This window comes from Pristis pectinata, chromosome 1 (genome assembly GCF_009764475.1).
Source record: "Pristis pectinata isolate sPriPec2 chromosome 1, sPriPec2.1.pri, whole genome shotgun sequence".
NCBI classification, from domain to species: Eukaryota; Metazoa; Chordata; class Chondrichthyes; order Rhinopristiformes; family Pristidae; genus Pristis; species Pristis pectinata.
The window spans coordinates 1,956,375-2,028,463 of record NC_067405.1 but is presented as its reverse complement, the minus strand read 5'-3'; positions in this window follow the sequence as shown (position 1 = coordinate 2,028,463).

Here is a 72,089-nt window from a genome sequence, read left to right as displayed (position 1 = left end):
ACACGCACACACACACACTTTCAGACACACACTATCAAACACACACACTCTCATACACACAGACACACAGACACACACACACACTCAGACAGACACACACACACTCTCAGACAGACAGACAGACAGACAGACAGACAGACAGACACACACACACATTAGGAACACAGCCAACGTTGATCTCCCTGTAATCCCTTCCTTCGTGTTGAAAGGAAACAAAGGCTGAAAAATTGGATTTTGCCCTAAAACCGGCAGAGCCACAGGCAGCCGCTGCCAACACACTAATCCTGGGAATGTGTGCACTGCTGAGGTGTCGAGTTACAGGCAGACCTGCCTGTCGGTTCAGTCCAGTGCCTGACGGGAAGGGATTGGGAGTTGAGCAGTGGAAGGGTCTCCTCTCACCGCCTGAAATTGTAGCTGTGTGTGGGGGGGGGGGGGGGGGGGGGGGGGGGGGGGGTGGCGGAGACCGTGGTGTCTCAGCGGGCGCGGTGGCAGCCCTGGTGGTAGACGTGGTGCTGTGGGTCTGTGCCAGCTCAGTGTCTGGCCTGAGACTGGTGATTCACTTGACACTCTCCCCGTGGTACAGGCACCAGCCAGTGGGTGTACACCTCAGCTGAACCGGCTTGGGGGAATTCACAACCCTCCCAGGCACAACCCTGATGGAACTGAAACGGAGAACGGTGGAAACACTCAGCAGGTCAGGCAGCGTCTGTGGGGAGAGAAACAGTTAATGCTTCAGCTCAAAGGCCTTTCATCAGAACTGAGAAAGAGAGGGCAGGCACGGTAGTGTAACAGTTAGCGTAACGCTATTACAGCGCCAGCGACCCGAGTTCAATTCCGGCCGCTGTCTGTAAGGAGTTTGTACGTTCTCCCCGTGACTGTGTGGGTTTCCTCCGGGTGCTCCGGTTTCCTCCCACATTCCAAAGACGTACGGGTTAGGAAGTTGTGGGCGTGCTATGTTGGCGCCGGAAGTGTGGCGACGCTTGTGGGCTGCCCCCAGAACACTCTACGCAAAAGATGCATTTCACTGTGTGTTTCGATGTACGTGTGACTAATGAAGAAATCTTATCTTAGCTGAAGTTAGTCTTAAACTGCAGAGACAGTGGTCGGTGGATGGGATAAGAATAGCTGTGAGAGGGTGAGACCAGGGCAGACAGAGCAGTGAGTTGTCTGTGTCATGTGTTGTTGGGGGATGTGTGGGTCAGGCTGCACTGATGGAGAGAGAAGAACTGAGACAATATGAACGACTTAGAACCCAGAACACAGAACAGTACAGCACAGGAACAGGCCATTTGGCCCATCCTGTCTGAGCCGCACATGACGCTGAATTAAACTAAATTTCTTCTGCCTGCACATGATCCACATTCCTCCATTCCCTGCACATTCATGTGTCTAACAGCCTCTTAAACCCCTCTATTGTATCTGCCTCCACCACCACCCCTGACACCCCTTTCCAGGCACCCACCACTCTCTGTGTAAAAAAACTTGCCCCCCGCACATCTCCTTTAAACTTCCCCCTCTCACCTTAAATGTATGTGCACCTGTATTTGACATCTCTACCCTGGGTAAAAGACTCTGGCTGTCTACTCTATCTATGCTTCTCATAATCTTATAGACCTCAGCCTCCGATTGTCCAGAGTAAACAACCTTTGTTTAACCCTTCCTTACAGCTGAACTCTCTAATCCAGGCAGCATCCTGGTGAATTTCCTCACCCTCTCCAAAGCCTCCACACCCTTCCTGTTGTGTGGTGACCAGAACTGCACACAATACTCCAAATGCGGCCTAACCAAAGTTTTATACAGCGGCAACATGACTTCCCGAGCCTTATACTCAACACCCGACTGATGAAGGCAAGCGTGCCGTACGCCTTCTTTACCAGCCTGTCTACTTGTGTTGCCACTTTCAGGGAGCCATGGACGGACTCTGGGCTACTATGGACTATGGACTTATAGCAGAAATGGTTCTGATACAGACAGAGAAAGTGAGTTACCTAAAATTGGAAAATTTGACGTTGAGTGTGGAAGGCTGCAATGTGTGCTGACAGAAGGTGAGGTGATGTTCCTCAGGTGTGCGTTGGCTCACTGCAACATTGCAGATGGCCGTGAGTTGCACTCTGGGTTGTTTCCAGGGATGCACACCATGACAGGCGTCAACCAGGAGTCCACAAGCTCAGTGAAAGGACCCTGTCCTCAGCTGAAAACCTGCTTAGCCCCATGCAGAAGGAACCAACCTAGGAAGGTGTGGTTTTGACCAGGCCCTTCCAAGGACCAGGACTGTGAGCCTTTGAAGGATCCCGGGTAAGACAACCCTTCCCAATTCCCCTTCTCATGATACATCAAAGTAAAGGTCAAGTTTATTGTCATCTGCACAAGTCCATGTGTGCACGGGTGCAATGAAAAACTTACTTGCAGCAGCATCACAGGCACAGAGCATTAGACACAATATTCACAAGAAAAACATAAAGTAAACGTAAATTATGCACAGTTTTTACCAGAAAGAACATTGGAACAAAAACCACATCTTAGGGCAAAATGGTCATCAGAGGACAGGGCTTGTGGGTTTGGAGTGAGGGGAGGCAGCGGAGACGGTGTTGGTTGGAAATCCCCTGCCTTTCATGAGCTGTATATGTGGATGAACTCATAGTGAAATAAAAGAGAGAGCCTCACGGTAGGGAGCAGAGCGTCGGTGTGTAAAACAGGCCACGTTACATCTGAGTGCAGCAAGCAGACCTTCTCTGCACCACTGGTGTAAGCTGGAACCGGGGTATCTCCAATGGCCAGACCCTGGACATCCTCAGCCTGCTCTTCCTGCTTGGACTCCACAGGCAAAGGAGCCAACACGACAAACAATAAAGGCCATTCAGCCCCTCGGTCCTGATCCGTCATCCAATGAGACCCTGGCCGATGCTGAGAGGTTCTCTGGGCCATGTCCCTGATCCACCGAGTGGCCCCAGACCCACCGAACTCAGGCTTGAATTTACTCAAGAAAGGAGCATCCTCAGCCCTCTGAAGAAGAGACTTCCAGAGATTCACAACCCTCAGACAAAGGAAATTACCTCTCATCTGCATCCCCAATGGCCCAGGCCCTTCTCCTGAGTCTGAAGTGAGACTAACAGCCTCACAGTCACTCCACCAGCCACAGTGTCAGCGACAGGTTCTCCCGTGCCTGCATTCTCAAGTCAGACTAGTTTGGGTGGGGGGGTGGGGGGGAACCCCAGACATGGGACAGGGCTTTTCTCCTCGTTTCCAGAGTGTTCATCTTCTCAATGAAATTGTTTCCCAAAAAAGAAAAACTGAGTGATTGTGCAGCTGATCACACCCCCCCCCCCCCCCCCAGGGTCAGACACAGAGTGAAGCTCCCTCTACACCATCCCATCACGCACTCCCGGGGTCAGACACAGAGTGAAGCTCCCTCCACACCGTCCCACCACACACTCCCGGGGTCAGACACAGAGTGAAGCTCCCTCTACACTGTCCCATCACACACTCCCGGGGTCAGACACAGTGAAGTTCCCTCTACACTGTCCCACTGCACAATCCCAGGGCAACTGCAAAGATTTGTCATTGGGAGAGGATCAACAGCAGGGACATTGATGCATTTAACAGAGCCAAGTCCTGGACTCTCAGATGAGAGGGTGAAATGTTACTGTGACTGTGAAAGGGTTAATTCCCAAATCTGGTATTTTCAGTGAGAGGAGTTTTCCAAATCATTTCAGTAGTATCTTTTTCTTGGAACTTCTTGGAAATCATTAACTTACTGTTAACTAGTTTACTGAATATTATATGATCTATTTAAATTAACTTGCACATCAGCAGACCAGGGTCACTCAGAGTACAATTTCAACTTCCAGCTTGAAGTCACATAACAGTCAGAGCCAGTGTGACTCAGCAAGTTCAGAAACAGGCAGGAATGAGAGAGAGAGAGAGAGAGAGAGAGAGAGAGAGAGAGTGAGAGAGAGAGAGAGAGAGAGAGAGGGACGTTGCCATTATTTGGAGACGAGTGTGTGGTGGTCTCTCCCAACCTCTGGAAACAGACCCTGTATTCCGAGCTCCATCAGGGGAAGAGATTCCCAGGCGGACAGAGGAGAAGGTTCAAGGACGTTCCCAAAGTCTCCATGAAGAGGTGTACCGTCCCCACTGACCCCTGGGGATCTGTGTCCCACCACAGCTCAGTGTGGAGAAGGAACGTTGGGGATGGGACTGAGAACTGTGTGTCGGGAGCTCACAGAAACCCCACGTGGGTGGTGGGAGGAATGTACCACCTCACAAACTAACCCCCCCCCCACCCTGTCACACTCCTCCTGCCCTGTCTGTGGAACCATCTGTGGGTCCCACACCCACCTCATCTGTCACCTCTGAGCCCACAGAACCGGGGTGGGAGCCTCACCCTCGATACTAAGGGTATCTGAGTGGAAGGGTTCAAGTTGGTCAGCTGGTGGGACTGGGACCTGTATGGGCTGGCTCCTCAGCCTTGGTAGCAGTCCAGAGGAAAGGTCCCGACCCGAAATGTCGTATCTCTCACCCTAAACCTGTGCCCTCTAGTTTTTGACTCCCTGACCTTGTGCGCATTCACCCCATCGATGCCCCTCATGATTTTATTCACCTCTATAAGGTCACCCCTCAGTTTCCGACAGTCCCAGCCTCACCCAACCTCTCCACATAACTCAGGCCCTTGAGTCCTGGCAACATCCTCCTAAATCTTTCCCGCTTAATGACGTCTTTCCTATAACAGGGTGACCAAAACTGTGCACACTACTCCAGCTGCAGCTTCACCAACGTCCTGTACAACTGCAGCATAACAGCCCCCCTCCCGTACTTGGTGCCCAGTGCTGGACAACAATGGATGTTCGGTTGTTCCCATCTGACTGCTCTCGGTCTGTCCTCCTCCAGGTCAGGCTGCTCCCAGTGCCCAGACTGGTGCACTCCGGCTTTAAGGAGGGTACTGCTTCCAACTTCTTCCCAGATAGAGGGTCCCAGACCCCATCACTCACTTCATTTCATCATCGCCCCCAAATCTGTGCCCCAGTCCACATAAACCTGCCCCTGGTTACGGACCTCTCTGTCTTCCTGTTCACCCTGGCTGGGCCCCTCAGAGTGTGTCTCTGCAGCTCCGTAAACCTCATGGAAATGGTTAGAATGCACGAATCCTGCAGTTTCTGGTTCTGTCTCCCCTCACTCCCCTCCCCCTCACACACACTCCCCCTCACTCCCCTCCCCCTCACACACACTCCCCCTCACTCCCCTCCCCCTCACACACACTCCCCCTCACTCCCCTCCCCCTCACACACACTCCCCCTCACTCCCCTCCCCCTCACACACACTCCCCCTCACTCCACTCCCCCTCCTCACCCTCCCCTCACTCCCCTCCCCCTCACACACACTCCCCCTCACTCCACTCCCCCTCACACACACTCCCCCTCACTCCACTCCCCCTCCTCACCCTCCCCTCACTCCCCTCCCCCTCACACACACTCCCCCTCACTCCACTCCCCCTCCTCACCCTCCCCTCACTCCCCTCCCCCTCACACACACTCCCCCTCACTCCACTCCCCCTCCTCACCCTCCCCTCACTCCCCTCCCCCTCACACACACTCCCCCTCGCTCCACTCCCCCTCACCCTCCCCTCACACACCCTCCCCCTCACTCCCCTCCCCCTCACACACACTCCCCCTCACTCCACTCCCCCTCCTCACCCTCCCCTCACTCCCCTCCCCCTCACACACACTCCCCCTCACTCCACTCCCCCTCCTCACCCTCCCCTCACTCCCCTCCCCCTCACTCCCCTCCCCCTCACACACACTCCCCCTCACTCCACTCCCCCTCACACACACTCCCCCTCACTCCACTCCCCCTCCTCACCCTCCCCTCACTCCCCTCCCCCTCACACACACTCCCCCTCACTCCACTCCCCCTCACACACACTCCCCCTCACTCCACTCCCCCTCCTCACCCTCCCCTCACTCCCCTCCCCCTCACTCCCCTCCCCCTCACACACACTCCCCCTCACTCCACTCCCCCTCCTCACCCTCCCCTCACTCCCCTCCCCCTCACACACACTCCCCCTCACTCCACTCCCCCTCCTCACCCTCCCCTCACTCCCCTCCCCCTCACACACACTCCCCCTCACTCCACTCCCCCTCCTCACCCTCCCCTCACTCCCCTCCCCCTCACACACACTCCCCCTCACTCCACTCCCCCTCCTCACCCTCTCGTCACACACCCTCCACCTCACACATCCTCCCCCTCACACACACACCCCCACACACACTCCCCCTCAGTCCCCTCCCCCTCCTCCCCCTCCCCCCATACACCCTCCCCATCTCACACTATCCCCCCATACACTCTCCCGTCTCCAACACACCCTCCCCCTCACACACACACCCCCTCCATACACCCTCCCCCTCCCCCTCACACACACTCCCCCTCCCCCTCACACACCCTCCCCCCACTCTCCTCCCCCTCCCCCTCACGCACCCTCCCCCTCACACACACTCCCCCTCACAGGTGTGTGGACACACACACACACACACTCACACACACATGCTCTTCCTCATAAACTGCCTCCCTCCCTCCCTCTCTCTCTTTCCTCTGATTCTCTCTCTCTCTCTATCTGCCCTCCCTCCCTCCCTCTCTCTCTTTCCTCTGATTCTCTCTCTCTCTATCTGCCTCTCTCCCTCCCTCCCTGCCTCTCTCTTTCCTCTGATTCTCTCTCTCTATCTGCCTCTCTCCCTCCCTCCCTGCCTCTCTCTCTTTCCTCTGATTCTCTCTCTCTCTATCTGCCCTCCCTCCCTCCCTCTCTCTCTTTCCTCTAATTCTCTCTCTCTCTATCTGCCTCCCTCTCTCCCTCCCTCTCTCTCTTTCCTCTGATTCTCTCTCTCTCTATCTGCCTCCCTCCCTCCCTCCCTCTCTCTTTCCTCTGATTCTCTCTCTCTATCTGCCTCTCTCCCTCCCTCCCTCCCTCCCTCCCTCTCTCTTTCCTCTGATTTTCTCTCTCTCTATCTGCCTCTCTCCCTCCCTCCCTCCCTCTCTCTCTTTCCTCTGATTCTCTCTCTCTCTATCTGCCTCTCTCCCTCCCTCCCTGCCTCTCTCTCTTTCCCCACTCGTTCTCGTTCTCTCCCCATCTGCTCTCTCTCTCTCTTCTCCCTTTTCCTTTCACTCTGTTACACACCGACTGTTTCTGTGTGTCTCTGTCCCTCAAACACTGACGGAAGAAGTGGGATCAAGAGTAGGCCGTTCGGCCCTTGGAGTCTACCCCTGCTCCCCCATTCATCCATGATCGTGACTGATCTTTGACCTCAGTTCCACTTTCCTGTGTTAACTCATATCAATGTGTCAAGGAAGAAGGGGAGGGTCACTCTAGTGAGGCCGTCTTATGGACCCCCCAACAGTCAGCGGGAAGTGAGGAACAGGTGTGTAGAGAAATTGTTCACAGTTGTGAGAATAATAGGGATGTATTAGTGGGAGATTTTAATTTCCTCAGTATTGACTGGACTGCCCAGAGTGTTAATGACCTGGATGGGTGGAATTTGTGAAATGTGTCCAGGAAAGTTTCCTGAGTCAATATATAGAGGCTGTACTTGGGAGGGTGCAATACTGGACCTTCCCTTGGGGAACGAGGCAGGGCAGGTACCTGAGGTGGCAGGGAGGGATCACCTTGGCTTGAGAGACCATAATTCTGTTAGTTTTAGGACAGAGATGGAAGAGGACAGGTCCACAGGTTAGGGTCCTAAACTGGAGCTGGACAGGCACGGTAGTGTAGCGGTTAGCGTAAGGCTATTACAGCGCCAGCGACCCAGGTTCAATTCCGGCCGCTGTCTGTAAGGAGTTTGTACGTTCTCCCCGTGTCTGCGTGGGTTTCCCCCGGGTGCTCTGCTTTCCTCCTACATTGCAAAGACGTAGGGGTTAGGAAGTTGTGGGCATGCTATGTTGGTGCCAGAAGTGTGGCGACACTTGTGGGCTGCCCCCCAGAACACTCTACGCAAAAGATGCACTTCACTGTGTGTTTCGATGTACATGTGACTAATAAAGATATCTTTTGGGGGAATTCAGCAGGATCTAGCAGAGGTCAATTGGATGAGCCTGTTTGCAGGGAAAGGAATGGATGGCCAGTGGGAGGCTCTGAAGTGCGAGATATCAAGGCAGCACGTTCCTGTTCGAGTGAAGGGTAAACCCAGCAAGTCCAGAGAACCCTGGCTGACGAGGGATATTGGAGACACACTGGGGGGCTCATCCACAGGGGCAATTTGGGTGGAGCTCAAAAATAAGAAAGGTCCAATTACGCTGATTATACCACAGGCCCACCAATACCTCTGAGAGGTGGAGGAACAGATCTGTAGAAGGTTAAGGAAAGGTGCAGAAACAAGAGGGTTGTCACAGTGGGGACTTTCACTTCCGCAACAGTGACTGGAAGTTCCTTGATACAAGCAGCTGAGATGAGCCGGGATTTCTTCAGTGCATTCAAGAGGGGTTCTTGAAACAGTCTGTGGAGAGTCCAACTGGAGGAGAGAAGATACAGGAACTAGTTTTGGGAAATGAGCTGGGCCAGGGGTCAGACCTGATTGTGGGGGAACATTGAGTGTGGTTGTGAACATCCTGTTGCCGTGGTGTACTTTGTGAGCACACAGGCCCATTCCTGGCACCGGGTTTATTTTGTAGAAGGCAGCCTATTGTGTAAATATCTCAGTGAAACAGTGTGTGATAAATCTGGGTATTTCTCTGCAGTTGTTGTGCATATAAGTCTGGATATTGAGAACTGAATGTGAATATGTGCAAATGCTCAACGGATGAACAGTGTTAGAACGTTTGTAAATGTTTAATTATTTTGACAGGTCACTGAGTGGCTGCATGTCACTGACTGAGAATAATTGTGAGAGTGCCTTCAAGTGTGTACACTTGTTGAACCTGTGACTGCCGGCACTAGTCTGAGCGTTAGTGTGGCTGATGCTGGCCACGTGTCCTGATCCACACAGAAACATGGAATCAACTTTGACTGTTGTAATTGTGAGGGTACGTACTGACAAACAGGTGATCGTTTGTGTACTGACAATTCTAATTCGGGTTACACCTGAACTGGAGGGGGACCAAAATCCCTGGGGGAAGGTTTGCTAGAGCTGTTGGGGAGGGTTTAAACTAGTTTGGCAGGGGAATGGGAAACCGAGTGATAGGTCAGAGGATGGGTCAGTTGGTGTACAGGTTGATGCAGAGTGTAGAGAGACTGTGAGGAAGGATAGGCAGTTGAAAGGGCAAAATTACAGTCAGTTGGATGGGTTGAATTGTGTCTATTTTAATGCAAGAAATATCAGGAACAAAGCTGATGAACTTAGAACGTGGGTCAATATATGGAGCTACAATGTGTGGCCATTACAGAGACTTGGCTGTCATAAGGGCAGGAATGGCTGCTGGATATTCTGGGGTTTAGATGTTTCAAAAGGGACAGGGACGGAGGTAAAAGAGGTGGGGGAGTGGCTTTGCTGATCAGGGAAAGCATCACAGCTGTAGAAAGGGAGGACGTCTTGGAGGGATCGTCCACTGAGTCAGTGTGGGTGGAAGTCAGAAACAGGAAGGGAGCGATCACTCTATTGCGAGTATTCTACAGACCCCCCAGTAGCAGTAGAGACACTGAGGAGCAGATCGGGAGGCAGATTTTGGAAAGGTGCACAAATAACAGGGTTGTTGTCATGGGAGACTTCAACTTCCCTAATATTGATTGGCACCTCCTTAGTGCAAAAGGTTTGGATGGGGAGGAGTTTGTGGACAGGCCGACTAGAGGAGAGGCCATTCTGGATCTAGTACCAGGCAATGAACCTGGTCAAGTGTCAGATCTCTTGGTGGGTGAGCATTTTGGAGACACTGACCACAACTCCCTGACCTTTACCCTCGCCTTGGAGAGGGATAGGAGCAGACGATATGGGAAAGTATTTAACTGGGGGAGGGGCAATTATGATGCTATTACGCAGGAACTTGGGAGTGTAAATTGGGAGCAGATGTACTCAGGGAAATGCACAATGGAAATGTGGAGGTTGTTTCGAGATCACTTGCGGGGGGTTCTGGATAGGTTTGTCCCATTGAGGCAGGAACAGGATGCTAGGGTGAAGGAACCGTGGTTGACGAGAGATGTGGAATATCTAGTGAAGAGGAAGAAAGAAGCTTACTTAAGGTTCAGGAAGCAAGGAACAGGCAGGTCTCTGAAGAGTTACAAGGTAGCCAGGAAGGAGTTTAAGAATGGACTTGGGAGAGCTAGAAGGCAGCATGAGAAGGCCTTGGCGAGTAGGATTAAGGAAAACTCCAAGGCTTTCTACACATATGTAAAGAACAGGAGGATGACTAGAGTGAGGGTTGGACTAATTAGGGATAGAGGAGGAAACATGTGCCTGGAGTCAGAAGAGGTTGGAGAGGTCGTTAATGAATACTTTGCTTCGGTATTCACCTGTGATAATCTAGAACATGTCCATGTTAAGGAGGAGGATGTGCTGGAACTTTTGAAAAACATTTGAATAGATAAGTCCCCGGAGCCGGATGGGATATATCCCAGGATACTACGGGAAGCGAGGGCAGAGATTTCTGAGCCCTTGGCAATGGTCTTTGCATCATCACTGGCCACAGGAGTAGTGCCAGATGATTGGAGGGAGGCAAATGTTACTCCTTTGTTCAAGAAAGGAAGTAGGGATAACGCTGGGAATTACAGACCAGTGAGTCTTACTTCAGTGGTGGGCAAATTATTGGAAAAGATTCTTAGAGACAGGATTTATGGGCATTTGGAGAAGCATAGGCTGATTTGGGACAATCAGCATGGCTTTATGAGGGGCAGGTTGTACCTCATGAGCCTGATTGAATTCTTTGAGGATGTGACAAAGCACATTGATGAAAGTAGAGCAGTGGATGTGGTGTACATGGATTTTAGTAAGGCGCTTGATAAGGTTTCCCATGGACAACTTATTCAGAAAGTCAGGAGGCATGGGATCCAGCAAAACTTGGCTGTATGGATTCAGAATTGGCTCACCCACAGAAGACAGAGGGTGGCTGTAGATGGAGTGTATTCTGCCTGGAGGTCGGTGACCAGTGGTGTTCTGCAGGGATCTGTTCTGGGACCCCTGCTCTTTGTGATTTTTATGAATGACTTGGATGGGGATGTGGAAGGGTGGGTTAGTGCGTTTGCTGATGACACAAAGGTTGGTGGTGTTGTGAATAGTGTAGAAGGTTGCTGCAGATTACAACGGGATATTGATAGGATGCAGAGCTGGGCTGAGAAGTGGCAGATGGAGTTCAACCCAGAGAAGTGTGAAGTGATTCACTTTGGAAGGTCGAACTTGAAGGCAGAATACAAGGTTAATGGCAGGACTCTTAGCAGTGTGCAGGAACAGAGGGATCTTGGGGTACACATCCATAGATCCTTCAAGGTTCCCACACAGGTCGATAGGGTTGTTAAGAAGGCGTATGGAGTGTCAGCCTTCAGTAATCGGGGTATTGAGTTCAAGAGCCATGAGGTGATGTTGCAGCTCTCTAGAACTCTGGTCAGACCACACTTGGAGTATTGTGTTCAGTTCCGGTCGCCTCACTACAGGAAATATGTGGAACACAGTTGTCAGTGTTCCTGTGTACAGTGTATGTGTAGTTGTCAGTGTTCCTGTGCGCAGTTTGTGTGCAGTTGTCAGCATTGTCGATCACTGTGAGATGCCCTTTCAGGGAGGGGGAGGGGAGGGGGAGGAGGGAGGGAGAGGGGAGGGGAGGAGGGAGGGAGAGGGGAGGAGGGAGGGAGAGGGGGAGGGGGAGGAGGGAGGGAGGGAGAGGGGAGGAGGGAGGGAGAGGGGGAGGGGGGAGGGAGGAGAGGGGGAGGGGGGGAGGAGAGGGGGAGGGGGGGAGGATGAGGGGGAGGGGGGGAGGGGGGGAGGGGGGAGAGGGGGAGGGGGGAGGGGGGGGAGGGGTGAGGGGGGAGGGGGAGGGGGAGGGGGGGAGAGGGGGAGGGGGGAGGAGAGGGGGGGGAGGGGGGAGGAGAGGGGGGGAGGGGGGGAGGAGAGGGGGGGGAGGGGGGGAGGAAAGGGGGAGGGGGGAGGAGAGGGGGAGGGGGGGAGGAGAGGGGGAGGAGGGGGAGGGGGGAGGAGAGGGGGAGGGGGGAGGAGAGGGGGAGGGGGGAGGGGGGGGGGAGGAGGGGGGGAGGGGGGGGAGGAGGGGGGGAGGAGGGGGGGAGGGGGGGGAGAGGGGAGGGGGGGGAGGGGGAGGGGAGGGGGAGGGGGGAGGGGGGGAGGAGAGGGGGAGGGGGGAGGGGGGGAGAGGGAGGAGAGGGGAGGGGGGAGGGAGGGAGGGGAGGGGGAGGGGGAGGGAGGGAGGAGAGGGGGAGGGGGGGAGGGGGGGAGAGAGGGGGAGGGGGGAGGAGAGGGGGAGGGGGGAGGAGAGGGGGAGGGGGGGAGGAGAGGGGGAGGGGGGGAGGAGGGGGGAGGAGGGGGGGAGGAGAGGGGGAGGGGGGGAGGAGAGGGGGAGGAGAGGGGGAGGGGGGGAGGGGGGGAGGGGGGAGGGGGTGGGAGAGGGGGAGGGGGGGAGAGGGGGAGGGGGGAGAGGGGGAGAGGGGGAGGGGGGCGAGAGGGGGAGGGGGGGAGGAGGGGGGGGAGGAGAGAGGGGGAGGGGGGGAGGAGAGGGGGAGGGGGGGAGGAGAGGGGGAGGAGAGGGGGAGGGGGGAGGGGGGGAGAGGGGGAGGGGGGAGAGGGGAGGGGGGGAGGGGGGAGAGGGGGAGGGGGGGGAGTGGGGGAGGGGGGGGGAGGGGGGGAGGGGGGAGGGGGGGAGGGGGGGAGGGGGGGAGGGGGGAGGGGGGAGGGGGGGAGGGGGGGGAGGGGGGAGGAGGGGGGGAGGGGGGGAGGGGGGAAGGGGGGGGAGGAGGGGGGGAGGAGGGGGGAGGAGGGGGGAGGAGAGGGGGGAGGAGGGGGGAGGGGGGAGGAGGGGGGAGGAGGGGGGGAGGAGGGGGGAGGGGGAGGAGGGGGGGGAGGGGGGAGGAGGGGGGGAGGGGGGAGGGAGGGGGGGAGGGGGGGAGGGAGAGGGGGGGAGGGGGGAGGTGGGGGAGAGGGGGAGGGGGAGGGGGGAGAGGGGGAGGGGGGAGGGGGGGAGAGGGGGAGGGGGAGGGGGAGAGGGGGAGGGGGAGGGGGGGGAGGGGGGGGAGAGGGGGGGAGGGGGGGAGAGGGGGGGAGGGGGGGGAGAGGGGGGAGAGGGGGAGGGGGGAGAGGGGAGGGGGGGGAGGGGGGGGAGGGGGGGAGGGGGGGAGAGGGGAGGGGGGGAGGGGGGAGAGGGGAGGGGGGGAGGGGGGGGAGAGGGGAGGGGGGAGAGGGGAGGGGGGGGAGGGGGGAGAGGGGAGGGGGGGGGAGGGGGAGAGGGGAGGGGGGAGAGGGGAGGGGGAGAGGGGAGGGAGGGGATGGGGGGGAGAGGGGAGGGGGGGAGGTGGGGGGAGAGGGGGGGGAGGGGGGAGAGGGGGGGAGGGGGGAGAGGGGAGGGGGGGAGGGGGGAGAGGGGAGGGGGAGAGTGGAGGGAGGGAGGGGGGGGAGAGGGGAGGGGGGGGAGAGGGGAGGGGGGGAGAGGGGGGAGAGGGGAGGGGGGGGGGGGGGGGGAGGGGGGGGAGGGGGAGGGGGGGGGAGGGGGGGGGGGAGGGGGGGAGAGGGACTGCAGCCGTCCCGCTCTGACAGCGGCAGCGCTGGGCCGGGCCGGTGGAGCGCGGCGGCGACACACTCGCTCCCCGACGGTGGGTCCCGAGTCAGCCCCGGCCCCTCCGCCCGATGGGAGGCACCGGGAGCTGCGGCTGCCGCCCGGACGCGCCGGAGAAACGGACACCTCCGTCCCCAGCCAGGTACCGAGCCCCCTGTCCGGGACCCCGCGCACCCCGTCCCCTGTCCCCCTGTCCCGGGACTCCGCGCCCCCCGTCCCCTGTCCCCTGTCCCGGGACTCCGCGCCCCCCGTCCCGTCCCCCGTCCCCTGTCCCGGGACGGTCCGCCAAGACGCTCAGAGGGTCGGGCGCCGTGGGGTGGGGACGCGGGTTTGTACCTGGCGCCGGTGGGAGAGGGGAAGTCCCAGCCCAGGCGGGGGTACTGGCAGAGAGTGATGGAGGGGGAGACCTTGTGCACAGTTGTGGGTGTGCAGGGGGTGCTTCATTGTGGGTGTACTCAGTGTGTACACTGTGTAGGTGTGTGTGGGTGGGAATGTGTGCACTTACTGAGTGTGTAGGTGTAAACCACCTGCAGTTGTTAGTGTACCGAGTGTGTGCGCAGGCGAGGATCACTGACATACGACGTGAAATGTGTTTTGTGGCAGCAGTACAGTGCAAGACGTAAGATTACTATAAATTACAAACATAAATAAATAGTCCAACATTTGTATGTGCGCATGTACACTCATGTTGTAGCTGGTAAAACTTTGGTGAGGCTGCATTTGGAGCACTGTGTGCAGTTCTGGTCGCCCAGTGGAGGCTTTGGAGAGGGTGCAGAGGAGGTTCACCAGGATGCTGCCTGGATTAGAGGGCATGAGCTGTTAGGAGAGGTTGGACAACCTTGGGCTGTTTTCTCTGGAGCGGCGAAGGCTGAGGGGAGACCTGATAGAAATCGATAAAATGATTAGAGGCATAGATAGGGTCGACAGGGTCTTTTTCCCAGAGTAGAAATGTCAAATATTAGAGGATGTGCATTAAGGTGAGAGGGGGGAAGTTCAAAGGAGATGTGTGGGGGGGGCAAGTTTTTTTACACAGACAGTGGTGGGTGCCTGGAACGGGCTGTCAGGGGTGGTGGTGGAGGCAGATATGATAGACGGGTTTGGGAAGCTGTTAGACAGACACATTAATATACAGGGAGTGGAAGGATGTGGATCAGGTGCAGGCAGATGGGATTCATTTAATTTGGCATCGTGTTCAGCACAGACATGGTGGGCTGAAGGGCCTGTTCCTGTGCTGTTCTATGTTCCATGTGTGTGTAGGTGTGAGGATGTGAACCGTTCAGTTGTGTGTGTACTGTGTGTGTGTGTAGGTGAGATAGTGTGTTTGCATGTGCTGTCTGTAGGTGTGAGCATGTAAAATGAGTGTAGTTGTGCATGCTGAGTGAGAGGTTATGTGTGTAGTGAGTGTGAAACAGAAAACCTGCAACACAATACAGGCCCTTCGGCCCACAAAGCCATGCCGAATATGTCCCTACCTTAGAAATTACCAGGCTTACCTATAGCCCTCTATTTTTCTCAGCTCCATTTACCTATCCAAAAGTCTCTTAAAAGACCCTATCGTATCTGCCTCCACCACCGTTGCCGGCAGCCCATTCCATGCACTCACCACTCTCTGAGTAAAATACTGACCCCTGACATCTCCTCTCTACCTACTCCCCAGCACCTTAAACCTGTGTCCTCTTGTGGCCACCATTTCAGCCCTTGGGAAAAGCCTCTGACTATCCACCCGATCAATACCTCTCATCATCTTATACACCTCTATCAGGTCACCTCTCATCCTCCGTCTCTCCAAGGAGAAAAGGCCGAGTTCCTTCAAACCTATTTTCATAAGGCATGCTCCCCAATCCAGGCAACATCCTTGTAAATCTCCTCCGCACCCTCTCTGTGGCTTCCACAGCTTTCCTGTAGTGAGGTGACCAGAACTGAGCGCAGTACTCCAAGTGGGGTCTGACCTGGGTCCTATATAGCTGCTGTATGTGTGTTGATGGTGTAGGTGTGTGTAAAGCAAGTGCTGTTGTGTGCAAAGTGAGTGTGCAGTTACATGAGTACAGGTGAGTACCTGGGCTGAGAAGTGGCAGATGGAGTTCAACCCAAAAAAGTGTGAAGTGATACACTTCAGGAGATGGAATTTGAAGGCAGAATACAAGTTTAATGGCAGGACTCTTAGCAGTATGGAGGAACAGAGGGATCTTGAGGTCCACGTTCATAGATCCCTCAAGGTTGCCGCGCAGGTCGATAGGGTTGTTAAGAAGGCATATGGTGTGTTGGCCTTCATTAGTCGGGGTATTGAGTTCAGGAGCTGCAAGGTGATGTTGCAGCTCTATAGAACTCTGGTTAGACCACACTTGGAGTATTGTGTTCAGTTCTGGTCACCTCATTATAGGAAGGATGTGGAAGCTTTAGAGAGGGTGCAGAGGAGATTTACCAGGCTGCTGCCTGGATTGGAGAGCATGTCTTATGAGGAGAGGTTGAGTGAACTCGGGCTTTTCTCTTTGGAGAGAAGGAGGATGAGAGGTGATTTGACAGAGGTGTACAAGATGATAAGAGGCATAGATCGAGTGGACAGTCAGAGACTTTTTCCCAGGGTGACAATGGCTAACACGAGGGGACATGATTTTTAAGGTGATTGGAGGAAGGTATAAGGGGGATGTCAGGGGTAAGTTTTTTACACAGAGAGTGGTGGGTGTGTGGAACGCACTGCCGGCAGAGGTTGTGGGGGCAGATACATTAGGGACATTTAACAGACTCTTAGACACATGAATGATAGAGAAATGGGGGGCTATGTGGGAGGGAAGGGTTAGATAGATCTTAGAGCAGGATAAAATGTCGGCCCAACATTGTGGGCTGAAGGGCCTGTACTGTGCTGTTATGTTCTATGTTCTGTGTTCTATGAGTGTGTAGTTGTGTGAGTGTGTTCTCAATATGAGACCGTTTCTTTCCTCGCTGAGAATGCAGGAGGTGTTGAGGGGCAGCAGAGAGAGCTGGCAGCAGGCAGAAATAACAGAGGAAAGTGAGAAATGGGAGAGTGTGGTGGGGGGAGGAGAGAGTGTGGTGGGGGGAGGTGAGAGTGTGGTGGGGGGAGGAGAGAGTGTGGTGGGGGGAGGAGAGAGTGTGGTGGGGGGAGGAGAGAGTGTGGTGGGGGGAGGTGAGAGTGTGGTGGGGGGAGGTGAGAGTGTGGTGGGGGGAGGAGAGAGTGTGGTGGGGGGAGGAGAGAGTGTGGTGGGGGGAGGTGAGAGTGTGGTGGGGGGAGGAGAGAGTGTGGTGGGGAGAGGTCAGAGAGTGTGTGGGGGGGGGATCAGCAGAATGTGGGAGGAGGGGGAAGGGGATGTCTGGTGGAGAACCCAGGAGCTGTACAAGGAGAGGACACAGTACGAAAGTGAGAACTGCTGCCGCCTGTGAGCTCACGCTGTCTCTGCCGGACTTACAGGGCCGACACTTGTGGGGAAACACCAGTCCTTGTGTTTGTACACGAGCAGAAGGCAGTGATTCGCCCTTCCCCCTGCTGCGCGCGGTGAATTGACGGAGAAATCAGGAGAGAGAGAATCAGGTTTATTATCACTGAAATAGATGACGTGAAATTTGTTTTGTGACAGCGGGACAGTGAAAGATGTAAAATCATTACAAATTACAAAATAAATAATTGGAATTGGTTTATTATTGTCACTTGTACCGAGGTCCAGTGAAAAACTTGTCTTGCACACCAATCGTACAGGTCAATTCATCACACAGTGCAGTGAGGTAGTACAGGGTAAAACAATACAGAATGCAGAATAAAGTGTTGCAGTTACAGGGAAAGTGCAGTGCAGGCAGACAGTAAGGTGCAAGGTCATAAGGTAGATTGTGAGGCCAAGAGTCCATCTCATCATATAAGGGAACCGTTTAATAGTCTTATCACAGTGGGAGAGAAGCTGTCCTTGAGCCTGGTGGTATGCTCAGTCCTCTCGACCTCAGCACCATGATGTAGACAGGTACATGTACACCACCCCCTTTCCTGAAGTCAATGACCAGCTCTTTCGTTTGGCTGACATTGAGGGAAAGGTTGTTGTCATGACACCATGTCACGAAGCTCTCTGTTTCCTTCCTGTACTCTGACTCATCGTTATTTGAGATATGGCCCACTACGGTGGTATCATCTGCAAACTTGTAGATGGGGTTAGAGCAGAATCTGGCCATATTCTTGATCTAATTTTAAAGGGCTGGGCTGAGACCACACCGAGAATATCATGTGCACTTTTGTCTGGTTCAGAGTTGTGGGCTGAGGTCAAAGAGCAGCCGTAATATCATTGAATGGATGAACAGGAGTGAGGGGCCGAATGGCCCATTCCTTTGTTCTTATGTAGTTACACCACAGTTTAGCCTTGGCCCAACAGCTCCATGTCTATCTGAGCTAGTCCCATTTGCCCGTGTTTGGCCCATATCCCTCTAAACCTTTCCTAGCCACGTACCTGTCCAAGTGTCTTTTAAATGTTTTTAATGTACCCGCCTCAACCACTTCCTCTGGCAGCTCGTCCCACACACCCATCACCCTCTGTGTGAAAAAGTTGCCCCTCAGGTCCCCTTTAAATCTTTCCCCTCTCACCCTAAACCTGTGCCCTCTCACCCTAAAACTAGACTCCCCTACCCTGGGGAATGGACTGTGACCATCCACCTTATCTGTGCCCCTCATGGTTTTATAAACCTCTATAAGGTCACCCCTCAGCCTCCTTCGCTCCAGGGAAAACAGTCCCAGCCTGTCCAGCCTCTCCTTATAACTCAAGCCCTCCAGTCCCAGCAACATCCTCGTGAATCCTTTCTGCCCCCTCTCCAGCTCAACATCTTTCCATTCACTGACTGACCAGAACAGCACACAACACTTCAAGTGCCGTCAGTCTGGGTCATTGCTGTCTGCCATGTTATGTGATCCTACTGAAGCAGCAACGATAAGAGATAACAGGGGCACAAGGGAGGGAGGAACTGAAAGCATTCATTCTCACTGGAAAACAGGTCCTGGGGCAAACCATGGGACTGGTCAGGTCTGGTAGAGCTACAGCTTCAGTGACCAGGGTTCGATCCTGACCTCCGGTGCTATTTGGGAGGAGTTTGCACGTTCTCCCTGCAGCTGAATAGCTAACTCCTGCTACTTCTTACAATCATAATTTGTAACCGGAACTTGATGTGGAACTGTACAGAGTCACTGTTTTTTCAGAGTGAGAGTCACTCACTGTGTAACTGTACAGAGTCACTGTTTATTCAGAGTGAGGGTCACTCACTGTGTAACTGTACAGAGTCACTGTTTATTCAGGGTGAGGGTCACTCACTGTGTAACTGTACAGAATCGCTGTTTATTCATTCCCTGGCCGCCTTCTCCTGTTCCTGTTATCAAGTCGCTGCACTGTTTGAAGGATGGAGCCAGGAGGGGTCCTACTTTATGAGGGATGGGGAGTCCCTCAGTTTGAATGCTCAAACATGATTATCCCTACCGAAAACATCTCGCGGTGTTTCTAAATACAGTACGTGGACCCCTGGAGGTTGTTAAAATTACGGGGAGCCCATGAACTGTCTGACTGTCCACTGCTTCACTCTGCACCCCACAACCCAGACCGACGACACGTGAAGTCTGAGACTCCTGCACTGGAATCCCATCTCCGGGTATCTGTGACGTCTCTGGGTGATGGGAGGGAGGAGGCAGAGAGGGTCTGGGGTCAGCCCAGTGACGGATCCCTGCAGGCTGTGTGGAGCAGCATGAGGCAGGTTACCGAGGGATGTCTGAGACCAGGGGTCATCCTTCCCTGGAGCACGTTGGGAGCTCTCCCCAGTTATAACCTCACTGCCTTGACACTAAACACCGAGGGAGCTGGGCTCCACCAAACTCATGAAGATGGGAACAGGTTTGGGGAGTGCTTCACCCCTTATGGTTTAACATGCCCACCTGTTGACCTGGAAAGGGTTAATATCAAATCTTTTTATCAGGTTATTTTGTTTACAAGCAGTGAGAAAATGTACAGATTTTTATTAATATGCTGAGATAAAGTATGTTAAATGTCAAATAACATGTCAAATGTTAAAGTATGGTCTCTCCCCCTTTCCCACGTCACTGCCAAGGGATACACAAGAGACTGCCGATGCTGGAATCTGGAGCAACACACAATGTGCTGGAGGAACTCAGCGGGTCGAGCAGCATCTGTCGGGGGACAGGAATTGTTGAAATTTCAGTTCAGCAGATTGTTGCCCACTGCGTTAGGTATCTGAATATACAGGTCTGGTCCAACATAACTAATGCGATTGCTGTCAGCTGTAATTCTCCATAAACTGAAAAGCACTTCATTTAATTTAGTAGGAAGTTCCTTGCGTTGACCTTCACTCCCTGGTTGCTTTGCCGTTTAGTGAGGACACAGAGATATTCCTCGAGGAAATTAGAGGCAGGAAGGTTATTTCCACTGGTAGGTGAGACTAGAACCAGGGGACATAGCCTCAAGATTCAGGGGAGTAGATTTAGGATGGAGATGAGGAGAAACTGCTTTTCCCAGAGAGCAGTGAATCTGTGGAATTCTCTGCCCAGGGAAGCAGCAGAGGCGACCTCATTAAATATATGTAAGACACAGTTAGATAGATTTTTGCATAGTCGGGGAATTAAGGGTTATGGGGAAAGGCAGGTCGGTGGATCTGAGCCCACGGCCAGATCAGCCATGATCTTATTGAATGGCGGAGCAGGCTTGATGGGCCGGATGGCCTCCTCCTCCTGCTCCTTGTTCTTAAGTTCTTTTGAGGTGTAAAACCATAAATTCAGTCTCGGCTCATTGTTGTGTGTGTTGTGAGGGGGGGGTGAATGAGCTCCCAGTGGTGTAGGTGGAGGGGAACAGCCCGGAGAATGCAGAGTCTGATCTGCTGAAGACACACACAGAGACAGGACACACTTTGAGGACATGAATCAGGATGGAAAGTGAGACAGACACAGTGTGGGAGAGGAGTCCTTCACCTCATTAACCCTGGACTGGGCTCCAGTAGATTCCCAAGACAGAGGCAGAGAGAGTGCAGCGAAGACACTGTGACACCAAGTGCCCCCAACAAAATCAAATTAATCTGTTGCAGCGCCCGAGTGCCGTCATCTAATCAATTTGCTTCATCTGCGGCAGTTTGGGCTGCCAGCGAGCTGGGTTAATTGGATTGATGGAGCAGAGTGCTTATTCACAGCGTGTCCCTGGAGATGAGAAGCAATGGTTGGTTAGTGAGCGCGAAGTGACGCACGTTACCCGCTCCAGCACTGCCTGTACTGCAGAAACACTGACTCGCTGCAGTTGAAATTGCACTTGTACTGAGGTACAGTGAAAAACTGGTCTCGCACACCGTTCATACAGATCAATTCATTCCACAGTGCATTGAGGTAGTACAAGGTAAAACAATACAGAATGCAGAATAAAGTGTTACAGTTACAGAGAAAGTGCAGTGCAGGCAGACAAGAAGGTGCAACGTCATAATGAGGAAGATCGTGAGGTCAAGAGTCCATCTCATCGTACTAGGGGACCATTCAATAGTCTTATAACAGTGGGGTAGAAGCTGTCCTTGAGGCTGGTGGTACGTGATTTCAGGCTTTTGTATCTTCTGCCCGATGGGAGAGGGGAGAAGAGAGAATATCCGGGGTGGGAGGGGTCTGTGATTACGTCGGCTGCTTTACCGAAGCAGTGAGAAGTGAGAGACTGTGAGGGAGGACAGGCAGTGGATAGGTCATAAACACAGTTGGTTGGATGGCTTGAAATGTGTTTATTGTGGGAAGTATTAAGGACAAGGGTGATGAACTCGGAGCATGGCTCAGTATGGGGAATTACAATGTGGCTATTCCACAATGCCCCTCTCCCCCTCTTTTACCTCCCTCTCTATCCCTTTTGAATCATCTGAACCCCAGAACATCAAGAAACCAATCTTGCCCTTGCCACAGGCATTATGACTTGGCTGTCGTAAGGGCAGGATTGGCTGCTTGATGTTCCAGTGATTAGATATCAAAATTGGGGAGGGGGGGGAGCGGCTTTGCTGATCAAGGACAGTGTCACAGCTGCAGAAAGGGAAGATGTCCTGGAGGGATCGTCCACTCAGTCAGTGTGAGTGGAGGTCAGAAACAGGAAGGGAGCGATCACTCAATTGGGAGTATTCCATAGGCCCCCAGTAGCCACCGGGACACTGAGGAGCAGATCAGGAGGCAGATTTTGGAAAGGTGCGAAAATAACAGGGTTGTTGTCATGGGAGACTTCAACTTCCCTAATATTGATTGGCACCTCCTTAGTGCAAATACTTTAGGTGGGGCATAAAATCTTTGCAACCTCCCTGGCCACAGAAGTGGTACCAGAGGATTGGAGGATGGCAAATGTTGTTCGCTTGTTCAAGAAAGGTAATAAGGATAATCTCGGGAATTATAGACCAGAGAGTCTTACGTCAGTGGTGGGCAAACTATTGGAGAGGATTCTTAGGGACAGGATTTACAAGCATTTGGAGAAGCAAGGAGATGTCAGGAGTAGGTTCTTTACACAGAAAGTGGTGGGTGCCTGGAACGCACTGCTGGGGGTGGTGGGAGAGGCTGATACAATCGGGATATTTAGATCGACACATGGATGTAAGAAAAATGGAGGGTTCTTGTCGGCACAACATGGTGGGCTGAAGGGCCTGTACTGTGCTATTCTAGGTTCTGTGTTCGATGTTCTGTAGTGATAGCTTGCACTCTGCAGGGTAGTCATCTCTGAACTCCCAGTGCCAATATCTTACTCAGAACTCCTGTTCCCCAGTATCCAGCTCTGAACTCTCACTCCCCAGTTTCCAGTTCTGGACCTCCAAACCACAGGATCCAGTTCTGAACTCCCAACTCCCATTATTCCTCTTCCTCCCAATACGATTGTTCTCTGCTGGAATTTGTCGGTGCCCCCAGGTCTCTGATGAACCTGGAGAACAAGGTGCTGTTGTGAGGTGTTGTGTTGCACATGGATTGGGAAGGGCAGTCCCGTTTATATCTGAAACCCTGTGAATTTCCAGACAGCGGTTCTTGACAGTTTCCCTGAATGCTGGAATCAGTGGCCAATTAGTTGTGAGCCCTGTGGCAGGATCAGATGAGTTTATTGTCACGGACACCAGGGTGCAATCCAATTCCCTGCTCGTGTGAATAATAGATACAGTGACAAGCACAGAGCAACAGAAAGGTGCTGGGATTGTCGTGCAAACTGAGGTCGTGCAAAACGAAATGCTGAAGTGACAGTAACAGATTAACAAAGAGGTCATGTTCCAAAGTGTTTAAAATCATGAGAGGCAGAGATAAGCTGGACGGTAACAGTCTTTTCCCCAGGGGAGGGGAGTCCAAAACTAGGGGGCACAGGTCTAGGGTGAGAGGGGAAAGATTTAAAGGGGACCTGAGGGGCAACCTTTTCACGCAGAGGGTGGTGAGTGTATGGAACGAGCTGCCAGAGGAAGTGGGTGAGGCAGGTACAACAGGATCATTTAAGAAGCACTTGGATAGGTACATGGAGGGGCGGGGCTTGGAGGGATATGGGCCGAATGCGGGAAATTGGGACTAGCTGGGTGGGCACCATGGTTGGCATGGACTGGTTGGGCCGAAGGGCCTGTATCCGTGTTGTGTTGCTCTGTGACTTTGACTCTAGCCGGAATTAAGAGTCTGAGAGCGTGGCAGGACCACTGGGAAGGGGATGTGAGAGAGGTGACGGGTTCATGAGTCTGACAGCAGTGGGAAAGAAGCTGTTCCTGAATCTGGATGTCTGGGCTTTCGAGCTCCTGTATCTTCTCCCAGAAGGTAGAAGAGAGAAAGGAATGGGCAGGAGGGCGGCCGTCCTTGACGATATTGTGAGGCACAATTCAACAGCTGTGAAGCAGACAGTAATCCCGGTGTGACTGAGGTCAAGGAGCAGTGGACAGAGAGAAAGGCAGACAGCTGCTGAAACCAACTCTGGTGAGGCAGGTCGTTGATCGAAACTGTTTCAGGAACAGCTTCTTCCCTTCCGCCGTCAGATCTCTGAACAGTCCACGAACCCATGAACACCACCTTGTTATTCCTCTCTTGCACTATTTATTTACTTTTGTAGCTTATAGTAATCTTTATGTCTTGCACTGTACGGCTGCCGCAGAAAAACACATTTCACCACGTGTCAGTGATGATAAACCTGATTCTGATTCTGAAACTGTGAGTGGGTGAGAGGTCAGCAGGTAAGTGAGAGGCATTCAGAAAGAAATTTCCTGTTCTTATCTCGAGGGGACAGGAGGTTTATTCATCCATGCACGGCAACAGGGCAAAAGTACAACGCAGAACTGAAAAGGAAGTGCTGGCCAGTTGTTCCTGGGCTGGAGGTGGGTAAGGCCAGCACTCCCTCCCTCCTCCACCAGGTGGAGCACCTGACCACATATAGCTGGTAGATACTGGGTCAGCCACAGCTGGAGGGGTGCGTCCAGCTGTGGACCACACTTTAGGGAAGATGTCAAGCTTCGGAGAGGGTGCAGAAGAGATGTCCCAGGATGATCCCAGGGATGAGGGACTTTGGTTCTGTGGGTGGACTGGGGGAGCTGGGCTCTAGACAAGACCTCGACCACCACAGATGGCTACGGACCATGTGTTGGTAATGGGATTAGTGCAGATGGCGGCATGAAGGTCGGCATGGACATGGTGGGCCGGAGGGCCTGTTTCTGTGCTTCACGGCTCTGTGACGTGAAGAAACCCTTTCCCCCACAGCGAGGGGTTGGGAATGTATGGCCAGGGGAGAGGTAGAGGCAGATTCAACTGTAGGATTCAGAAGGGTGGGGGGGGGGGGGGTCAGTGTCTGGAAGGAAAGTTTCCCTCCCATCGGGCAGAAGATACAAAAGCCTGAAAGCACGTACCACCGGGCTCAAGGACAGCTTCTAGCCCTCTGTAATAAGACCATTGAACGATTCCCTTGTACGATAAGGTGGACTCTTGACTTCACAATCTACCTCGTTATGACCTTACACCTTATTGTCTGCCTGCACTGCACTTTCTCTGTAGCTGTGACACTTTATTCTACATTCTGTTACTGTGTTCCCCTGTACTGCCTCAATACACTGATGTGATGAGATGACCTGTACGAACGGTATGCGAGACAAGTTTTTCACTGTACCTCGGTACAAGTGGCAATATTAAACCAATTTACCAATTCCAGGGTTGTGGGGAGGAGACGGGGGAATGAGACTAACTGGATTGGTGATACATCAGCCAGTATGGATTCGATGGGCTGAATGTCCTCCCCTGTGAGGAAGAAGGTGTAAGGAAGGGAGGGGAGATGTCTCCCTGCCTCTCTCTGAGTGACCCGTTGGTCAGTCACCCAAACTGACAGACACTGAGAGGGAGAACGTTTGTTCCCTGCTCCCAGACACTCAAAATGGTTCCAGTCCGTTCGACCCGAGCAATGTAACGGGGGGAGTGAGGGATGTGAGGGGAGGGGTCGGAGGGAGGAGGAGGTCGGGGGTGAGGGGGGGGCCTGTGGGGACAGATGTGAGGGGTGGGGGGGTGCAGGGCAGTGGGTGAGGGGGACACTGTGGGGACAGATGTGAGGGGAGGTGTAGGACCCTGGGGCAGTGGGTCCCCATCTGTAGTGAAATGGGTGCGCAGGATCTGAGGGGGTCCCTGTCGCAGTGTGAGGTCCCAGGTGAGGCACTGGTTCTGGGGGGGGTGGGGGGCGGTGTCCAATTACACATCCTTCACTCTGTCCCCGTTAAACAGCTCTCCCCCCACCCCGGCCCCGTGCTGTGTGGGACTCGGGTATGCGACACTGCGTCTGTTCAGCAGCAAGGAGACGTGGCGCTGATTTCTGCCTGAGATGGGCAGAGATCAGTGAGCTGATTAAATTGAGTTGGGATCATTAGCTGAGAGATTGGCAGTGAGCTGACTTTAATCACTGCAAGTGCTGTGGGGGTAGTCTCCTGACCCTGGCAATCAATCCCACGGAGCTGCCAGGCACGACCTTAACCCTTTCAGGTTTGAACACTGTGGGCCCATCGGTCCGGTGACAGAACACAAGGACAGGAGGAGGCCACTGGGCCCCTCAGGCCTGTCCCACCAGTCAGAATGATCACGGGTGATCTCCACTGGTCTCACCAGTTTCCCAGAGCCCTCAATTCCTCGATCTTTCAAATATTTATCCACCTCCACCTTAAGTATATCCAATGACCCAGCCTCTGCCTTCCTCGGGGGCAGAGAATTCCAGGGATTCACCCCCTCTGAGAGAAGACATTTCTACACGCCTCGGATTTAAATGACCGGCCCCTTGTTTTGTAACCATGTCCCCTTGTCTGTGCCTCCCCCACTGGTGGAAACGTCCCAACATCTCCCCTGTCAAACCCCCTCAGGGTCTTGTATGTGTGAATAAGGTCACCCCTCATTCTTCTAAACCCCAAGGAATACAGACCCAAACTGTCTGGCGTCTCCCGGTAGGACAACCCTCCCATTCCCAGGGATTACTCTGGGGAGTCTCCATCTGACTGCTCCCAATGTTACTGGATCCTTACTTAGGTAAGGGGACCAAACCTGTGCTCAGTATTCCAGGTGTGGCCTCACCAACAACTGTACAACGGAAACACAGCCTCCCTCTTCTTAAACCCCACCCCCCTTCATGGTAAAGGCCTGGGATTGTGGCACAGTTGGGTTGTGAGAGGGTGTTGAGCAGATCCAGTGTGGATGAGACCACACCTGAAGCGCGAGGGTTGGCCAGTCAACCAGTGGAGTCAGTGCCAAGGTCAGAGCTGAGGATGTCAGGGTCCCTACGATGCCCTCCTGTCATCGAATCGTCTGGGGCCTTGCTTCTGTGCAGGGCAGCTGGTTGAGCGAGGGGTTTCTTACGGGTGGCAGGGTCTGTGGAGGGCTGGCGGGATTTACCTTTAACCTGCCCCAGTGTGACTGGGGGATGGACTGTTACAGTTGCCCTGGGTTTATCGCCATCGAGGAGGTGGTAGTGAGCCACCGGTAACTGAGGGGTTGGCGGGACATCTAGGAGTCAACCATTGGGTGGTCTGGGCCCACGCACAGTCCTGACCAGGGAAGATCAGCAGCAATTGTCTCCTGAGGAACATTTATGAACCAGAGAGTTCTGTCATAAAAGCAAGGATGTATTGTTAAGGCTCTATAAGGCGTTGGTCAGACCGCATTTGGAAGATTGTGAGCAATTTTGGGCTCCGTATCTCAGGAGCGATGTGCTGGCGTTGGAGAGGGTCCAGAGGAGGTTCACAAAGATAATCCCGGGAACGAAAGGCTTAATGTATGAGGAGCGTTTGATGTCTTTGGGCTTGTACTCGATGGAGTTCAGGAGGATCTCATTGAAACCTACCAGATACTGAAAGGCCTGGACAGAGTGGACGTGGAGAGGATGTTTCATAGAACATAGAACACAGAAAAACTACAGCACAATTCAGGCCCTTCAGCCCACAAAGCTGTGCCGAACATGTCCCTACCCTAGAAATTACTAGGCTTACCCATAGCCCTCTATTTTACTCAGCTCCAAGTACCTATCTAACAGTCCCTATCGTATCAGCCTCCACCACTGTTTCCAGCAGCCCATTCCATGCACTCACCACTCTCTGAGTAAAAAACTTACCCCTGACATCTCCTCTATACCTACTCCCCAGCACCTTAAACCTATGTCCTCTTGTGGCCACCAATTCAGCCCTGGGGAAAAGCCTCTGACTATCTACACTATCAATACCTCTCATCATCTTATACACCTCAATCAGGTCCCCCCTCATCCTCCGTCTCTCCAAGGAGAAAAGGCCGAGTTCCCTCATCCTCCTTTCATAAGGCATGCTCCACATTCCAGGCAGCATCCTTGTAAATCTCCTCTGCACCCTGTCTATGGCTTCCACATCTTTCCTGTAGTGAGGTGACCAGAACTGAGCACAATACTCCAAGTGGGGTCTGACCAGGGTCCTATATAGCTGCAACAATACCTCTCGGCTCCTAAATTCAATTCCCCGATTGATGAAGGACAATACACAATATGCCTTCTTAACCACAGAGTCAACCTGCGCAGCAGTGGGAGAGTCCAGGATCTGAGGGCACAGCCTCAGAATGAAGGGACGTCCCTTTAGCACTGAGATGAGGAGAAATTTCTTCAGCCAGAGGGTGGTGAATCTGTGGAATTCGTTGCCACCGAGGGCTGTGGAAGCCAAGTCATTGGGTGTATTTAAGGCAGAGATTGACAGAGGCAGGGTTAAGGGTTACAGGGAGACGGCGGGAGAATGGGGATGAAAAAAGATCAGCCATGATTGAATAGCAGAGTAGAATTGATGGGCCGAATAGCCTAATTCTGCTCCTATGTCTTCCGGTCATTATCAAGACTTGAAGAAGTTTTACATTCTAGACTGTGGACACCAGTTCCACAGCGAGTGTGTGGGGCAGTGTGGAGCGAGCTTCACTCCTTCATCAGCAGTGAATGGCCTGCTGGTGCAGGGGTTCCTGCTGCTTCCTCACAGCTCCAGAGACCCGGGTTTGATCACAAGATCACAAGACAAGGGAGCAGAAGCAGGCCATTCGGCCCATCGAGTCTGCTCCAAGGAAAGGGAAATAGAAATGAGGAATGGGGGAAGAAGAAGAAAAAAAAACTATTCTAATCCCAATTTCCGGCCTTATCCCCATATCCCTTGATATCCTGACTATTTAGATATCTATCTATCTCCTCCTTGAACGCCCCCACTGATCTGGCTTCCACTGCTGTACGTGGCAAGGAGTTCCACAAATTCACCACCCTCTGGGTAAAGAAATTTTTCCTCATCTCTGTTTTGAAACTGTACCCTCTAATTCTAAGATTGTGCCCTCTGGTCCTGGACTCACCCACCAAGGGAAACAGCCTAGCCACATCTACTCTGTCCTTTCCTATCAATATTTTAAATGTCGCTATGAGGTCCCCTCTCATTCTTCTGTACTCCAGTGAGTACAGTCCAAGAGCCGACAAACGCTCCTCGTACGTAAACCCTTTCATTCCTGGAATCATCCTCGTAAATCTCCTCTGAACCCTCTCCAACGTCAACACATCCCTCCTAAGATGTGGGGCCCAAAACTGCGCACAATATTCCAAATGAGGCCTCACTAGTGCCCCGTAGAGCCTCATCAACACTTCCTTACTTTTATACACTATACCTCTCGAAATGAATGCCAACATAGCATTCGCTTTCTTTACCACCGATCCGACCTGGTGGTTAACCTTTAAGGTATCCTGCACGAGTACCCCCAAGTCCCTTTGTACTTCCGTGCTTTGGATTTTCTTTCCTCCTAGATAATAATCTGCCCGCTTATTTCTGCTTCCAGAGTGTACAACTGCACATTTCCCTACATTGAATCTCATCTGCCATTTCCTTGCCCATTCTCCTAAACTGTCTAGGTCCCTCTGCAACCTTCCTATCTCTTCAATACTCCCTACTCATCCCCCTATCTTGGTGTCATCCGCAAACTTAGCCACAAAACCATTTATTCCATCATCCAAATCGTTAATGTACAAGGTAAAAAGGAGCGGTCCCAACACCGACCCCTGCGGCACACCACTAGTAACCGGTAACCAACCAGAACGAGATCCTTTTATTTCCACTCTTTGATTCCTGTCAACCAGCCAATGCTCCACCCATTCTGTTATCCTACCCGTAATTCCATGACCTCTCATCTTATTAATCAGTCTCTTGTGAGGCACCTTATCAAAGGCCTTTTGAAAGTCTAAATACACAACATCTACCGCCTCTCCCTTATCCACCTTACCTGTGATTTCTTCAAAAAACTCCAATAGGTTGGTCAGGCAGGATCTTCCCTTCACAAAACCATGTTGGCTAGGACCTATCCTGCCCTGCGCCTCTAGGTATTCCGTAACCCTGTCTTTGAGGATAGATTCCAATAACTTTCCCACCACTGACGTCAGACTAATAGGTCTGTAATTTCCTTTATGCTGCCTCCCTCCTTTCTTATACAACGGAACTACATTTGCGACCCTCCAGTCCTCTGGAACCACGCCTGAATCTATCGATTTCTGGAAAATTATCGCCAATGCCTCCGCTATCTCTAAAGCCACCTCCTTCAGAACCCGGGGATGCACCTCATCAGGTCCTGGAGACTTATTAGTCTTTAGTCCATTTAGTTTTCCTAGCACCTTCTCCCTAGTAATCTTAACTGAACTCAATTCCATTTCGTGAGACTCCTGACTAACTGGCACATTGCTGATGTCCTCCACGGTGAAGACCGATACAAAATATTCATTCAATTCCTCTGCCATCTCTCTATCGTCCATTATAATAGCTCCTGCACCGTTATCAATTGGTCCTATATCAACCCGTGTCTCTCTTTTACACCGTATGAATTTTAAAAAACTTAGTATCCTTTCGAATGTTATCCGCCAACTTCCTTTCATAATTCATCTTTTCTTTCCTAATGACCAGGTTTTTAAAAGCTTCCCAGTCCTCTGTTTTCCCACTAATTTTTGCTTCTTTGTACGCTGCCCCTTTTGCTTTTATTTTAGCCTTCACCTCTCTTGTTATCCACATTTGTGCCTTTTTTCCATTCAAAACCTTCTTTTTTCTTGGAATATATCTATCCTGCAATTTCCTTATTTCCTGTAGAAATTCCTTCCATTTCTCCTCTGCCGTCCCTCCAGCCAGCTTACTCTTCCAATCAGTTAGGGCCAACTCCTCTCTCATACCATTGTAATTTCCTTTGTTCCACTGAAATATCGATACACCAGTTATCAGCTTCTCCTTCTCAAACTTGAAACTGAACTCAATCATACTGTGATCACTGGTTCCCAGTGGTTCCTTTACCTTTAGTTCCCTAATCACCTCCGGTTCATTACACAGCACCCAATCCAAAACAGCCGATCCCCTGGTGGGCTCTTCAACAAGTTGCTCTAGAAAAACGTCCCTTAGACATTCCACAAACTCCCTCTCCTGAGTACTACTGCCATTCTGGATTTCCCAGTCCACCTTCATGTTAAAATCCCCCATAATTATCTTCACATTGTCACTCTGGCATGCTTCTTCTATCTCAAACTGCAACTTATCGTCCACTTGCTGACTGCTATTAGGGGGCCTATATATGACTGCTACCATTGTCCTTTTACCCTTGCTATTTCTTAGCTCCACCCATAAGGATTCCACCTCTTCTGACCCAATGTCCTTCCTTTCTATTGATTTTATATCACTACTAACCATCATGGCCACACCTCCCCCTCTGCCTACCCACCTATCCTTCCTATACACTGTGTACCCCTGGACATTCAGTTCCCAATCACATCCATCATAAAGCCATGACTCAGTGATTGCCACAATGTCGTATTTATTAACCTGTAGTTGTGCCACTAGGTCATCTACTTTATTCCTAATGCTACGTGCATTTAATTATAGTACGTTTAGTCCGGTGTCTGCTATTAATTTTGTTGTACTTCTATTGTTCAGCAGATTATCCTGACTTTCCACCTGTCTATCCTTCTTACCATTTTCACTACATGCTATCTTAGACATGTTCCTATATACCTCATCCTCTATCCTAACATTCTGTATCCTAACATCCTGACTTGTTGTACTTCTATTATTCAGCAAATTATCCTGACTTCTCACCTGCCTGTCCTTCTTGCCATCCTCATTGGACTTGTTTCTATAAACTCCCTCCTTTACCTTAGCATCTTGTAACCTAACATCCTGGTTTCCATCCCCCTGCCAGATCAGTTTAAACTCTCCCCTACAACTAAATCAAACATTCCCGCCAAGATATTGGAACCTCTGGAGTTTAGGTGCAACCCATCCTTAGCGAATAGGTCATGCCTCCCCCAAAAAAGGTCCCAATTATCCAAAAATCTGAAGCCCTGCCCCCTGCACCAGTCACTCAGCCACGCATTCATCTGCCAGAGCTTTCTATTCTTCCTATCATTGACACGTGGCACAGGTTGTAATCTTGAGATTACTACCCTTGAGGTCCTACCTCTCAACCTTCTCCCCAATGCCTTGTATTCCTCCTTCAGGACCTCTTCTCTTTTTCTACCTATGTCATTGGTACCTACATGTACCAAGACTTCTGGCTGCTCACCCTCTCCCCTCAGAATATTCTGGACCCGGTCCGTGATATCCCGTACCCTGGCACCAGGGAGGCAACACACTATCCGAGACTCATTGTCGGTATCGCAGAATCTGCTATCCGTACCCCTTACTATAGAATCCCCAATAACCACTGCATTTCGCTTCCTCCGCTGGACCACAGTACCAGGCACGGTGCCAAGGTCCCGGTTGCTGAGGTCTTCCTCTATCAGGTCATCCTCTCCAAGCGAATCTAAAATGAGATATCGGTTTTTGAGGGGGACCGCCACAGAGGTGCTGTCTACAAACTCTTTATAACTCCTGTCTATTTCCTGCTCGCTCTCCCTAACCAACCGAAGTTCATCGAGCTGCAGCTCCAGACTCTCAATCCGTTCCTTGAGGAGCCGCATCTCGGTGCACTTTGCGCAGATGTAGTTATCAGGGAGTCTGTTCGTCTCCCAGGGTCCCCACATCTGACACTCCAAACATAAGACCAACCCTAGATGCATCTTGCTGAATACCACTGAGTTCAACAAATAAACTAATCCCGACCTCCGGCGCTGTCTGTGTGGAGTTTGCACGTTCTCCATGTGACTGCCTGGGTTTCCCGCAGGGTGAGTGGGTTTCCTCCCACATTGAAGGGTCTGTTCCTGTACTGTACTGTTCCATGTTCTGTCCCAAAGACGTGCGGGTCAGTGGGTTAATTGGCTGCTGTAAGTTACCGCCAGTGTGTGGGGGATGGTATGTGGGGGGAATACGGGGGTGGGACTGATGGAATTGCTCTGAGAATGGCATAGACTGGATGGGCTGAATGGCTTCTTCCTATTTTGGAAGCGAGTACGAGTAATGATGACTAGAGACAACCAGATTGTTGTGAATCACTACCTCGGTATAACAACACTTTGACTAATTTGTATTACAATGGACTTTGTTTTTTGTTCTCATTGTGTTCTTTAATGAATAGATTTGTATAATTTATGTTTAATTTATGTTCTTCCTGTGAATGTTGTGTATCTGACGCTCTGTGCCTGTGGTGCTGCTGCAGGTAAGTTTTTCATTGCATCCTGTAGGTGGGAGGGATTAGCTATGTTGGCACAACTTTGTGGGCCGAAGGTCCTGTTCTGTGCTGTACTGTTCTATGTTCACCTGTGCATACATGGACTTGTGCATCTGACGATAAACTCGACTTTGACTTTGAATTGGGACCAGTTTAGCTAGGTACCTAGGTTGGCACAGACCAGTCGAGCCACGTGCTGTGACTCCATGACCCATTGAGTTTACTGTTGCCCTACAAGAGAGGAAATTTGCCGTCTTCACCCAGCTTCACCTGTACGTGACTCCAGGTCACTGTGTGGTTGACTCTCTGGTGCCCAGTGAAATGGCCAGTAGACCCATCAGCTCAAGGGCAGTCAGAGGTGGGCATACAGCACGGATACAGGCCCTTTGGCCCAACTAGTCCATGCTGACCACGGTGCCCACCCAGCTAGTCCCAATTTCCTGCGCTCGGCCCATATCCCTCCAAGCCCCACCCCTCCGTGTACCTATCCAAGTGCTTCTTAAATGACACTGTTGTACCTGCCTCACCCACTTCCTCTGGCAGCTCGTTCCATACACTCACCGCCCTCTGCGTGAAAAAGTTGCCCCTCAGGTCCCCTTTAAATCTTTCCCCTCTCACCCTAAACCTGTGCCCCCTAGTTTTGGACTCCCCTACCCTGGGGAAAAGACTGTTACCGTTCACCTTATCTCTGCCTCTCATGATTTTAAACACTTCTATAAGGTTGCCCCTCATTCTCCTACATCCTAAGGAATAAAGACCTCGCCTGGCCAACTTCTCCCTATGACTCAGGCCCTCGAGTCCCGGCAACATCCTCAAGGTCAGTTTCTCTGATGATTGAACAGTTAATCCTGGTACGATAAAGTGGACTCCTGACTTCGCAATCTACCTTGTTGTGACCTTGCACCTTATTGTCTGCCTGCACTGCACTTTCTCTGTAACTGTAACACTTTATTCTGCATTCTGTTATTGTTTTCCCTTGTACTACCTCAATGCACTGTGTAATGAATTGATCTGTATAAACAATATGCAAGACAGGTTTTTCACTGTACCTCGGTACAGGTGACAATAATAAACCAATTCCAACATCCTTGTGAATCTTCTGCACTCTTTCAAGTTTAACAAAGTCTTTCCTATAACAGGACGACTTAAACTGTACACAGTGCTCCAAGTGCGGCCTCATCAGCGACTTATACAACAACATAATGTCCCAACTCCTATACTCAGTGCCCTGACTGATGAAAGCCAGCCTGCTAAAGGTCTAGATAGGGCAGTAAACGCTCACTGGCTTTTATAGGATATGAATAAATAAGAAGGAATAATGTGATCTTATTTCCTTGGATTCGGGGCTCCAGTATTGAATTGCTGTGCTGAGGGGTCAGTGCCCTCTCTGTGGGAAGCCCCCTCCTCACCGACTGAGCTGAACAGCGGTGTCTGCTCCAGTGGGACCTAATATTGTGGTCTCGGGAGTTCTATTGGGAGCCATCACTGAAATTGCTTCCTGTAAATTAAATGGCTGGCTTCATCCTCTGTTGACACAGCTCAGTCTCAGTAGGGGAAGTCAGACCAAGGGTTTCAGCCACACCACACCACACCTTTGTTCGAACACTACGGCAAGGGACAGGCCCTTCAGCCCACCGTGTTGTGCTGAACTAATTAAACTAGTAATTAAATGCCCAACTAAACTGCCTACACAATGTCCACATCCCTCCATTCTCTGCACATCCATGTGCCTATCTCGGAGCCTCTGAAACACCTCTATTGTATCTGCCTCCACCCCCACCCCTGGCAGCACATTCCAGGATCCCACCGCTCTCACCCTAAACCTATGCCCTCAAGTTTTGGACTCCCCTACCCTGGGGAAAAGACCGTGACCATCCACCTATCACATTTATGTGATACTCTTCTGTTCTTCCCTCCAAAATGAACAGCTTCACATCTTCCTGCTTTTCACTCCACTTACTAACTTTTTGCACATTCACTGAAGCTCCCAAAATCTCTCTGTAAGTGATATCCTCCTCAATGCTCAACTTCCCACTGATTTTTTTGTCGCCTACAAATTTGGCTGCCCTATGAGGGTAGGACTTTCACAGTGAATGCTCGGGCCCTGGGGAGTGTTGTAGAACAGAGGGATCCAGGAGTACAAGTACATGGTTCCCTGAAAGTGGCGTCACAGGTAGACAGGGTGGTGAAGAAGGTTTGCGGCACGCTGGCCTTCATCAGTCAGGGCACTGAGTACAGAAGTTGGGAGGTTACGTTACAGTTGTACAAGACGTTGGTGAGGCCACGTTTGGAATATTGTGTTCAGTTTTGGTCACCTTGCTATAGGAAAGATGCCATTAAGCTGGAAAGAGTGCAGAGGAGATTTACGAGGATGTTGCTGGGACTCGAGGGACTGAGTTATGGAGAGAGGTTGAGCAGGTTGGCACTTTTTTCATTGAAGTGCAGGAGAATGTTATGGAGGTGTATAAAATCATGAGGGGCATAGATAGGGTGAATGTGCACAGGCTTTTTCCCAGGGTTGGGGAATCAAGAACTAGAGGGCACAGGTTTAAGGTGAGAGGGGAGAGATTTAATAGGGACCTGAGGGGCAACTTTTTCACCCAGAGGGTGGTCAGTATATGGAACAAGCTGCCAGAGGAAGTGATTCAGGCAGGTACATTAACAACATTTAAAAGACTAGAGAAACAAAGGACTGCAGATGCTGGAATCTAGATGAAAAAACACGATGACGCTGGAGGAACTCAGCAGGCCAGGCAGCATCCGTGGAGAAAAGCAGCCGGTCGACGTTTCGGGTCAGGACCTTTCTTCAGGAACAGGAGTCTCCACGGATGCTGCTTGGCCTGCTGAGTTCCTCCAGCATCATTATGCTTTTCAACAATTAAAAGACACTTGGACAGGTATGGGGATGGGAAAGGTTTAGAGGGATATGGGCCAAATGCAGGTAAATGGGACTGGCTTAGGTGGGAATCTTGGTTGGCATGGACTTGGCTCTGTTAAATGCAACAAATTCTCATGTCGATGTCCCTGCTGTTGATCCTCTTCCAGTGATAAAACCCTGCATTTGCTCTGGGAGTATGTGACGGGACAGTGTGGAGGGAGCTTCACTCTGTGTCTGACCCTGGGAGTGTGTGATGGGACGGTGTGGAGGGAGCTTCACTCTGTGTCTGACCCCGGGAGTGTGTGATGGGACAGTGTAGAGGGAGCTTCACTTTGTGTCTGACCCTGGGAATGTGTGATGGGACGGTGCAGAGGGAGCTTCCATTTTGAAGTTGCAAGGTTCAGCACTGAGAGTGGAGTTGGATGCTTTATGGAATGTTCTTGGCACCTGGGGAAAGTCTGCAAGTGATCGACTTTGACTTTTTCTCACCCTTACCTGTGTGTGTTCAGGAATTTATATATCCTTATCAGTAATCACACTGCAGCCTGGCAGCGTCTGTGTAATGTACACCCTCCCACTGACAGACAGACCAGGGAGTTAGGTCCAGGTGTGAAACCTTGCACACCTGGCCCAGGATGGCACAGGTCAGGGCTGACAGCACGAGTGGGAGCTGAAACCCACCAGCTGCCCACCCGTCTCCGCCCCCTGACTGTCCGAAACTCTCAGCACTGCATCCTCCTTCCATCTACAACCAGCCTTTGAGGGTCGATTCAACCTGATGTCCTGAGCCAGCGGCAACTCCAAGGGTAAGGCAGGAGACCCCAGATACAAGTAATGGAGGGAGGAACGGGGAGTCCCTGACTTTGAGGGAGGGAGGGTGGGAAGTTCCTCACCGAGGAAGAGGGAGTCCTTCAGTTTGAGTGGAGACTGAGGGGGTTCCAGGATTCGCACCCAGTGATGAAGGAATGGTGATATATTTCCGGGTCAGGGTGGTGTGTGTCTGGGAGCAGTGTGGGAATGGTGTAGATAACTGCTAGCATGGATATGGTGGGCTGAATGGTCTCCTTCCCTGCTGTAAATGTCGCTGATTCTGCAGTCACGTGGTGGATTATTTGGAAATTAGCAGCAGCTGGCCACGGTGACATCCTGGGTGGGGTTCAGGGTTCGGCTGTGGGGTGTGTGTGACGGGATGGTGGGCATGGTCAAGGTAAAGTGTTGTGTATGTTGTGTGAGAGTTCCGGCTGTATTACGTGTCTCACACACTGTTGTGTGAGGGGTGAGGGCACAGCGGACTGCCTCACGGCTAACTAAGGCCGGACTGGCACTGTTGTAATCAAACAGGGGTTGCAGACAATGTGATGGGAGCTGGAGTGTGTGATCAGTATAGTGATGGGAACGGGAGGGTGTTGGTGATTGTGTGGTGGGAGCAGGAGTGTGTTTGAAGAGTGTGTTGTAGATACTGTAACAAGGGCAGGAGTCTGTAAAGCAATGCATCAAAGGTTTCGGAGACACAGAGACTGCAGATGCTGGAAATCTGGAACAACAGCTGGAGGAACTCAGCGGGTTGGGCAGCGTCTGTGGAGGGAGATGGACAGTCGACATTTCGGGTCGAAACCCTTCATCAGGACTGGAAAGGAAGAGGGGAGAGAGCCGGTATAAAAGGGTGGGGGGAGGGGTTGGAGCAAGAGCTGGTGGGTGCTAGGTGGATCCAGGTGAGAGATATCCATCTCCCCCACCTCACCTGGATCCACCTATCACCTGCCAGCTCTCAGTCCACCCCTTCCCCTCACCTCTTCATACCGGCTCTCTCCCCTCTCTCTTTCCAGTCCTGATGAAGGGTCTCGACCCGAAACATCGACTGTCCATCTCCCTCCATAGATGCTGCCCGACCCGCTGAGTTTCTCCAGCACTTTGTGTGTTGCATCAAAGATTTATTTGTATTGTAGCTAATATCGAGGCAGGATTGTGTGGGACAGGTGGGGGAATGGAATAATGCTATGGGAGTGGGATGTATTATGGATAATGTTCTGGGCTCTGGCATGTGACAGATAACGCAATGGAGACAGGAATGCTTTAAAAGTTGAAAGCAAATCATTGGTCAGCAGCTGGAGGTGGGTGGGCCATGGATCTGAGCGGCTGCAGGGCCACCACCTGTGCCACAGACTCCATGGTCATGTGTGGATCTCCCCCAGTCATGTCCTGGGACTGGGGTGATCGACCTCCAACACCCACACCCACCTTCCTCTGGGTGAGATCTGACTCCAGCCAATGGAGGGTTTCCCCTTGATGCCCACTGACTTCAGCTTTACCGGGGCTCCTTGATGCCATACTCGGTCAGATGCTGCCTTGATGTCGAGGGCAGTCCCTCTCCCCTCACCCCTGGATTTCAGCTCTTTGGCCCGTGTTTGGACCCAGGCTGTGATGGGCTCTGGAGCGGAGTGGTCCTGGTGAAACCCACACTGGGCATCAGTGAGCAGGTCACTGGGGAGTCAGTGCCACTTGAGAGCACTGTCGGTGAGCCCTTCATCACTGTGCTGGTGATGGGGAGTGGACTGATGGGGTGGTGATGAGCCGGATTGGATTTGTCCTGCTGATTGTGAACAGGACACCCCTGGGCAATGGTCCCCATTGTGGGGTAGAAGTCAGTGTTGTGCCTGGACTGGAACAGTTTGTTCAGAGGCACAGCCAGTTCTGGAGCGCAGGTCTCCAGTACTACAGCTGGGATGTTGTCCACTCCCATGGCCTTTGGATGTCCAGTGACATCAGCCATTTCTTGATATCACACGGAGCGAATCGGACTGTCTGGACACGGGCTTCAGTGATGGTTCGGATCTTGGGAAGAATCGAGAAGGTTTATCCACCAGCTTTTAGCTGTTAGCAATCATGAGTTGGACCCCACCAGCAATGAGGATGGAGACATCCTAGAAGCCTCCTCATCCCAAGAGCTGTTGAATTGCTCACTGCCATTCACAACTGTAGAGCTTAAAGATGATGTAAAGTCGACAGGAGTTTGTCATGGACAAAGTAATGGGGAAAGGTGGTTGTTACAGATAAAGTACCGAGGAAAGGAGTGTGTTGTAGATAAGAGGCTGGCGTGGATTTCAGATAAAGTTTAAGGTCAGGTGCACTTCACCTGGATTATGTTATAGAGATAATGCAGGGGGCATTGAAATGCAGCGTACAACATCAGAGGCCAGACTGTATAATATAGTAACCACGACAGGGTTGTGTTTAGATAAGGTCAAAGTTCAGCAAGTGCTATCGAAACGGTTGTATCGACAGGAATGAGATAACAGAATCTGTAGATAATGTGAGAAGAACTGAACTGTGTCATGGAGAGTGCCACAGGATGGAGACCCAGGAGACTGCAGATTCAGGAATCTGGAGCAACAAACAATCTGCTGGAGGAACTCAGCAAGTCAAGCAGCATCTGTGGGGGGAGAGGAATTATCAATGTTTCAGGTTGAAACCCTGCATCAGGACGTCTTAAAAATATATGGGAGTCACAGAGTCACACAGCATGGAAACAGGCCCTTTGGTCCAACTTGTCCATGCCGACTGTGTTGCCCAGTGAGCTGGTCCCATCTGCCCGCGTTTGGCCCATAGCCCTCTAAACCTCTCCTATCCATGGACTTACCTAGATGGCTTTAAATGTTGCTGATGTGCCCGCCTCAACCACTATTTCTGGCAGCTCGTTCCAAATACGCACCACCCTTTGTGTGAAGAAGCTGCCCCTGATGTCCCTTTTAAGTCTGTCCCCTCTGATCTTAAACCTATGTCCTCTTGTTTTTAGCTTCCCCTCCCTGGGAAAAAGACTGTGTGCTTTCACCATGTCTGTGCCCCTCATGGTCTTATACACCTCGATCAGGTCACCCCTCAATCTCCTACGTTCCAGGGAATAAAGTCCTGGTCTACACAACCTCTCCTTGTAACTCAGGCCCCCAAGTCCAGGCAACATCCTGGTAAATCTTTTCTGTACTCTTTCTAGTTTAATAACATCTTTCCTATAACAGGGCGACCAAAACTGTACCCAGTGCTCCAAGTGTGGCCTCACCAATGACTTATACAACTGCAACATAACTTCCTAACTCCCGTACTCAGTGCCCTGACTGATGAAGGCCAGTGTGCCAAATGCCTTCTTCACCACCCTGTCTACCTCTGATGCCGCTTTCAGTGAACTGTGCACTTGTACTCCTAGGTCCCTCTGTTCCACAACACTCCCCAGGGCCCTACCATTCACTGTACAAGTCCTACCCTGGTTTAATCTCCCAAAATGCAACACCTCACATTGATCTGGATTGAAAGCCATTTGCCAATCCTCAGCCCACATACCCAGCTGATCCAGATCTCCCTGTAATTTTTCATAACCTTTTACACCAACTATTTTAGTATCATCCGCAAACTTACCAACCGTGCCTTGTACATTCACATCCAAATCATTTATATAAATTACAAACAACAAAGGTCCCAGCACCGACCCCTGTGGGACCCCACTAGACACAGGGCTCCTGTCTGAGGAACAAATCTCGACCCTCACCCTCTGCTTCCTACCACTGAGCCAATTATGAATCCAATCTGCTGTCTCTCCCTGGATCCCATGCGATCTAACCTTCCAGACTAGTCTGCCACGAGGGACCTTGTCAAGGGCCTTACTGAAGTCCATATAGACAACATCCACTGCCCTCCCCTCATCTGCCCTCTTGGTTACCTCCTCGAAGAACTCCAAGAGATTTGTCAGACATGATTTCCACGCACAAAGCCATATTGGACTGTCCTGAATCAGACCTGTCTCTCCAAATGTTGGTAGAATCCCCACCAGCAATTGACCTACCACCAATGTCAGACTCACCGGCCTGTAGTTTCCTGGCTTGTTTTTACTCCCCTTTGGTACCACATTAGCCACTCTCCAGTCCACCGGAACCTCACCTGTGGCCAGGGATGAAGCAAAAATTTCTGCAAGGGCCTCTGCAATTTCTTCTCCAGCTTCTCACAAGGTCTGAGAATGCACCAGGTCAGGCCCTGGGGATTTATCCACCTAAATGCACTTTAAGGCCTCTAATACCTCCTCCCTGCTAATTCGTACGTGGTCCAAGACATCACCACTCATTTCCCCCATTTACTTAGCTCATTTACGGGCAGGCACGGTAGTGTAGCAGTTAGCGTAACGCTATTCCAGTGCCAGCGACCCGGGTTTAATTCCGGCTGCTGTCTGTAAGGAGTTTGTACATTCTCCTCGTGTCTGCGTGGGTTTCCGCCGGGTGCTCCGGTTTCCTCCCACATTCCAAAGATGTACGGGTTAGCAAGTTGTGGGCATGCTATGTTGGTGCCGGAAGTGTGGCGACACTTAGAACCATAGAACACTACAGCACGGAAAACAGGCCATTCGGCCCTTCTAGTCTGTGCCGAAACGTTATTCGGCTAGTCCCATTTACCTGCACCCAGTCCATAACCCTCCAGACCTCTCCCGTCCATGTATCTATCCAATTTATTCTTAAAACTCAAGAGTGAGCCCGCATTTACTACATCAGATGGCAGCCCGTTCCACACTCCCACCACTCTCTGAGTGAAGAAGTTCCCCCTAATATTCCCCCTAAACCTTTCCCCTTTCACCCTAAAGCCATGTCCTCTCGTACTTATCTCTCCTAATCTAGGTGGAAAGAGCCTACTCGCATTAACTCTGTCTATACCCCTCATAATTTTATAAACCTCTATCAAATCTCCCCTCATTCTTCTTTCTCCAGGGAATAAAGTCCAAACGTGTTCAATCTTTCCCTGTAACTCAACTCCTGAAGACCCGGCAACATTCTAGTAAATCTCCTCTGCACTCTTTCAATCTTACTGATATCCTTCCTATAGTTAGCTGACCAGAACTGCACACAATACTCCAAATTTGGCCTCACCAATGACTTATACAACCTCACCATAACATCCCAACTCCTATACTCAATACTTTGATTTATGAATGCCAGGATGCCAAAAGCCTTCTTTACAACCCTGTCTACCTGTGACGCCACTTTCAGGGAATTGTGTATCTGAACTCCCAGATCCCTTTGTTCCTCCGCACTCCTCAGTGCCCTACCATTTACTGTGTATGTCCTCCCTTGATTTGTCCTTCCAAAATGCAACACCTCACACTTGTCTGCATTAAATTCCATCTGCCATTTTCTGGCCCATTCTTCCAGTTGGTTCAGATCCCTCTGCAAGCTTTGAAAGCCTTCCTCGCTGCCCACTACACCTCCAATCTTAGTGTCATCAGCAAACTTGCTGATCCAATTTACCACATTATCATCTAGATCATTGATATAGACAACAAACAACAATGGCTCCAGCACAGATCCCTGAGGCACACCACTAGTCACAGGCCTCTCCAGTCTGAGAAACAATCATCCACTACCACTCTCTGTCTTCTCCCACACAGCCAATTTCGAATCCTGTTTACAACCTCTCCATGGATGCCTGGTGTCTGAACCTTCTGAACTAACCTCCCATGTGGGACCTTGTCAAAGGCCTTACTAAAGTCCATGTAGACAACATCCACAGCCTTTCCTTCATCTACTTTCTTGGTAACCTCCTCGAAAAACTCCAAGATTCGTTAAACATGATCTACCACACACAAAGCCAGAGTGTTCTGGCTGCCCCCAGAACACTCTACGCAAAAGATCCATTTCGCTGTGTGGTTCAATGTACATGTGACTAATATTGATTAAAAATCTCTCCCACTTCCTTTGGGTCCACACACAGACGGCCATGCTGATCTCTAAGGGGACCTATTCTCTCCCCAGCCGCCGTTTTCAATATACCTAAAGAATCTCCTGGGACTTTGCCTCACCTTGCATGCCAGATCTTTTTTTTGCCCTCCTACCCTCTCTTAAGTGCACTCCTGCACCTCTTGTAGTCATCAAGAGATTCCCTAGTTCCCTATTGCTTATGCGCAGTGTATGTCTCCCTCTTTTGCTTAACCAGAGCCTCAATATCTCTTGTCAACCAGGGTTCCCGAAACCTGCCAGTCTTGCCCTTCACCCTAACAGGAACATGCAGGCCCTGAACTCCTGACGTCACACTTTTAAAGGCCTCCCACTTGGCAGACGCTCCTTCCCCTGCAAACAATCTCGTCCAATCAACCTCTGCAAGGTCCTGCCTAATGGCTTCAAAATTAGCTCTGTCACAGCTCAGGATCTTAACCTGTGAGCCAAACGTATCCTTCTCTGTAACTATTTTAAAACTAATAGAATTATGGTCACTGGACCCAAAGTGCTCTCCAACAGACACGTCCGCCACTCGCCCTGCCTCGTTCCCCAGGAGGAGGTGCAGTGTTGCACGGTCTCCAGTAGCTCCCTACATATACCGATATATACTGCTTTCTTGGACACATTTCACAAATTCCACTCCATCCAAGGAGGATTTGCATTAAGTCGGATTTCTGTATGTCAGGTCATCCATAACCTGGGGAGCCTCAAGTCTGCCCCAATGTGAAGATGGCTGATCTGTCCTTGGCCTCCTCCCCATCACCCATCAGCTTCCCATCACCATCAATCCCCACAACCTTTCAAAGATTGATCTACCTCCACTTTAAATACTTCTGATGATCCGGCCTCCACCATCCTTGTGGGCAGATTCCAGAGATTCACCCCCCTCTGTGGAAAGAAATTTCTACGTACCCCAGTTTTAAATGACCGGCCCCTTGTATCTCTGCCTCTTCGTTCAAAACTCTGCCACGAGTGAAAACATCTCAACATCTACCCTGTTAGGTCTGATATGATTCAATGCATTGGAGCAGTGGAGGCTGAGGGGAGACCTGATAGAAGTTTATAAGGTTATTGGAGGCCCAGGAAAAGCAGACAGCTGGTATCTTTTCCCCAGGGTTGAAACGTCTGATACCAGAGGGCATGCATTTAAGGTGAGTGGGGGCAAGTTGAAAGGAGATGTGCAGGACAAGTTTTTTTTTACAGAGTGGTGGGTACCTGGAATGTGCTACCAGGGGTGGGGGTGGAGGCAGATCCGACAGAAGGGTTTAAGAGGTTGTTAGATAGGTACATGGATGTGCAGAGAATGGAGGGAGATGGACATTATGTAGGCAGAAGGGATGAGTTAGGCATTTAATTAGTTTGGCACAACGTCATGGGCTGAAGGCCCTGTTCCTGTGCTGTTCCATGTTTATTGTTCTATGTGTCAGTGTGACAATCACGGGGCATCTGGTGGCTGAGCACAAAGCACTAATGTGTGAATTTGTCTGAAACACTGTCACTCTGCCTTTACACACGCTTTTGCCCAATTTCCCTCATATTTTTCGGGGGATTTGAGCAGGTGCTAGCACAACATGACACTTGTGGCACATCTAAAGGAAGTAAAACCCAATTTCTCAGCAGGGTCGAGTGACACTGCAGCATGGGAGCCTCGAGGAAATATACCACTTGGTTCTCTCAGTGCATTTGGTGATCAGATTGTGAATGGCTGGGTCCCAAACACCAGGATACCGTCCTAATGCAGCCAAATGGGGCTACTGTAGATGGGCAGAAAGGTTGGCATGGACACAGTGGGTGGAAGGGCCTCCTAGTGGGTGCTGGACAACTCCATGAGTATGACTGTCTATCACAGAATGGACTGTGATGAGACTGGTATAGCACAGGACTAAAGTTATAGATGACAGGACAAGGAATGGATTGTGTTAAGGATAAACTAACGTGGTTTGGAATACATTGTATATTAGATAATAAAGGCTGAAGTGTGTTATAGATAAAGTGGACTGGACTGTATTATAGATGGTACCACAGGGCCTGCACTGTATCTCAGATGAGGTCACTGATACTGGAATACATTAGCAGATAATTTAACTGAGACTGGACTGTGTCACGGGTAATGTGATTCCACATAAAATTGTAGGTATTAGTTTATATTCCCATCTTCCCCAACCAAAATTTATAGTTAAGTCTCGTATTGCTAAATTGCAAGCAGATGGCCTTGTCACAGACCTCCATTAACATGCGGTTATCTAGAATCCTGCTGCCTGGCCTCAGCGAGAGAGAGGGAGCACAGGTGAAGCTTGTTTTCCTTTTGGTTTTCTGGAGACATTTCTGTTGGCTTCCTGCACTCCGGCAGGTTTTGGGAGGCTGGCTGGTTTGCTGTTGTCCATGTGGCAGGGTTCTGCCCTCAGGCTCCTGCCTGGGTGCTGGATAGTATAAGTAATGAGTCCGCAGCGCTCCGTAACGTGCTCTGTTTATTGGTGTCTGATGTCCGCCAGGGTGGATGTGACTCCGGCGTGGTGACGAGCTGTTGTGTGTGTCTGGGTTTGAGGTCACCCTTCACGTGGCTGTCGGGTTGATCATATAGCTGACTCTGTACACTTCTGGTCACCTCATTATAGGAAGGATGTGGAGGCGTTGGAAAGGGTGCAGAGGAGATTTACCAGGATGCTGCCTGGTTTAGAGAGTCTGCATTATGAGGAGAGACTAAGGGAGCTGGGGCTTTATCTTTGGAGAGAAGGAGGATGAGAGGAGACATGATAGAGGTGTACAAAATATTAAGAGGAATAGATAGAGTGGACAGCCAGCGCCTCTTTCCCAGGGCACCAATGCTCAATACAAGAGGATATGGCTTTAAGGTCAGAGGAAGGTTTTTTACCCAGAGAGTGGTTGAGGCATGGAATGTGCTGCCTGGGGTGGTGGTGGAGGCAGGTACATTGGTCAAGTTCAAGAAATTGCTAGATAAGCATATGGAGGAATTTAAAATAGGGGGATATGTGGGAGGAAGGGGTTAGATAGTCTTAGGTGTGGTTTAAAGGTCAGCACAACATGTTGGGCCGAAGGGCCTGTATTATGCTGTACTGTTCTATGTTCTATGTACTTCTGCTGCATGTCCACTGCACTCCAGAGATGGCCGTCTTCCAGGGCAGTTATAGAGTCACACAGGGATTCGTCTCAGAAACAGACCATTCAGCCCATCGAGTCCATGCCGACCATCAACCACCCTTTTACACTCATCCTACATTAATCCCATTTCTTAAACTTCTCTCCGCATTCCCACCAACTCCCCCCAGAGGAGTAATTTACAGCAGCCAATTAACCTACTGATCCCGCACGTCCTTGGGATGTGGGAGGGAACCGGAACACCCGGGGAAACCCACGCGGTCACAGGGAGAACGTGCAAACTCCACACAGACAGTGCCGGAGGTCGGGATCGAACCCGCGTCTCTGGCACTGTGAGGTAGTGGCTCTACCCACTGCACAGTTCTGTCCTGAATCCTTCGGGATTGAACGGTTATTCCCACAGCCACTGCTGTGAACAGGTTGTAAGAATACATTTATTTCACCCTTAAAAACAAATTGTCCATCCATTTCAGATTCTTTCCAACGAGCCTCTTTATTCATTGCTTGTAAAAATGCAGTGTTGCCACTGATAGACCCGCTGCCTCACAGCACCAGTGGTTCAATCCCAACCTCGGGTGCTGTCTGTGTGGAGTTTGCACGTTCTCCCTTGTGGCCACGTGGGGTTCCACCAGGTGCTCCAGTTTCCTCCCACATCCCGACGACGTCCGGGGGTCGGTGGGTTAATTGGCTGCTGTAAATTGCCCCCAGTGTGTAGGTGAGGGGTAGAATCTGGGGGAAGTTGATAGGGATGTGGGGAGAATAAAATGAGATCAGTGTTGATGTGTGCTGAGTCATAGATTGGGCCTAAAGGAATGTTTCTCTGCATGATTTCATGATCTTGTAATAAAGATCTCATAAATTGCAATGAAGTGATGAATATTGAACATAGAACAGCACAGGAACAGGCCCTTTGGCCCACCATGTTGTGCAAAACTAATTAAACTTGTAATTAAACGACTAACTAAACTAATCCCTTCTGCCTACACATTGTCCGTACCTCTATCGGATCTGCCTCCACCACCACCCCTGGCAGCACATTCCAGGCACCCACCACTCTCTGTGTAAAAAAAAACTTGCCCCGCACATCTCCTTTGAACTTACCCCTTCTCACCTTAAATTCATGCCAATTAGACATTTCAACCCTGGAGAGAAAGATACCCGCTGTCTACTCTATCTGTGCCTCTCATAATCTTATAAACCTCTATCAGGTCTCCCCTCAGCCTCTGCCGCTCCAGAGAAAACAACCCAAGTTTGTCCAGCCTTTCCTCATAGCTCATACCCTCTAATCCAGACAGCATCTTGGTGAACCTCCTATGTACCCTCTCTAAATCATCCACGTCCTTCCTGTAATGGGGCGACCAGATTTGAACGCAATACTCCAGATGTGGCCTAATCAGAGTTTTATAAAGCTGCAACATAACTTCCTGACTCTTGAAATCAATGCCTCAACTAACAAAGGCAAGCATGCCACATGCCTTCTTCACCACCCGATCACCCTGGGAATGGGCAGAGTATACAAGCATCAGAGAAATGTAGTCAATGCCCGGAAAAAGGATAAGATAAAACTGAAGGCAATGTGCAGGGAACGGACGGAGATGGATCATGTGCAGGCAGAAGGGATGAGGTGTCATCAGCCTAATTAGTTCGGCACAGACGTGATGGGCCGAAGGGCCTGTTCCTGTGCTGTACTGTTCTATGTTCTAAGAACACAGCGGGCTGAGAAACACGCGTGGGATTTACAGCAGCCCATCCAAAGCCAATTAACTGCAAGTGTCATGAATCACCATCTCAACATCTGCTGCTTGATGAATAGTTTAATTTATACAAGATGAGGCTACAGTTTCTGTGGCTTTGCTATCTGAACATCTCCCGCCCCACCATCCCCACTCCCGACTGCCGTTCTTGTGACTTCATTGTTACTGTGCTCTTGTTCCAGATCCCTTTGCCTCACTGAAGTCTCCAGCCCCACACGTCCTCGCCTGAACCCCTCCTCCGTCCCCACTGACAGCCTCAGGACTGCGCACTCCTGAATCAAATTGATTTATGTTGTGGTCTGTGCAGCGAGGACCAGCTACACTGTGGGCTCAGCTGACTCCCTCCCATCCCCCTTCCCCTCCCCACACTTCTGGCTGCACCTCCCCATAAAATTGCAAGCTGCAAAATCTCAGCAGAGCTTGTGCAATGGGGTTAGATTTTCTATCTGGAAGGAGGCCACCCATGGAGAATGCCTCCAGACTGCTGGAAAACGAGCGGGAGACTTTAATCCCACAGCATCGTCGGGAACACAGATTCCAAAATGCCTCACAGCCAATGAAGTGCAGCCACTCTGTCAATGTAGGAGGCACACCAAGGCAGCTCAGTGGCCCAGCAGGTACAGCCGCTGCCTCCCAGCTCCAGAGACCCGGGTTCGATCCCGACCTCCGGCGCTGACTGCGGGGAGTTTGCACGCTCTCCCTGTGACCGTGTGGGTTTCCCCCGGGTGCTCCGGTTTCCTCCCAACGTCCCAACGTACGGGGTCGGTGGGTGAGTGTTAGACTCTGGGGTGAGTTGATGGGAATGTGGGGAGAATAAAAAATGGGATGTGGGTAGGAGCAGAATGAGGGCATTCGGCCCATCGAGTCTGCTCTGCCATTCGATCGTGGCTGACTTATTTTTCCCTCAACCCCATTCTCCTGCCTTCTCCCCGTAACCTTTGACACCCTGACTAATCAAGAACTTATCAACCTCTGCTTTAAATACACCCAATGACGTGGCCTTCACAGCCGTCTGTGGCAATGAATTCCACAGATTCACCACTCTCTGGCTGAAGAAATTCCTCCTCGTCTCTGTTCTAAAGGGACGTCCTTCTATTCTGAGGCTGTGCCCTCTGGTCCTAGACTCTCCCACTGATGGAAACATCCTCTCCATGTCCTCTCTATCCAGGACTTTCAATATTCGGTAGGTTTCAATGAGATTCCCCCCCCCCCCCCCCCCCCCCCAGTCCTTCTAAACTCCAGCGAGTACAGGCCCAGAGACATCAAAAGCTCCTCGTACATTAACCCTTTCATTCCCAGGATAATTCTCATAAACTTCCTCTGGACCCTCTCCAACTCCAGCACATCCTTCCTTAGATTTGGGGCCCAAAACTGCTCACAATACTCCAAATGTGGTCTGACCAACGCCTTATAAAGCCTCAGCATTACATCCTTGCTTTTATATTCTTGGGTAGAACCATAGAACACTACAGCACAGAAAACAGGCCATTCAGCCCTTCTAGTCTGTGCCAAAACTTTATTCCGCTAGTCCCATTTACCTGCACCCAGTCTGTAACCTTCCAGACCTCTCCTGTCCATGTATCCATCCAATTTATTCTTAAGACTTAAGAGTGAGCCCACATTTACCACATCAGGTGGCAGCCCGTTCCACACTCCCACCACTCTCTGAGTGAAGAAGTTCCCCCTAATGCTCCCCCTAAACCTTTCCCCTTTCACCCTAAAGCCATGTCCTCTTGCACTTATCTCCCCTAATCTAGGTGGAAAGAGCCTACTCGCATTAACTCTGTCTATACCCCTCATTATTTTGTAAACCTCTATCAAATCTCCCCTCATTCTCCTGCCCTCCAAGGTAATTGGTGATAGGCACGGACTTGATGGGCCGAAGGGCCTGTTTCCATGCCGTATGACACCATGATTTGTGGACATTGAGATCTCATAAACAGCAGTGAAATGAAGATTGGATCATCAACCTCAGTGATGTTGGTGAAGGGGTGAATATTAGCCTCAGGACCATTGGAGGACATCCTGTGTAGCTTCCTTTCACACCTCCGGGCCTGTTTCCCCTCTCACCTTAAACCCATGTCTTCTAGTTCTTGATTCCCCAACCCTGGGAAAAAGACTGAGTGCATTCACCCTATCGATGCCCCTCATGGTTTTACACACCTCTATAAGGTCACCCCTCAGTCTCCTGCTCTCCAATGAATAAAGACCTAGCCTGCTCAGCCTCTCCCTATAACTCAGGCCCTCGAGTTCTGGCAACATTCTTTACACTCTTTCTACCCGATGATGTCTTTCCCATAATAGGGTAACTAAAACTGTACATAATACTCCAGGTGCGACCTCACCACCATCTTATACAGCTGCAACATAACATCCCAAACTTCTCTCTTCTCTGCTGTATGCATTTTAAGACCACATCTGAACAATGGCACCTTCAGCATTGTGACACTACCTCGGTACGGCACTGCAGAGTCAGCCTGGTGTCTGAAGAACTCAAGTCTCTGGAGTGGGACTGGAGTCCAGAGCTTTCTGATTGCAGGACGGGGTAGTACTGACCCACAGGTGACGGGGGAGAGGAGGAGGCAGTGGCTGGTTGACATTGTGGTTCCACAGGTCTGCAGTTTGTAGGGGGAAGGGAGGGGACCGAGGTGCGAAGGTGGATTTTGAAATTCCAACACTGGATGTCAACTGGTGCAGGGAGACTGTTACAGGACTTCATGAGGGGGGAGGGAACTCCTGCAAAAGCCCCGTCACAATGCGGCAACCCTCAACCACAGTCAGAATTGGAAGTTGTACTTAAACGAAATGTAGGGCCAGGGAAAGTTGCAATTAGTCTCCATCTAAGATGACGATTCCAAACTTTTTTACTTTCTCACCGTGGCCTCTATTGTAGTCATCAAGTCACAGAGTTGTACAGCATGGAAACAGGCCCTTCGGCCCACCGTGTCTGTGCCAACCTTTGTCCGTATTAGAACTGTATCCTTCTATGCCTTGCCTATTTGTGTCTGTCTAAATGCCGGTTAAATGCCGTAGTAATCGCATCTGAATAGTGCCCAATACGATCTCTCCCTGCGGAGATCACAGTCCCTGTACACAAAGGACACAATTGACAGGACCTGCACTGTGTGCAATTCTCTCAGTTTCAGCTCCTCTGCATTGGTTCCACAGCTTTTATGTCTGTTAGTTCAGAGCTGGTTCCATCGTTTGTCTATTCCACATCCTGTGTGTGTTCAAGAGGGTAGTTATATAACACTGCATATTGTCTACAACTTCCAAATGAACTTATGACTCAGGGAAAAAAAAGTCCCTGAGTCTTGCCGTGAAACACCATGTATTGCTACACTTCTCCAGACCCTGCTGCTGTGGCAAAGGATAAATGATTCACTCCAACGTTGGACCTGGCTACAATTAGCATTTTTATTCCTTTTGGAAGAAAAAACACATCCTGCTCCCTTCAGGGAAGACCATAAGACAAAGGAGCAGAAGTCGGCCATTCGGCCCATCCAAGTCTGCTCCGCCATTCTATCATGAGTTGATCTATTCTCCCATTTAGCCCCACTCCCCCGTCTTCTCACCATAACCTTTGATGCCCTGGCTACTCAGACACCTATCAATCTCTGCCTTAAATACGCCCAATGACTTTGCCTCCACAGCCGCTCGTGGCAACACATTCCATAGATTCACCACTCTCTGGCTAAAGAAATTTCTCCGCATCTCTGTTCTGAATGGGCGCCCTTCAATCCTGAAGTCGTGCCCTCTTGTACTGGACTCCCCTACCATGGGAAACAACTTTGCCACATCTACTCTGTCCAGGCTCTTTAACATTCAAAATGTTTCTATGAGGTCCCCCCTCATTCTTCTGAACTCCAAGGAGTGCAGCCAAAGAGCTGTCAAACGTTCCTCATATGTTAACCCTCTGGTTCCTGGAATCATTCTAGTGAATCTTCTCTGAACCCTCTCCAACGTCAGCTCATCCTTTCTTAAATAAGAAGCCCAAAACTGCACACAGTACTCCAAGAGGGGTCTTACCAATGCCTTATAGAGCCTCAACATCACATCCCTGCTCTCATATTCTTTCCCTCTAGAAATGAATGCCGACATTGCATTCACCTTCTTCACCACCGACTCAACCTGGAGGTTAACTTTTAGGGTATCCTGCACGAGGACTCCCTAATCCCTTTGCATCTCTGAATTTTGAATTTTCTCCCCATTTAAATAATAGTCTGCCCACTTATTTCTTCTATCAAAAGCTTGAGCATGTGGATATTAGGAAAGAGGAGGTGCTGAAACTTTTGGAAAGCATCAAGTTGGATAAGTCGCCAGGACTGGATGAGATGTACCCCAGGCTGCTGTGGGAGGTGAGGGAAGAGATTGCAGAGCCTCTGACGATGATCTTTGCATCGTCGATGGAGACGGGAGAGGTTCTGGAAGATTGGAGGGTTGCGGATGTTCCCTTATTCAAGAAGGGAGTAGGGATAGCCCAGGAAATTATAGACCGGTGAGTCTTACCGCAGCAGTTGGTAAGCTGATGGAGAAGATCCTGAGAGGCAGGATTTATGAAGATTTGGAGAGGTATAATATGATTAGGAATAGTCAGCATGGCTTTGTCAAGGGCAGGTCCTGCCTTACGAACCTGATTGAATTTTTTGAGGATGTGACTAAACACATCGATGAAGGGAGAGCAGTAGATGTAGTGTATATGGATTTCAGCAAGGCGTTTGATAAGGTACCCCATGCAAGGCTTATTGAGAAAGTAAGGAGGCATGGGATCCAAAGGGACGTTTTTGTGTGAATCCAGAACTGGCTGGCCCACAGAAGGCAAAGGGTAGTTGTTGAAGGGTCGTATTCTGCATGGAGGTTGGTGACCAGTGGTGTACCTCAGGGACCTGTATTGGGACCCTTACTCTTTGTGATTTTTATAAACAACCTGGATGAGGAAGTGGAGGGTGGGTTAGTAAGTTTGCAGATGACACAAAGATTGGGGGTGTTGTGGATAGTTTGGAGGGCTGTCAGAGGTTACGGAGGGACATAGACAGGATGCAAAGTTGGGCTGAGAAGTGGCAGATGCAGTTCAACCCAGATAAATGTGAAGTGGTTCATTTTGGTAGGTCAAATATGATGGCAGAATATAGTCTTAATGGTAGGACTCTTGGCAGTGTGGAGGATCAGAGTGATCTGGGGTCCGAGTCCATAGGACACTCAAAGCAGCTGTGCAGGTTGACTCTGTGGTTAAGAAGGCATATGGTGTATTGTCTTTCATCAATCAGGGAATTGAATTTAGAAACCGAGATGTATTGTTGCAGCTATATAGGACCCTGGTCAGACCCCACTTGGAGTATTGTGCTCAGTTCTGGTCACCTCACTACAGGAAAGATGTGGAAGCCATAGAAAGGGTGCAGAGAAGATTTACAAGGATGTTGCCTGGAATGTGGAGCATACCTTATGAAAGCAGGTTGAGGGAACTCGGCCTTTTCTCCTTGGAGAGACGGAGGATGAGGGGGGACCTGATTGAGGTGTATAAGATGATGAGAGGTATTGATCGGGTAGATAGTCAGAGGCTTTTCCCCAGGGCTGAATTGGTGGCCACAGGAGGACATAGGTTTAAGGTGCTGGGGAGTAGGTATAGAGGAGATGTCAGGGGTAAGTTTTTTACTCAGAGAGTGGTGAGTGTGTGGAATGGGCTGCTGGCAACGGTGGTGGAGGCGGATACGATAGGGTCTTTTAAGAGACTGTTGGATAGGTACATGGAGCTGAGAAAAATAGAGGGCTATGGGTAAGCCTAGTAATTTCTAGGGTGGGGACATGTTCGGCACAGCTTTGTGGGCTGAAGGGCCTGAATTGTGCTGTAGGTTTTCTATGGTGCTGCTCTTTCCAACACTTTCCAAGAAAATTATGCATACACTTTCCAACATTGTATTTCATTTGCCACTTCTTTGCCCATTCTCCAAAGAAGGGCTGGACTTTACAGCCAGAGGTTCCCACATTCAGAGGAGGTGGCAGTGAACTGCCTTCTTGAACTAGTGAAGTCCCTTTGGGCAAATTAAATTTCCTGTAATGTGAGCAAAGCAGTGTAGTGCTGCTGTCTCTCAGTTCCAGAGACCCGAGTTCGATCCCGACTTCCGGTGCTGTCTGTGTGGAGTTTTCACGTTCTCCCTGTGACTGTGTGGGTTTCCCCCCGGGTGCTCCGGTTACCTCCCACATCCCAATGACGAGTGGGCAGGGTAATTTGCCGCTGTAAAATGCTCCTAGTGTAGCTGGTTGTGGGAGAATCGGGGGCCATTGAAGGGCAGGTGAGAGAGAATAGGTTACAGGGAAATAAGTGGGACTGGGATCTAGGTTCCAACATCTGCAGTCCTTTGCTTCTCTTGGACTGATGGAAATTTTCTGCTGGGAACTGGCGTAGATGAGGTAGACGGAGTGGTCTCCTCTGTTGTAAGAAGACATGAAGTGAAAGATCAATTCATGGAATGTGTATGAGATCAGTAGGTTGAAGAACCAATTTGGGAAAAGACTATTTTTGGATGTTGTTTCATGTAATGAGAAAGGGTTAATTGATAATTGTTGCTGAAGGGTCTTTGGGGAAGAGTCATCATAATATGATAAAAATTGACACTGACTTTGAAAGTGATGTAGTTCAATATGAAACTAGGGTCTTAGATTGAAACAAAGGCGACCATGAAGATGTGAGAGGAGGGTTGTCTGTGGGTGATTGGAACACATTGAAAAGCTTGTCAGTGAGTGGTGTTAAAACGCACATGCATACGTTAGAAAAATGGTACTTTCCTCAGAGACACAAAAAGTCAAAGTCGAGTTTATTGTCATCTGCACAAGTCCATGTGTGCACAGGGGCAATGGAAAACTTACTTGCAGCAGCATCACAGGCACAGAGCATGAGCAGATTTGTTCAAGAACCAAATGGTTGAAGAGAAGTTGCTGTCTTTGACACTTGGTGGTGTGGGACTTCAGGCTTCTGTACCTCCTGACAACAGTAGCAGTGAGAAGATGGCACGACCCGGATTGTGGCACCTTTGATGATGGATGTTGCCTTCTTGAGGCAGCGCCTCCTGTAGGTGCTACCAATGTTGAGGAGGGACGAGGCCGTGATGTATTGGGCTGAGTCCACTGCTCTTTGCAGCTTCTTATGTTCCTGTGGTGTATTTGGATTTTTGGAAAGCATTTGATTATGTTCCACACAGGGGGTTGGACAACAAGGTTAGAGCACATGGTGGCGATGTACTGACATGGATTGAGAATCGGTTCTTGGACAGAGAGCAGAGACTGGGAGGAATTGGAACTTTCTTGGGTTGTCTGGCTATGACTGGTGGGTATGACAGTGGTCAGTGTTTGGGCCCCAGCTGTTCACAGTCTGCATCAATGATTCACTGAGGAGACCAGATGTCACGTCTCCAAATTTGCTGATGGAACCAAGAAAGGAGAGGGAGAAGGGGAGGGGGGGGGGGGGCGGGGAGAGAGAGAGAGAGAGAGAGAGAGAGAGAACAGGGACTACCCAGCAGTTACCCTGACATCGGGAGTCAGGAATATGCTGGAATCTAAAATGACAGTTCTGTTGAAAGAATACTTGGAAAAGAATCATAGAATTGAGAGGATCAGCAATTTTTGTGAAGGGGAACATGTTTGACTAAACTGCTGGAGTTCTTTGAGGACATGACCAGTAGCATAGTTCAGGGGGACCAGTCGATGTGTTGTGTTTGGATTTTCGAGTGGCTTTTGATAAGGTCCTATGAGATAAGTTCATCAACAAGGTTAGTTGGTAAGGTTCTGATACGGATTGGGAATTGGTTACGGGACAGAAAGCAGAGAGTGGGAATGAAGGGATCCTCAGTGTGCCAGTCTGTGACAGGTGGGTACAGCAGGGATCGGTGTCTGGGATCCAGCTGTTCACTGTCTGGATCAATGACTTGGTTGAGGGGAGCTGAGTCATTGATCCCAGAGTTTTGAAAGAGGTGGCGTTAGAGATGTTGAACCTTCCGATTATTATCGTCCAATATTCTGGAGTTGTTTCCATGGAACAATTGTCACATTTCTGAGTTTTGCTGGTTACACTAAACCAGGTGTGATTGTAGTACAGAGGTGGATGTAAAGATGCTTCAGAGGCAGGTGACTGGGTCCAAGAATGTGGCAGATGGAAAATAATGTGGCAGAGTGTGAGGACATTCACCCTCTGCACAAAACAGAAAACAATAGAGTGTTTGTTAGATGGTGAGAGATTGGGTAGCGTTGATGTTCATGAGGACCTGGGGTTACTCGTACACATCTCTGAAGGTCAACATGCTGGTGAAGCAAGCGATTAGGGGGACTTGGAGCACTGTGTACAGTTTGGTCGCCCTGTTATAGGAAAGACGTGGTTAAACTGGAAAGAGTGCAGAGATTTACGAGGATGTTGCCGGGACTTGAGGGCCTGAGTTATAGGGAGAGGTTGGCCAGGCTGGGTGTTTATTCCTTGGAACATAGGAGAATGAGGGGCGACCTTATAGAAGTGTTTAAAATTATGAGAGGCAGAGATAAGGTGGATGGTAACGGTTTTTTCCCCAGGGTAGGAGAGTCCAAAACTAGGGGGCATAGGTTTAGGGTAAGAGGAGAAAGATTTAAAGGGGACCTGAGGGGCAACCTTTTCACGCAGAGGGTGGTGAGCGTATGGAACGAGCTGCCAGAGGAAGTGGGTGAGGTAGGTACAACAGGATCATTTAAGAAGCACTTGGATAGGTACATGGAGGGGCGGGGCTTGGAGGGATATGGGCCGAATGCAGGAAATTGGGACTAGCTGGGTGGGCACCATGGTCAGCGTGGACTGGTTGGGCCGAAGGGCCTGTATCCGTGCTGTATTGGTCTGTGACTCTATGGCTCTAAATGGTGTGTTGGCCTCTGTTGCAAGAGGACTTGAGTACAGGAGTGAGGAAGTCTTTCTGCAGTTGTATAGATCCTCGATGAGACCACACCCGGAGGACTGTGTACTTTACCTAAGAAAGGATGTACTTGTCACAGAGAGAGTGCAGCAAGGATTCACCAGACTGGTTCTGGGGATGTGAGGTTTGCCATATGAGAGAGACTGTAGATTGAGTAGACTTGATCCGTATTCTCTACAGCTTAGATGAGAGGAACACCGTGACATCCGAAATCGTTAAAAGGCTCGACCGGCTAGACGTGGGTGGATATTTCCTCGGCCTGGGGGACTAGGACCAAGGGTCATGGTTTCAGAACAAGGGGTTGACTGTTTAGGACAGAGAGGAGAGATTTCTCTCTCAGAGGCTGGTGAATCTTTGGAATTCTCTGCCCTGAGGGATCGGTCACTGAGACCAGTAGATTCCTGGGCACTGAGGGAATGGAGGGATATAGCGATGGAGCGGGGGGGTGGCACTGAGTTAGATCAGCCACCATCCCAATAAACCGAAGAACAGCCTAGAAGGGCCGAATGGCCACCTCCTGTTCCAGTTTCTAATGGTCCTGTGCTCTCAGGGTGTTGTCTGGCATCTGCGAGCAGGATTTAAGGAGTCAGTGTAACCACACATTTACCCTTCCAGCTGGAGCTTTACTTTAGATCTACAGTATAGAAACAGGCCCGTTGGCCCAACCGTCCATGCTGGCATTTACACTCCACATCCTCCCTCACCTAAATCAATCAGCCTGATCCTCTATTCCCTGTCCCTTGCTGCTTGACCAACCTCTCCCTAAATCGATCGATGCTCTTCACTCAGCCACTCCCTCTGAGACTCAGTTCCACAGGACCGTCCTGCCCTCGGTAAACAGTCTCCTGAATTCCTCACTGGATTTCTCAGCTGACTTGCCGACATTTGCTGTGGGTTCTGCTCATCCCCACGTGGATTCATTCTGCCTTCACCCTTAGAGAGGGCGCAGAGGAGATTTATCAGGATGCTGCCTGGATTGGAAAGCATGTCTTATGAGGATAGGTTGAGTGAGCTAGGGCTTTTCTCTTTGGAGAGAAGGAAGATAAGAGGTGACTTGATAGAGGTGTACAAGATGATAAGAGGCATAGATCGAGTGGACAGTCAGAGACTTTTTCCCAGGGCAACAATGGCTAACACGAGGGGACATAATTTTAAGGTGATTGGAGGAAGGTATAAGGGGGATGTCAGGGGTAAGCTTTTTACACAGAGAGTGGTGGGTGTGTGGAACACACTGCCGGCAGAGGTTGTGGGGACAGATACATTAGGGACATTTAAGAGGCTCTTAGATAGACACATGAATGATAGAAAGATGGAGGGCTATGTGGGAGGGAGGGGTTAGATAGATCTTAGAGCAGGATAAAATGTCGGCACAGCATTGTAGGCTGAAGGGCCTGTACTGTGCTGTAGTGTTCTATGTTCTTTCCAAACCCCTGCCTCATTTTAAAGAGCTCAGTTGGGTTCCACCTCAGACCCATCCAGAGAGTGGAGATGGTCTGTGTGCCCTTCCCTGACAGCTACATCCTCACTGTTCTAGCACTGAATGTGTAAATCTTCTCTCCATCCCTCGTTTCTGTGCCCGTACAATGTTGGAGCGAGAACTGCATGCAATGCTGTAATTAAGGTTCAGTGCATGTTCAACATAACTTTCCCACTGATCACTGCTATCCCTAGAGAGATTAACCTTGCTTCACCAACCTGTGGCGCAACCTTTAGAGATTGGAGTATTTTCATGTATTTCTGAAGGACGTGGGATGTGGAACACACTGCCTGAGGGGCAGTGGAGGCAGAGACGCTCACAGCATCGAACCGGTACCTTGTTGAGCACTTGAATCGCTAGGACAGAGAAGGGCATGGACCAAGTGCTGGTAAACAGGATCGGTACAGCGGGCGCAACATTTGGCATGGACACAATGGGCTGAAGGGCCTGTTTCTGCATGGAACGGTTCTGCTCTCTGACTCTGTGACCGTCAGCTCAGATCTCCGAAGGAAAGGTCTCGAGTTCCAGAGTCATACAGCACAGAAACAGGGCCTTCCGCCCATCATGGCCATGCTGACCTTTTTGCCCATCTACACTAACCCCAGGCACGGTAGTGTAGCAGTTAGCGTTACGCTATTACAGCGCCAGCGACCCGGGTTCAATTCCAGCCACTGTCTGTAAGGAGTTTGTACGTTCTCCCCGTGTCTGTGTGAGTTTCTTCCGGGTGCTCCGGTTTCCTCCCACATTCCAAAGACGTACGGGTTAGGAAGTTGCAGGCGTGCTATGTTGGCGCCGGAAGCGTGGCTACACTTGCGGGCTGCCCCCAGAACACTCTATGCAAAAGATGCATTTCACTGTGTGTTTCGATGTACATGTGACTAATAAAGATATCTTATCTTAAACCTCTATCAGTTCACCCCTCAGCCTCCTTCACTCCAGGGAGACAAGCCTGGTCTGTCCAATCTCTTCCCATAACTGCAGTCCTCCAATCCAGGTCACACCCTGGTGAATCTCCTCTGCACCCTCTCTTTCCTTGGGTGTTTTGTGGAGGTGACAGAAAGAGTCGACACAGGGGATTAATTTAACTAGAATTCACAAAGATCTTTGATAAGGTGCCCCAGTACAGACCAATGATTGTCAGAGAAGGCTCTGTCAGGGTACAGAATGTGTTGGCTGGTTCCTGTGTAGAAAGCAGAAGGTGGGAGCACTGGGAGCCTTTTCCCAGGGGAAGCAGGTTCAACAGTCGGACCTCTGCTGCTCACAACTCACATTAACTGTTTCGGCTCTGGAATCAAGTAGGCAGTTTCCAAACTTGCGGATGATACCAAATTGGGGGGATTGTTAATACTGAGGAGGCTGCGATAGATTACAGGAGGGCTTTAGTAAATCCGCAGGGGGCAAATGTGAGGTGGGACATTTGGTTGGAAGTGCAGAGAGGTCATTTATTCCTTGGAAGGTGTGAGTCATTGTGGAGAGACAGGCAGGGATCTCAGAACGCAAGTACGGGTCGGTGGCTCAGTTAACTAGCGGCTGTAAAACACCTCTAGTGCGGCAGCTGGTCGGAGAGTGTGTGGGCAGTTACTGGGTCTGTGAGAGAGAATAGGTTGGAGGGGAATGAGCAACAAGCAATCTGCTAGAGGAACTCAGCGGGCCGAGCAGTATCTGTGGGTGGAAAGGAATCATCTACGTGTCTGGTCGACACTTCCTTCCCTCCCACAGATGCTGCTCAACTCGCTGAGTTCTTCCAGCAGATTGCAGATGCTGGTATCTGGAGCAACAAACAGTCTCGTGTGTCTGTCTCGAGGGGACCGAGGACGTGCTGAGATCCAGCAGAGACTTGATCAGCTGAATGCACTTCCCCTATGTAATGGAGTTATGGAGTCATACAGCACGGGGACAGGCCCTTCGGCCCAACTAGTCCATGCTGACCAAAATGCCCATCTAAGCTAGTCCCATTTGCCCACTTTTGGCCCAAATCCCTCTAAACCTTTCCTATCCATGTACCTGTCCAAGTGTCTTTTAAATGTTGTTAATTTACCTGCCTCACCCACTTCCTCTGGAAGCTCGTTCCATATTCTATAAGATATTTCTTTATTTGTCACATGTACATTGAAACACACAGTGAAATGCATCTTTTGCGTAGAGTCTTCTGGGGGCAGCCCACAAGTGTCGCCACGCCTCCAGTGCCAACATAACATGCCCACAACTTCCTAACCCGTACGTCTTTGGAATGTGGGAGGAAACCGGGGCACCCGGAGAAAACCCACGCAGACACGAGGAGAATGTACAAACTCCTTACAGACAGCAGCGGGAATTGAACCCAGGTCGCTGGGCATCACGCTAATCGCTACAGTACTGTGCCTCCCCACAAACAGAAGGGATTAGTTTGGTTGGGTATTTCATTAATGTAATTGGTTCGGCACAACATTGTGGGCCGAAGGGCCTGTTCCTGTGCCGTACAGTTCTGTATTCTATGTATATACCCACCACCCTCTGCGTGAAGAAGTTGCCCCTCAGGTTCCTTTAAAATCTTTCCCCTTTCACCCTAAACCTATGCCCTCCAGGGTTTGATTCCCCAACCCTGGGTAAAAGACTGAGTGCATTCACCCTATCTGTGCCCCTCATGATTTATACACCTCTATAAGGTCACGCCTCAGTCTCTTGCACTCCAAGGAATAAAGCCCCAGCCTGCCCTCCTCTTCCCCATAACTCAGGGCCTGAGTCCTGGCAGCATCCTCCTAAGTTGGAGATCGGGGTGTTGCGTCATCTGGGGAAATTGGGGTGAGAGTCAGGCCTGGCCTGGTCTCAGGCCACGGGACATCAGATGGCCTGTGGATCAGGAGGTTGGGACCCTGGGGAAGAGGGCCACCTCTGAGAGAGGGTACCTGGGTGGCAGAGAGTGGATGGGTCGTGGGTCCTCAGTCCCTGCATTAAGTGAAGCTGGGGCGTCACTGCAGTGGGCAGGAGTCTGTGCACCAGGCCCACTCTCCGACAGCCGTCCCCACCCCCACCTACAGCTGCTCTCTGATGGACTGTTTAACATGTGGTTCCCATTTGCTGCAATATTTAAAAAGGGCCTGAGAGGCTAATTGGATCGTCGTTTGGAGAAATATATCGGAAACATGTGACTCAGAGCAATGCTAAAAGCATCCATAAATTATTCTGAGTGCACGTTTTGTCAAATAAGTGACTTTCAACCATTTGTAGGAGAGCTCTGGGTCAGAAATTAGGGGCTGTCAGAGGGGTTCCAGATCTGGGGATTTGCTTCACAGTCACCGCCTCAACTCTCCGCTTTTCATTCGCAGACCCTGCCCCCCGTGCTGAACTCTCCAACATCTCTCCTCACCTCGCCACTGGCAGCCGTGCCTGCAGTTCCTGCTCTTCTCTCTGGAACCCTTGCCCAAAGCCATTCGTTCTTGAGCGGGGTCAGTGGGCAGGCCCTTCACCCCGAGTCAGAAGTCTGTGGGTTCAACTCTACCTGTGTATAATTATAATGTAATGAGAGGTAGGGATAGAGGGTGGACGGTCAGAATGTTTTTCCCAGGGTGGAAATGTCTAATACCAGAGGGCGTGCATTTAAGGTGAGGGGAGGAAGTTCAAGGGAGATGTGTGGGGAGTTCTGTTACACAGAGAGTGGTGGGTGCCTGGAACGGGCTTCCAGAGATATTGGTATTGGTTTATTATTGTCACTTGTGCCGAGGTACAGTGAAAAACTTGTCTTGCATACCGATCGTACAGATCAATTCATCACATCAGTGCATTGAGGCAGTACAGGGTAAAAACAATGCAGAATGCAGAATAAAGTGTCACAGCTACAGGGAAGTGCAGTGCAGGCAGACAATAAAGTGCAAGGTAGAGGAAGTAGGCTGTGGAAGTAGATAGATTTGTGGAGTTTAAGAGGCTGTTAGACACAGGAACAGGCAGGGAGTGGAGGGATATGGGTCATGCGCAGGACGAAGAGATTTAGTTTAATTTGGCATTGTGCTTGGTGCAGACATTGTGGGCCGAAGGTTCAGAATCCCACTGCACAAAGTTCTGGGCTGACCCACGGTGATCCCTGGAGGAAGTGCAACACTGCCAGCAGTGCCCTCTGCGGGTTGTGTCATTACCAGAGGCTCCTCCTGTCCTTTCAGCTGGGTGTCCCTTGGCTTAACTTCTATGAGGAGTGAGGTAATTCTCCCTCGAGTTCTGTTTAATGATTTACCCTTGCCCGAGATCAGTTGTGACAGGTTCGCCAAGCATTGTCACCTTACTTTTCATGGGAACAAATGAGCCACCACTGTTCTGATATATGATCCATTACAGCACTTCAAAAGTATCTTTGAATAAAGCACTCCGAGGTCAAATAAACGCACGATCGCTTGACTTAAAACCGGGCTTTGAGGGAAGTCTGTGCTCTCTCAGCATCAATCGTATTGAATGACAGACTGAGCTTGAGGGGCTGAATGGCCTTCTCCTGTTCCTAAATGGAGCTGGGGATCCCGTGGAGGAGTTTGTGCTGGTCTAGGAGGAATGAGGAGCTGTTGAGTCAGTGCCCAAGGGGGAGGGGGAGTGGGTGGAGAGGGAGGGATGTTAAACTGCCCTCTGCCATCCAGTTGAAGAGCTGTTTGCCAGCTGCTGGGGAACGGTAATTGGTTTATTCTTGTCACATGTACAGAGAAAAGCTTTCATTTGTGTACCATCTAGACAGAGCATTCCAAACGTAAGTACATTGAGGTAGTAAAAAGGAAAACAGAATGCAGAATATAGTGTTGCAGTTACAGAGAGAGTGCAGTGCAGGCAGACAATAAGGTGCAAGGGCCACGACGAGGTGCATTGGGAGATCGAGTTCGTCTTTAATGTATCAGAGGTCCATTCAAGAGCCTGATAACACGGGATAGAAGCTGTCCTTGAGCCTGGTGGTACGTGCTTTCAGGCTTTTGTATCTTCTACCCGATGGGAGAGGGGAGAAGAGAGAATGACCGGGGTGAGTGGGGTCTCTGATTATGCTGGCTGCTTTACCGAGGCAGTGGGAAGTGTAGACAGAGTCCATGGAGGGGAGGCTGGTTTCCGTGATGTGCTGACTTTATGATAAGCCTGTCACCCTGGTCCTAAACTCCTCAACCAGGGGAAAACATCCTCCCCGCACGCAGCCTGTGAGTCCTGTCAGAATTTTGTGTGTTTCAGTGAGATCTCTTGTTCTGGAGAATAACCACAGAACCATAGAATCATACGGCAGAATACAGGCCCTTCGGCCCACCATGTAGTGCCGCCCTTCAAACCACTCCTAAGACTATCTAACCCCTTCCTCCCACATATCCCTCTAACTTAAATTCCTCCATATGCTTATCCAAAAATCTCTTGAACTTGTCCAATGTATCAGCCTCCACCACCACCCCAGGCAGTGCATTCCATCCCCAACCACTCTCTGGGTGAAAAACTTCCCTCTGACATCTCCCTTGAACTTCCCACCCAATACCTTAAAGCCATGCCCTATAACCCACCATCCCGGGAACCAGCATGATGCCTCTTCCAATATCATGGACTCTTAATTGCTTCCCCTGTTCAGGGCAGTTACAGATGGATAATAAGTGCCTACATCCTGAACACAGATCATAGAATAATACAGCACAGGAACAGGCCCTTTGCCCCGCCATGTTGTGCTGAACTAATCAACCTAATGACACCTAATAAAACTAATCCCTTCTGTCTGTACATCCATTTCCCTCCATCTTCATCTGTCTGTCTAAAGGCCTCTATCCCATCTGCTTCCACCACCACCCCTGGCAGCGCGTTCCAGGCACCCACTGCTCTCTGTGTAAAGAAGAACTGCCTCACATATCTCCCTGAAACTTCCCCCAGGCATTCAAGGACAAAAACAAACAAAGAATGAGCAGTTAGGAAGGAAAATGATATCAAAACAAAATGGATTTGAAACACTCAGATGGTCAGGCCACATCTGTGGGAAGAGAAATGATAGTTAATGTTTTCAGGTTGAAGACACTGTGTCAGAACATGGTTGATGAGATGGAAGTTGAGAATGGGGAGAACTCCATCTGTGTCCTGTGCCGGAGGAGAGGGAGTGAGAGTATAGATGGAGGGAATGGATGAGATGTGCTTAGCAATGGGACAGGCGCAGGCACGGTTCAGGGAGAAGGAAAACATTCCAGAGGCACCTGTATGGAAAGTCTCGTCATCGGACCAAATATGAATAAGACGGAGAAAGTGAGAGAATGGAATAGACTGACGACGGGTCTCGGCCCGAAGCGTCGACTGTTTATTTCCCTCCGTAGATGTTGCCTGACCTGCTGAGTTCCTCCCGCGCTTTGTGTGTGTGGACGTGAAGTTGATGCTCTCCCTGGCTGGCTGCCGAGAAGCCCCTCAGAATAAGGGGGTCAGCCACTCAGGGCAGATGAGGGGCAACGTCTTTGTTCACTGGCTGTGAATCTTTGGAATTGTCTCGTCGAGGCTCAATCACTGAGTAGATTCAGATTAAGATCTTTATCAGTCACATGTACATCGGAACACACAGTGAAATGCATCTTTTGCGCAGTGTTCTGGGGGCAGCCCGCAAGTGTCGCCACGCTTCTGGCGCCAACATAGCATGCCCACAACTTCCTAACCCGTACGTCTTTGGAATGTGGAAGGAAACCCACACAGACACGGGAGAATGTACAAACTCCTTACAGACAGCGGCCGGAATTGAACCCGGATCGCTGGCGCTGTAAAGCGTTACGCTAACCGCTACACTACCGTCAATTCAGAGATCGATAGAATTTTAGATATTAAGGAATGAAGTGTTTGAGGGTTTGCCCTGGAGAGCAATGCTGAGGTAGAAGATCAGCTGTGTTCTTATCGTGTGGTGGAACAGATACAAGGGGCCGAATGGCTTCATCCTGCTTCTCTTTCTCATGTTCTTGCCTGCAGCTAATCCTTGAATGACTGAAGTAAGTGCCTGCTTTAAACAAAAATGCCTGATATTCTCTTTAAAGTGCCAGCTCTTTGTTTAATTGCTGCTCATCGATCGCCATTGATCAGGCAATTCTGCCTTCTAATGGATCATTGACTTGACGTTTCATTGGGAAGCTCATTTATTTACCCTGTTGGATTGGACGGAGCTGCAGTCTTGCTGCACTTCCTGACGTTGCATCTGATCTGATAGTTGTCACCCCACCCCTGCAGTCGAGAGAAGGAGTGTGGGGAAGTGCTGGCTCAGTTGGACTTCAAAGACAAGCCTTGTCTGGACTGGGTATCTGACCACTTGGGACATCCCTGCAGGAACAAGAGGTGGCTGCTCCTGTTCCCCAGCTCACGCCTGCTTCTGAAGCTCGACCCAAGGTCAGACGGACTCGGTGTTGAGAAGGTCCAGTGGTCCTAGTCCATCCTGATTTCTCTCTGGTGGTGAGTGAGCTGGTACAATCCGAAGCATTGAGGAGCCGACCACCTTGGTGTGAGACTGGAGCCCCACACTGACCAGAGCACGGTGGAAGGATGTGAGGTGTAAGAGCAGGAGCGAAGACTTCAACCCTGCCCACCATAATCCACCTGTCCATAATCAAAGACCCCACCCACCCGGGACATTCTCTCTTCTCTCCTCTTCCATCGGGTAGGAGCCTGAGGGCACATACCACCAGACTTAAGGACAGCTTCTACCCCACTGTGATAAGACTATTGAACGGTTCCCTTATACGATGAGATGGACTCTTGACCTCACGATCTACCTTGTTGTGACCTTGCACCTTATTGCACTGCACTTTCTCTGTAGCTGTGACACTTTACTCTGTACTGTTATTGTTGTCACCTGTACTACATCAATGCACTCTGTACTAACTCAATGTAACTGCACTGTGTAATGAATTGACCTGTACGATCAGTATGCAAGACAAGTTTTTCACTGTACCTCGGTACAAGTGACAATAATAAACCAATTCCAATACCAATCCAGGGCGGTTCCAGATAATCCCATTGTGGGTGTCGACTCCCCTCTCCTGACTGATCACCGTAACCCTTAATCCCCTCACCATGCATCTTCCATCATCACAGGCGTACAGCGCAGGAGGAGGCCAGTCGGCCCATATGTCCATGCTGACCAAAATGGTATTTTAGGATAATCCTACTTCCTTTTGGTCCCTGGTTCTGCAGGTCATGTCTCTTCAAATGGTCTCTGTTTAAATCGGTGAGGTTTCTGCCTTCGTCCCTATTACGGGAAGGACGTGGTTAAACTGGAAAGAGTGCAGAGAAGATGTTGCCAGGACTCGAGGGCCTGAGTTATAGGGAGGTTGGCCAGGCTGGGTCTTTATTCCTTGGAATGTAGGAAAATAAGGGGTGATTTTATAGTAGAGTTTAAAATTATAAGAGGCATAAATAAGGTGGACGGTAACAAACTTTTCCCTAGGGTAGGGGAGTCCAAAACTAGGGGGCACAGGTTTAGGGTGAGAGGGGAAAGATTTAAAGGGGATCTGAGGGGCAACCTTGTCATGTAGAGGGTGGTGAGTATATGGAACGAGCTGCCAGAGGAAGTGGGTGAGGCAGGTACAACAGGATCACTTGGATCGGTACATGGAGGGGCGGGGCTTGGAGGGATATGGGCCAAACGCAGGAAATTGGGACTAGCTGGGTGGGCACCGTGGTCGGCATGGACTGGTTGGGCTGGAGGGCCTGTATCTGTGCTGTATTGCTCTGTGACTCAGGCAGGGGAGTTCCAGAGCCCCTGTAGTCCTTTTACTGATTAACTTCTATCTCTGCCCCAGTTACTGATCTCTCTGCTGGGGGAGTTGCTCTCTCCCATTCATCCTGTCATCACTGTTCACACCTCGGTGAAACCTCCCCTCAGCCCCCTCTGTCCCAGTGACACTCCAGCCCGGACAGTCTCTCCTCAGAATGAGAACTCTCCAGCCCTAGACAACACCCTCAGAAATGCCCTCCGCACCCTCGCTGGTGTTGCAACTTACTGACTCAACAATCACTTGTACTCTGAGGTAGAGAATTCCAACAATTCCTGACTCTCTGTGAGAAATGGATGATCCTTTATCCTGGTTGATACCCTTACTGGCGTCAAAACCTTTTCAACCTTTTCAGCTTCTGAATATGACCTCAATGGTGAGAGTTTGTAGATCTCGGAAACACAGAGGGATCTGGGTGTCCTAGTGCTTGATTCACAAGAGGCTGGTATGTAGGTGCAGCAATAATCGGGAAAACTAACAAACCCTCCCAGGGTTGGGGTGTCAGAAACAAGATGGCATAGGTTGAAGGTGAAAGGAAGGAGTTTTAAAGGGGATCTTAGGGGAAAGATGTGATCGGTAAGTTTGCGGATGACACCAAAGGTGGTGGTTCGTGAGGAAGGGTGTCTGAGGCCACAGATGGATCAGGGGGAGAGTTGGGTGGAGCGTTGGCAGGTGGAATTTAATCCTGACAAGTGTGAGGTGATGCATTTGTAAGTCAAATTGGGGTAGGACATGCACAGTAAATGGTAGGGCATGAGGGAATGTTGATGAACAGAGAGACCTTGGGGACTAAGTCCAAGTTCCCTGAAAGTGGCAACACAGGTCGATAGGGTGGTGAACAAGGCAGATGGCATCCTCAGAGATCAGGGTGTAGAATGTAAAAGTTGGGACATTATGTTGCAACTTTACAAAACTGGTTAGGTCGAACTTGGAGCACTGGGTGCAGTTCTGATCACCACACTATAGGAAGGAGGTGGTTGTATTGGAGAGAGTGCAGAGGAGATTCAGCAGGATGTTGCCTGGATAGGAGGGCTGTGGTTATGGGGAGAGACTGGACAGGCTGGGATTGTTATCCCTGGACCGAAGGAGACTGAGAGGTGACCTGATGGAAGTGTATAAGATTATGAGCAGTATCCACACCCAGGACGATAGACAGGATAGATAGTCAGAACCATTTTTTCCAACACTAGGGGTGTAAAAAACAAGAGGGCAGAGGTTTAAGCTGAGAGGAAGGAGATTTAAAGGGGAGCTGGGCTAGGTTTATTTATACAGAGAGTGGTTGATATCTGGAACACGCTGCCAGAGGCGGAATCAGGTCAATTGCTATGTTAAAGAGGCATTAAGGCAGGTAGATGAATAGGCAAGGCATGGAGGATATGTACCCTTTTACCCTCAACAATTTTTATTGATGCCCCATAGAAAGCATCCTATCCAGATGCATCGTGGCTTAGTACGGCAACTGCTCTACCCGGGACCGCAAGAAACTGCAGAGAGTTGTGGACACAGCTCAGCACATCACAGAAACCAGCCTCCCCTCCATGGACTCTGTCTACACTTCTCACTGCCTCATTAAAGCAGCCAGCATAATCAAAGACCCCACCCACCCCAGACATTCTCTCTTCTCCCCTCTCCCATCGGACAGAAGATACAAAAGCCTGAAAGCACGTACCACCAGGCTCAAGCACAGCTTCTATCCCACTGTTATATGACTATTGAACGGTCCCCTAGTACAATAAGTTGGACTTTTGACCTCACAATCTACCTCATTGTGACCTTGCACCTTATTGTCTGCCTGCACTGCACTTTCTCTGTAACTGGGACACTTTACTCTGCATTCTGTTATTGTTTTCCCCTGTACTACCTCAATCCACTGTGTAATGAATTGATCTGTCCGAACAGTATACAAGGCAAGTTTTTCACTGTACCTCAGTATACGTGACAATAATAAACCAATTTCCCAAATTTAACAATTTAGTGCGGGCAAATGGGATTGGTGTAGATGGGCTAAAAGGTCAGCATAGGCCAGGTCGGCCGAAGGGCCTGTTTCTGTGCTGACTCTTTGACTCTCATGTTGTTTATCACAGGGGAATTCAAAAGTAGGAGTTTATGCTTCAGTTATCCAGGGCATTGGAGAGGCCACATCTGGAGTACTGAGTACAGTACTGGTGTCCTTGTTTAAGGAGGGATTTTATAGTTGAGGAAGCAGATCCAAGGTGAACAAGACTGCAGCCTGGGATGGGAAATGTCTTATGGGGAAAGGATGGACAGGTGGGGCTGTATCCCCTGGAGCCAGAGGGAAAAATAAAAGATCCTGAAGGGTCTCGACAGGGTGGGTGTGGAGATGATGTTTCCTCTTGTGGGAGAATCTAGTAGCAGGAGTCGGTTTTAAAATAAGGGGTCACCCATTAAGTCATGATGTGATTTTTTTTCCCTGAGGACTATGGAATTTTCTTCCTCAAAGGTGTAATAAAACAGAATTAATTAATAATCCCCTGATAAAGGATCCTGTGGGGAATAGTGACCATAGCATGATGTCATTTCACGTTCAGATTGAGAGTGAGTAACTTCACTCTGAAACTTAATTATAAGGAGGTGAAGCTGGCTGAAGAGATTAAATTGTCAAGTTATGTTCAAGTTTATTGCCATGGGCATACATAACCAGGGTATAAATGCCATGAAAATTAGCTTTTTGCAGCAGCAGAACAGTACATGAAAAACATAAATTGCATTAACTTAAATTAACATAAAAATGTAAATATGTAAAAATGGAGCAAAAATGTAAAGCAGTGGATAAGCAGAGGCAGATGTTTCAGTCGATACTTCACGACTCTCAACAAAGACGTACTCTACTGAGGAATCAGGACCTTCACGAGAGGGATGACCCAACCGTGGCTCATCCAGTGAATGGAAGAAAAGATGTTACACTTTTGTGGAAAATACTGCTGGGGCAGGAGATTGGGAAAAGTTTAGAAACCAGCAAAGGATAATTAAAAAATAATAGAGGGAGAAAATAGATGATGGGTGTAAACCAGCATGGAATATAAACCAGATGATAAGAGTTTCCACAAGTATATAAAGAGGTCAAAGCTCAAGTAAACATTGTTTCTCGAGACAATGAGGGTGAGATGGGATGTGGCGATTCGTCATGAGAAGTAAGGCAATGGTTGAGAATCTGAATCTGTCCTCCTGGTGGAAGAGACAGAAAACTTCTCAACAGTGGGAGAAAACCCAGGGGTAAAAGAGAGGGAGGAACTTCAAACAATCAGTACTCTGGAAAAGGAACTGGACAAACTAATGGAAGTAAAAACTGACAAGTCCCCTGAACCAGATGACGTGCAGCTCAGAGGGGTACACGATGTGGCTGTGGAGATGCTGGCTGCATTGGCGTGATCTTCCAAGGTTCTCTGGATTCTCAAAAGGATGAAGCTGATTGGAAAAACCACAAATGTAACACTTAGTCAAGAAAGGAGAGAGACAAAAGCAGGAGACCGTCAGCCAATGACATCTTGTCTTAGGAAAAATGGAGGAATCCATTACTAAGGAGGCAGAATCTTTAGAAAATCATAAAACACTCAGCAGGGTGTTATGAAAGGGGAATGTACTTCAACCAGCTTTCTGGAACTCTTTGAGGATGTAAAAGGGTGGATAGAGGGTAATTGGTTTATTATTGTCACATGTACCAATGTACAGGGAAAAACTTTTGTTTACATGCCATCCAGACAGATTGTTCCACACATAAGTACATGGAGGTAGTACAAAAGGACAACAACACAGATGCAGAATAAAGTGTTACAGTTACAGAGAAGGTGCAGTGCAGGCAGACAATAAGGTGCAAGGGCCACGACGAGGTAGACTATGAGATCAAGAGTTCATCTCTGTTGTACAAGAGGTCCGTCTAAGAGTCTGATAACAGCGGGATAGAAGCTGTCCTTGAGCCTGGTGGTACATCCTCTCAAGCTTTTGTATCTTCTGCCCATTGGGAGAGGGGAGAAGAGAGAATGTTGGGGTGGGTGGGGTCTTTGATTATGTTGGCTACTTTCCTGAGGCAGCAGGAAGTGTAGACAGAGTCCACAGAGGGGAGGCAGGTCTGTGTGATAGACTGGGCTGTGTCCACAACTCTCTCCAATTCCTTGTGGTCTTGGGCAGAGCAGCTGCCATACCAAGCTGTGATGCAGCCAGATAGGACCAGATCCAGAAACCTGTAGATGTGGATGTTCATTCAGAAGGCAGTTGACGAGGTATTCCAAAAAAAGTTTGAATGCACTGTGGTGAAGGGGGTAATATATTGCAGTAGATAAAGGAATGGCTAACAGAAAAGCTGTTGAGGCAAATACAATAGAGACATTCAAGAGGCTCTTAGAGAGGCACATGAATGTTCAGGGAGTGGATGGATGTGGACATTGTGTAGGCAGAAGGGATTAGTTGGGCATTTGATTACTAATTTACTTAGTTTGGCACAACATGGTGGGCCAAAGGGCCTGTTCCTGTGCTGTGCTGTTGAAGTCCGGAGGAGTGGGTGATTTTCAGGGTGACAAGCAGTGGGAGGCCACAGGGATCAGTGCTGAGGCTTCAACTTTTCACAATCTCCACTCGTGACTTGGATGAAGAGACCTAGTGTACTGTGCCCAGCTTTGCTGATGATACAACGATAGGTGTGTAAGCAAAATGTGAGGGCACAGAGTCTCTAAAGAAACGTAGGTAAATTCAGCAAAGAGGCAGAACTTTGACAGAGGCAGCAAAATGCAGAGAAATGAGGGGTTCACTCTGGTGAGAAGAATGTTGTTTCAGTGGAGAGGGATTGCAGAGCGCTGGGGTATGGATGTATCTGGGAACTCACACATGAAACACAGGGTCAGCATGCAGCTACTACAAGTAATCACAAAGACAGATGGAAAGTTGGCCTTTATTACCTGGGGGTTGGAGTGTAAGAGTAGGGGAGTCTCGGTACAACTCTGCAGGACGTTGCTAAGACCACACTTGAAGACCGTCCAGAGTTTTGGTCTCCTTATTTAAGGAGGGACATACTTATGTTGGAGGCAGTGTAGAGAAGGTTCACTAACCTGAGTCCTGGAAGGAAGAGATTATTTATGAATAACAGTTGAGCAGGTTGGACCTATGCATTGGAGTTTAGGAGAATGAGTGGTGATCTTATTGAAGTGTACGTGGGATTGGCAGGGTGGATGCTGAGAGGATCTCCCCCCTTACAGGGTATCCAGAACCAGGGGGCATTGTTTCAGAATAAGGGGTCACCCATTTAAGATGAGGAGGAATTTCTTCACCCAGCGTGTGGTGGATCTTTGGAATTTTTCACCCCAGAGAACTTTGGAGTGGAGTCAGTGAATATATCTGTGGCTTCGATGGGTGGATTTTTGCCCGACAGGCAGAGGTTCAGGAAAATAGGAAAGTGGAGCTGAGTCTTAGATCGGATTAGCCATAGAACATATGTAGCACAGTACAGCACAGGATTAGGCCATTCGGCCCACAATGTCTGTGTGGACCATGATGCCAAATGAAACTAATCCACCTGCCTGCCCATGATCCATATCCCTCTATCTGTCCAAATGCACCTTAAATGCCACTATCGTATCTGCTTCCACCACCTCCCCGGCAGCCTGTTCCAGGCACCCACCACTCTCCGAGTAAAAAAAAGCTTGGCCCACGTGTCTCTCTTAAACTTTCCCCCTCACACCTTAAAGCTATGCCCTCTAGTATTAGACATTTCTACCCTGGAAAAGTGACGCTGACTGTCTT